A 72,089-nucleotide genomic window follows, 5' to 3' on the forward strand; every position below is an offset into this window, starting at 1 on the left:
GAGAAGCCTGCTCTTCCATCTCCTTCAAGGGCTCTCAACTACCTTGGTGGACTGATTGCTAACTGTGCTCCACACTAGGCTGGATAATTTGAAATGAGCACATTTATCACACATTCACACCACTATGTACCAGAGTCGGTGAAACCTGATGGTGGGACTTCCTGGGCAAAGTGAGCTGTGGGCTGCCTTGGCAACTGCAACTGCACTGCTGTTTTATCAGTAGTATGAGGTTTGCAATGATTAAGATAGCAGCAGATCAACACATTTTGAAGGATCTTCCTTGTGGATGGACTTGATTGCTCAGCTCCAACTGTCACTCTTACATAGGAAACAAAAGCACTAGGTCTTGTAAACAGGCATGTTGTAAGGGCATAACAGGATTCTTTAAGGACATTAATAATCTCACTCTTTTCCCCTCCATTAATCTTACTCTTTTTTTCACTTGCTTCTTTTTTATGGAATCCCTTGTTTTCTTCTCCCTTCCTGCTTAATTTTGCTCTGCCTTTAACCTTTTGCCTTGTTAAATGATTATTCCTTCTTTGTCTCAATTTCTTTCACTCTTTGCCCCCTCTTTGACAAAAGGTGACATGCTGCTCATGCTGAGAGCATCTACCAGATGACTGTGAAAACAACCTCTGGCTTGTAGACTGTTGGAGGAAGTGACAGATGCCCCTACCAAAGTGACTGCCATACAGGTGCCAAAGAACAGAGAAATGAAAATCAACTCATTTTCAGGCAGAAAGGTATCATCTTACCAGGACCTGAATCACTAACAAGAGCCTGTATGTAGTAGGAATATTAGGCTTTCCACTCAGGCTGTTCCTCTAGTCCAGCAGCTCTTCTGCAGCAGCCTTCCTAGGTTTATTTTCCCTTGACAGACTGAAGCTTTTGCTTCAAGAAAGCCAAATTTAACTAGCACTGGATCACATAAATAGGGCATTGCTTAAAGAAGTACTAATATCTTGCTATTTTCATAAACAGATACTAAGATCAACATCTCCTCCCTGCACTGCAGAGGAGACACTGACATGCAGCTCAGTGCAGTGACCAGCTCTGTGTCACACAGTGATGCAACGACCGAGCCCATCCCTCACATGTCCCCAGCCAGGGCTAACCAATAATTATGATGATGATATTTGTTTTTCAAGTTCCCCTCTACAGAGGCACCCTTCAAATGCTATGTGATCTAATTACATATCAGTTTATAGACTAAATGGTCACTCTTTCACAGAGTCACATGACGTCTACATGGCACTCTCTTTCTGAAAGGACAAAACCAAATAGTTTTGCTTCCAAGCGTTACTGTTTTGTTGTTTTAGTAACATCAGCACTTTAGAAATACAAAGGGTCAAAGTCAAGACCTGAAATCCATTTGCTGGGTATGAGTTTCCGTGTACCCTCCATCAGTAAGAGTTGTTTTGACACACCTGACTATAATGATGACTAGATTGGTTTGGTTTCAAATGGCTGCCTTGGGAATCTGAAGAACTTAAGACTGATTAGAACTTAAGCAGAAATATTTAACACCACTGAAACTGCCAGTGATGCTTTCAACTTCAAAGCTTACATGTACTTTTGGTCCAGTAAGTGATACAACACTATCTAGTTTGTCTACAAGGCATTTATATTAATACTGAATTGCTTTAATGCTGCACCTGCTCTGGCAGGGGGGTTGGACTAGATGATCTTTCAAGGTCCCTTCCAACCCTTAAGGTTCTGTGATTTAATTTATAACTAAAGGTTGTAAAACAACAAACAGTTAACAAGAAAGTGAGATCAGTTCTGAGAGCCCTTCTCCTTTTAATGAAGTTGGCCATGGTAGCTGGTAGCTATTTGATGCCTTGTAACTATAAAGGAGAATGTGAATAAGAGCGAATAAGCCTTTCATACACTGCAGCCCCAGTAAGTACGATTCTGCTCATCTAGTTTGACCTCCTTTGTTTGAAAATAATGCAAAAAATAGCAACTGAATCCTCAGGCCATGAAATTTCATCAGGATGTTGATGAATCAAACCCGTAACTTTGACACTCTAGAGCCAAGATAAAAAAATAAATTCTGCCAAGCCTGCATTTTACAATAGCTGGGATGTGAGGAAACTTTTTTCTCTTGATAGAAATGGTCTTTAAAAAGCTTCTATTACCAATGCTTTGCCACTTCTTCCTCCACATTCAGCTTTGTCTTTGGCCCATTGTGCAGTGAAGAGTGCTGTGTTACAGCACAGCCTTCCCATCTTTTCTACCTCAGGACTCTTCTCTAACACAGCAATATCTGAAGATCCTTTCAGGCAGCTCTGTGCTTGTCTGAGCAGCACAAGAAGATGCATGAAAAGGCTAAATCCCATTCAGGTTTATAAAAGTTTTGCATATGCCAACATCAGTAACATCAGACCAGGGAACACTCGTTATAGATCTAGTCTGCTATGAAGAAAAGATGGGCTTGCATATGAAGCCCTTTTCTCTGAAGTGGCTAGGCAAGTTACATCTTCCAGACCCAATTAGTCCCTCACCCCCATGCCCCACAGGAGTCTGCAGTTTGCTCTGCTGTGCCAGTTGGAGGGAAAAGTCTCTCTAAGCCAGGACTTGCTGAAACAAAACACTAATGCTTTTTTCTCAAGGAAATAGTTTGAGCACTATTGTTTTTTTCTTTTGCTACAAAGCCAATTTACAAGACTTTTTCTCTCCTTGTCTCTCCTTTGTGGACTCCAGAAATTATTTTCTTCCCTCTTCTCCAAGGTTATCCCAAGGCAACCATTTAGCATGCTGTGCTCTAACCAATGTCAGTAGAATGACACAGAGTAAAAATGGATCCAAATTAAAATAGTCATTTTTTTAAAGCTTGGTATATCTTATGGCATGATATACACAGCATCCACAGAAAAAAGATATATCAGCACTTGTGACTTGTAGACTTGTAGAACGGAGATGGGAAAGAGACAGGGCTATGGAAAAATCATCAGCCCCTTGGCAGATAGACACAACACCCATGGGATGCCAGCCCCGTCCTTGGGCTGCTCCTGGTCTTCTGCAAGAGACAAACCTGTCCAAAGAAGCCCCTGCTTCTCTCTTCTTCCCATCTTCAGGTATTTGGTCACTTTCCACAGTGCCAAGCGCTTGTAGAGCTGCCCTGGGAGCTGGGCCAGGGAACTGCTTCAGGGCAGAAGTAATCTTTTTGTACCCAGGGACAGGAACTCCTAAACCAGCACGTCTGCTACAGAAAGCATGAAATTATTATAACCTGGATCTGAGATCGTGTGTGTTTTGTTAAGACGAATCATTCCAGAGATTTAAAGAGCAGTCAGGCAAATAGCTCAGCTGGGAGTGACCTCCAGAAAGGCAAAGGGCAGAGAGAAAGGAATGAACAGTGAAGACAATTACTAAACCTCAAGTACAGTCACAGCAAACATAAATAATCTAACTTCTTTTCCACCTCCATTTTTGTTTCTTGTCACTTCTTTGTCAAGTTGACAAGAAATAGAAAGTACATTTAAAGATAAAATCCAGGCAAAATCAAGTTAGTTGTATCTTTTTACTTAATTATGCTGCTGACATCCAGCTGATCAAAATCAGATGTCTGAATCTGGGCCCAAGACTAGTTACACGGAACAACATATTGAACAGAGAAGTCCAGTTGCTCATAAAAGGCAATTTCCTGCAAAATGCAATTATACAACACACTCCTTTCTGAGAACGTCTCTTTACTCTGCTGAAACACATATTGTACTTCCATAAGAAAGGGCAATATATTTAGTTAAAAGAGGTGTGTCAACATTACTGTTCTCAATAATAACATGAGGTGAATAGACATGAATGACATGAAAAGTTCTCAAATGCTTGTCCTTTGCAATGTATCAGATTCCTTCTTGTCTTTCAGAATCTCACAGAACAAAAGCCAAGAGATTCTACTCTGAAATGACAAAGTATCTCATCCTCCTACCAAAAGGTAAATGTTGCTGTTACTAAAAGTTTGAAAAAGTATGTGTGTCATGGACAAGGCTACAAGAAGAGTACAGAACTTTGGAAGTCCGAAGACGGCAAGGAGTTGGGAAGTGGGAAGTGTCCGGAAAAATCAGCAGGAGAACAAGACCTCATGATACCTTAAGGGACAAAAACCCCAACATCATCTCTAAACTCAAATCTGGTGACAGTATAAACCAGAGTGCATGAACAAGATATACCAGACAGTTATAAGTGCACACTGCAGCCCTCACCGTTTTTGTCCACAACACATGATATTTATCTTCTGCCTATATGATATACAAAGCATATGTCTTTCTGTAGGAATAGAATAGTCACAAGTTGTTTCAGGACTGAAAGTTGTCTCTCTGACTTAGTAGGGCCTTCTGCACTTCAGTTTGAGTTACCTTGTTCAGTGAACACATGGTATATCAATGTACTTTCATTGAAATTACTTGGCAAACAGAAGGCTGCCCATCGCAATTTTTTACCATATCCTATGCATCAACTCTTGTTTTCACCTCTGAACTTATTATCAGGCTTTTTCATTTCAGATGCCAGTGTCACACCTATAAAAACAGCCAGGAAGGACAAATGAGTTGTGACAGGTATACATTTGGACTTTTTATTCTGTCAAATTCGTTCCAGCAACAGTTGATTTCCAGAATCGATACTGACTGACAGTCAGTCATTCTAAATATTAGCATCCTCATGAATCAAATCTTACTCCATATCATACTATATCTACATAGACAGCATAAGAAGAGCAAAACACCGAGACTTTCAATTAGGCACATCCATGATTCAGGTGGCTAAGTTCACTGTGAGCACACATGTACTTGTTGAATAATTGTCCTTAGCATGCTTTACGATTTCCAGGGGAATGCAGAAGGTTTAACTAATCCATCTACATGTTTGCAAGGCTGATAATACAAAGCCCCTTCACAAGAAAAGAGGTGTTTCCCTATCCTCAGCTAAAGGAGCTAGTAAGTCTCAAGCAAAGCAAAGGCTCTTCATGCTTGTAAATACTTTGTGCAAATCTCTAGTGGTGATAACAAGATTCTGACCTCAAATCAGTGTCACCAGTCAGCAGCCAGCCAGTGGCAGCGGACCCATTTGTTCTGTAGGTTGTACAGAGAGTCATGTTTTTGTATGAGCTGAATGCTTGGGAACACCTACTGCTCTTGGACTAGGTGCAACCAAAATGCACCACTGAAGGTGACACTGAGGTGCAACTTCCTCTTCCAAATTTCCACCCAGTGCCCTAGGAATTTAAACTTGCTAGATACCTTTCTGTGTGACTCCTCCAAAGCATATATGAGTGCCCAGATGCAACATAATAGTGAACTGTCAGCATTTAAGCCTGAACCCTATCTGGATCTCAATTTCAAGTTTAATTGGAGCATTGCCAGGCTGTGTGTGGAACTCCTAAAGGCAGAGTCCGGCTGCTGAAAGGGCAGAATTAGGTATTCAGCACATGATGTGCTGAGCCTGGTACAAGCCTAATCCAGATGACTGCAGGATAATCTGAAATCCTGCCTTTCCTCCAGGCCTGCAAGCAATGCTTCAAGCATCCTTCCATGTCCTTAACCCAGTTAGAAATGTAAGACTGAAAACACCTTCTGGATTTTAGATATCAAGCTGTCCCAGTGGCTGTTAAACATATTTTTCTGAAAACCAAGGAGGTCAGGTTTGCCTAATCGTTATTCCAAGATAACCCAGTCTCTCAGGCAGAAGTGTGAGCTTCTGTGGACTCCAGAGTCTGTTCAGGTAAGTTTCCCCAAGCTTAAGACATACAAGTACTTTACTGGCTCTAGTACTTATTATGTTTTTGTTGATGTAGGAATGAAAGGAGCATCAAGTGTAATCTGGAACAGAACTCATTGTAAACAAGGTCAGATTATATCTGCTAATATTTTTTCATTACTGCTTTCTTGCTTATTTGTTGAATGAGAACAGGTGGTTCCTTAACAACACTGCTTTAAGTTTCTCATTTGTACTGAATATTTAAAAGGGGGGTGAATAAAAAAGAACTAACTGAAAAATAAGAAGTCACTGACTTTTCTGAAAATTATTCTGATTCCTTAGTGACTGAGAAGGGTTAAGTAAAGTGACAGATTATTAACAATTTTCACCAAGCAATAAAAGTAAGACCTCAGCTTATATTTAGTCATCTTTGGTATTTGGCCAATAAAAAAGTAGCTGTAGCTTCCATTTAAGGTTTATGTTTATATGGAACTTCCTGTTTTCCAGCTTCAACCCATTACCCCTTGTCCTGGTGCTAGATACAACAGAAAAAAGTGATGCCCCAGCCTCCTGACATCCACCATTTATATACTTGCAAATATTAATGAGATCCTCCAGCAGTCTCCTCTTATCCAGGCTGAATAGCCTTAGGTCCTGCAGCCTTTCCTCATAAGAAAGATACTCCAGTCCAGTGATCATCTTGTTGGCCCTGCACTGGACTCACTCCAGAAGTTCTCTATCTCTCTTGAGCTGAGGAGCCCAGAACTGGACACAGTACTCCAGATGAGGCCTCACCAGGGCAGAGTAGAGGGGGAGCAGAACCTCCCTTGACCTGCTGGCCACATTCTTCTTGATGCATCCCAGGATGCCATTGGCCTTCTTGGCCATGAGGGCACATTGCTGGCTCATGTTCTGTTTATTGTCAACCAATCTAAAGATAGTTACTGCAACGAGCCTAATTATCAGCATTTCCAGCTACCCAGGACATGTCAGGACACTGGATTTGTTTAATAAGCAATTAATTCAACACTTGCACTGAAAATAAGCGGCTTTTTAAAGGCGTGGGATTGACAACTTGGTTTTTGCAGCTTTCCAGACGCTCAAGAGGAAAACAATGCTGTTATCTATTTTGAGCACCATGTCATTTCAAACAATTGCAAGCTATGTTAGTAAGCTGCAGTGCAAGCACATGCAGAGGTTTCACACATCTACTAGAGGCCACAGAGCTTTGATAATTGTTTTCACTTTTCACTTGCTCAAGCAGAGTAGCTGAAAGAGATTAATTTCATGCTACAACTGAATTCCCAAAGGAACCAGAGGCCTCTGATTGCACACACTGCAGCTCAAACACAGCAGCTTGTTCATACACTCTAGAAGTCTTTGGGGAATAAGAACAGCACTGCCACATAAATATGTGATTTACACCTGCAAATCAACTGGCAGTATCGACACACTTGGAGATCAATCCTATAGTGGAATTCCACAACATAGCTTTCATTTGCTCATTTTCACTGTTTTAATATACAACTGAATGTAAAGTAAACCTTTGTACTTCCAAAGCAAAGTATTTTCCACACTGTGCAACTACATTGTAGAACTTGTCACTCCCAGAACACTGAGGTGGCCAAAAGAGTAGGTAAGCTCAAAAGGGACATTGTGCAGGCTAAGTTCAGAAGCAGCTGCTAAACATGACAGTCTGGATGCAAGCACTTTCTCAAGAAGTTCCTTAAGCTGCTATACCTGGGAAGAATGATCAGGGAAAGGGATGTTTTCTGTATGTATATTCTGATTTTATGCGATTTCCCTAAGTGTTTGCTACTGCTTGCTGTGGGACACGGGGTACTCAGGACAGACTCCCGGCTTAATCTAACATGGCCATTCTTACATCCCCCTAAACTCAACCAGCACTAACTACTGTGTGATACAGATGATGTAGAGTTTTGATCAAGGTCACCTCCCTGCATCTGGGATCCTTCCTGTAACTGACAGAATGTCTGTACATGGCAGTCTTTTAATAAAAAGGATATTGAGTGTGTTTAATTGCACAACTTAATTGCAGCCAATTGGCCTGACCAGATCCAATCTATGTGACTTCCTTCTCTGTCCTTCCTCTATTTCTTGCTATCATCTCCTCCTTAGGGCAAATGCCAGAGTTATATTTCAGATAAGGTAATGTTATCTCTGCTTCCTAGAGAAGTGAGGGCTTTTTGTATTTTTCTAAAAGAACATAAACAACCAGGTTTGAGAATCTCTCCAGTAAAGAACTGCTCAAAATACTCTCCAAAGGCTCTAGCAGAAAGTCTTATTCCCCATTTGTTTCATATAAACTACATTAGGCTTAAGCACCTGGTTGTTAATTTTTTTCTTTAAAGAGTTCACTTGGAAATTTGATTGATTGATGAGAGAGGATTTTTTCCCCTGACTTTCCCTATAGTGTACTGAAGCAAGAAATGCAAAAAAGGGAAACACAAAAAGCAACTATCTAGAGGGTAAGCAGCCTTTCTAGGCTTGTAAACTAGATTCTTATTCAGTCTCTTGCACTGTGACTGATGAGTTGTTGTATCAAGTCAGGTCTTAAAATGCATCAAATTTCTAGTAGTTTCCCAGTTGATTCGTGAAGCTTGTGGGGCACATCTTGAGCATCAAACAAACGGCACTCGGTTGTAATCTGAAGAGACACAAGGCTTCATTCTGTATTGGCATTTTAAACCCAAGGCTAGGGTTCCAGTGTAATTTTTAAAGCATTGGTTGACTCTGCCAAATCATCCACACTCATATATATCAGAGAAAGGGGAAAATATTACTCTTGGCTTACAAATATCAGAGAAATGGAAATGTATTTAGAGAACTCTTTAAGACACATTCTGTAATATAATATATCCCATAAAACTTACAGGCTACAATGTTATCCTGTTCTCTGCTCCTGACAGAATCGTTACACATAGGTATTTCAGTTCATTCCACTTCCAAGAGCCTCCTTTCATATCAGGGAGGAAATTTCATTAAATCACAGCCTTCGTGTGTCAACCATAAGTATCAGCTGGCTTCTATTTTCCTTGAAGTGCATTGTAAGTATAATACTAAATCCTTACAAATATCAAGAGATTCAGGGTCTGCTCCTGGAAGGTGCTAAATGTCTTCATTCCTTTGCAGGTCGAATAAGCCCTACCATCTATCAAAGGCAATGCTGAAGTGTTGCTTTTTTTTTAGTGTCATTATTTTTAAAAATACAGTTGTATGGGACTTCAGATATATATAGTCAGCTCTGCTCTGTTGCTTATTGGCAATTTATCTGGATTACAGACTAACCTCACCGCAGGTGGAGACACATCATATGGCTCTGTGCAGAACCGGCTTATTGCTAGTTTATTACCCAAGCGACAGCCCTGCATGAGAGCACCTGTATTGCTTCATGCTACAGCCTGGAAGCAATACTTTTGAGTGGAAGCAGTCCAGTTAGTAAACACTACTGCTCTGCCAGATTGCAATTAGTCTCCCGAAGAAGCATGGAGCTGTCTTTGCCCAGAACTCCCAAGAAATAAAACACTGAAAAGCAGTAGAGATATCACTGTGTACAAGATGACAGATCTGGGGCAACTCCAAGCAAACTGACTAGTGGCCTTTGGGCAAAAACGAAGAGTTGAGGTAAGGAAGAAAGAAAAGTGACATAAGCAACAGTAGCTCTGACTACTACTCCACCTGTGAAGGAGGCTGAAAACACGACCAGAATGACAAGCTCTTGTGCTCTCCAAAAGGGTTTATTAGCAGGGTCAGCTGGCACCAACTTGGGTTCAACATCAGGCAACACACTTCTGAAAACGAAACCTCCAGATAACGTGACGCATACTCACCAGGTACAAGATGACTGCAAGGTACACTTTTGTGTTCAGGACTTCACTCCAAAGCTCACTTGCTCTGAAAACTGCTCTGGCAGGCTATATTACACAGAACAGACACTTTCAAAACCAGAGGCTTAGGGACTTAGCCTTGTCTCCTGTTGTCTGGCTGAAAAGGGATTCCCACTCAGCATATGTGTTTTAGGTTTCAGGGTGACACCTACCTCTGCAAATGACCAGCACTGGGCTTCAGATTTCATTCTGAGGGTCAAGGACCAGTAACTTGGCACTGAAATTCCCAAAATACCTAAACCATATTTTAGCTCTGGCCCCCACTACATAAAGCAAATGCATTGTGATGTACTGGCCATGCAAATACACTTGTGTCAGTTCAGAGCTAGCTATTGACAGTACCTAGAGCTGATAGTGATGGGATGGGTAGCTCTAGCCCAGCACCTTCCCAGGTGGCAGGAATTTCTCAGATGAAAAACCCAGGTCTCTTTCCCCAGAAAAGCTGACTTGGAGGGTTTGGTGGACACTATGTAGAGGCTTTTTTGGCAACAATTTTCTGCCTTTAGAGATTGAAGGGTGCTCTTTAAATTCAAGTTTTGATCCAATCAATTCCTTATCGATATCTAAGAGCTTGTTTAATCCTTCTGGCTGTAGATATTTTCCTCATTTTTGCTTATTAAGAAGTGATTTTCTTTATCTATTTTGGTAGCCCTGTCTTTAGGAGCTGGCATCAGCCACGACAGTTTTGTTGAAGCATAGTGAGTACACAGTTTGAGGGGCCAGTGGGAACTGCTCTCCTTTCTATACCGGTTTAATGGGCAGAGAGCCCAGTGACAGTTGTGCTAATGCAGGGTAACTTGCCACAGCAGCAAGCTTTGAAGACATACTGCACATGGACAGCTGGGCCTGCCTGTCTGCTCAGCAGGTGTGAACTTTAAACAAAGACAAAAGTTAAAAACCGGTAAGATTTGTAGAAGAGAAGGGTTGCCATCCAGGAGATGGAGACTGCTTGATGAGAACAGCCCTTTGCAAATTAAAAACATCTGTACACACTTACGTTATTCATTTGGGAAGAGGGGAACGTGGGTCTCTTTCAATAGCTATGAGGCTACGTAGCAGAGACTTCAAAGAAATCTGAGACCGTAGCAGAGAAGCATTTACTACTGAGCACTCACAGCAGTGCAGGTATGAGGAGGACAAGTGCAATGTCTCTAGAGAAGCAAGGAGCAGAGGACTCTGGAAACTTCTGCAATATGATTTTCCCTCCTGATTTAAATGCTGAATTTATGAAGACCAAGAGTTTTGCAGAAGGATGGCTAGTTGAAGAAACTAAAATACATACTTTGATTGCTACGCACACTTTGTCTGATAATCTGCTTTGTGAAAAATTAAGATCCTCAAAGTAGAATACAATTATAAATCTCTAGGGGGAATTTTAAAGTGACTTCTGCTGAAATAGAGTCTTTCTGCAACCAATTTTCTAAGGGAGTGCAGATCAGCAGCAGGCAATGATTTTGCACCTGCACAAAGCATTAGTGAGGCTGGTATAGTAACAAAATACAAAGCTTGGGTATCTGTATTTTAAAAACACATGCAAGAAAATTGGAGAAGCTGTTAAAAAGTCAGAAGTCATTTGAGAGTAGTGGGAAATAGCTTTTAGCAAGAAATGAAGGCTCCTACTCTGAGTCTGTTAAAATGAGCGAGAGGTGATTTGGTTATGGTTCCAACAACTTGAAATACTTGAGAGGCCCTGCAGCTTAGGATAGAAAAGCATAACAGGAACCAATATCTTGAAGCTGAAGCCAGACAAAATCCAATTAGAAACATGAAAAAAAATAATAGGGACAATGGGATAATATATTTAAACAAATAGCAGTGGAAATGATGGGTTCATGGTCTTTTGTAGTCTTCAGATCAATACTACATGCTTCTCTGGAACACAAGCTTTAGCCAAGCAGAAGTCTTGATGATCAATACACGGGTAATGAACACAATTTAATGGCCTGCAACACACGGGAGGTCAAAGCCGGTGATCTAATGGTGTCCCTGGATTTAGAATCTAGGGACAATCATAAAAAAACAAAGCTTACGGGACAGAGTAATGAAATGAGTCAGGAGTGTGGATGGCAGTCTTTGCCAGGACTTCTGTCCTACAAAATTAAGAAGTATGGGACTTCCTTTTCTCTTTCACGCCTGTCCATCTGCTAATTTTGTGCCTTCATGGAAGGACATTTTGTGGATAGACTGCATCACTGCCTGTAAACATTCTTACAGAATTCTCTGAGTAGCACATCACTAGGGTCATACTGGGACTTCTGTTATAACATTTCTGATCATCATTTCCAGGTAAGAGTCTACTTTTCAAGTTCGTATTTTACATGTCTGGTCTCGAGAGACATTTTTAAGTGATTGAGGGAGGCCGCTTGTCCTGGTTCTGGACTGAAATAAGGAGAAAATCATTCATCTGTAAGAAGATACTTTGCATTGTATTTCACTGACAATTTGAAAAGCCAAACTTTCAGGTGGCAGGTCCATGGAGGAAACTAGCCTGCTGAACCATTCTGCACAATGAAACAGTAGCAAACAATCACTAGAGAGCAGTTTTGAACTGTTACAGCACAGAGCACATCCTTCTTAGAGTTAAACTACTGACAGCTTTACAGAGCAACAAATCCTTTTTGTTCATCTTCAGCAGAAATGGTTTTGTATCAGTATTGATATTCCACAGCAGAAATAAAGAACTGTAACCAATAGAGACTGCAGCTGCTTAAGAGATGTGTGGTTTCGTGTCTGAATAACACCTTATGATGTGAGGTCCTGCTTCATCTAGCTACGCCAAAAGGGTTATCAAGCATTGGAAGAGGCTGCCCATGGAAGTGGTTGAGTCACCATCCCTGGAGGTATTAAAAAGAGTGTAGATGTGGTGCTTAGAGACAGTTTAGTGGTGGATGTGGCAGCGCTATGTTAATGGTTGGACTCAATGATTTTAAAGGTCTTTTACAACCTAAAGGATTCTGTGATCTTAAGAGTGTAAACAAGCTAAGCAGAGGCAAGTAATTACATTTCACTAAAGGCAACCTGATAAGACAAAGAGTATCCACCCAGTCTCTATTACATAGAAACCAGCTAAAAGCCATCCATAGCCCCTTATCGTTCAGATTAAGGGCTGCCCAGGGTAAAGACACTACATGGTGTGCAGGAAGACAGGGCTTCAAGCAGCTATCATAGTGGCCTTCATGTGTCACCATGGAATACTTTGATAATTGTTTTAATAATTTAAAAACTGTTTTGCCCTAAATACATTGGTTCTTTCTTTATTGCTTTTTACTGAACAATAATTTACCTGAAGCTCTAGTAAAGAGATTTATGGTATGGGACATGAAGTAAACTACATCCCACCCAGTAATGAAATTATAACCTTACAGCAAGCTGACCATTAACCTCAGTATGCAAAGAGCAATTTCATTTCAGTACACAATAATCACTGTAGGTGTAATGCTACCTTTGTAAAGGATTCAGCTTTTTGTAAAAGCAGCAGTTGGAAGTCATTTTGAGGTACAGAGATGATCAAGGAGATACATGATTTGGTGAGCTGTTTCTTTGTGTGACCTTTGGCAAGCTACTTGGGATCAGATCCATGATAGGACTGAGGCATGGCCACACCAGCTGCCCAGCTCCCAGAAGAGGTTCTCAAACCAGCTAGAGCATGTACCTATATTACTACTGAGCAAACAGCTGGCTTCCTCCCCTGGACCTTCATCCCTGAGCAGGACTGCACCTGAATTAGGCAATGGAAAACACCAAAGATCGGAAGCTCTTCTACCAACTTGTAGCCTCAGGTTAAACATCATCAGCACCTTCCTTGGTTTAGATCCAAGGAAATTGCCTACTCTTCTGCAGATGAGATAAAGCCAAGGGACAAAGCAGTGACACTGACAGAGCAGTTAAGCACCTAGAGCACTCAGAAAATGGGAGACTCAATTCAACACCCTCCTCTGTTGTTTCCAGTATGGTTTTCAGTATGTATGTCTCACCTGTCATTTACCTGAGCCACCCAGCTGTGGTCTACTTCTGGCCCTTCTTTGTCCCTCCTGTCAGAGCTGGGCCTCCAAACTACAGCAAATTCAAACTCCAAAAGCACTTCACCCCATAGTATGGTGAGAGACAGCTTCGCTGAGTCACAGTCCTACCCCCAGCCCGCCTTCTGTATTTTAGCCATGGCTGCTCATGCCAAATGTCCACAAGATCGCTTCTAACGCAGCCTCTGCTGGCCCTTCTTGAATGTCAGTCACAGCTACTGCCTGTGCTGCTGCAGAACGTGCCCAGCCCAAGGAAGGCTGAGGTCATTAAAGGGTGGGAACTTCAGGCTGCCTCAGGGAGTAGGTGATACCTAAACCCACAAGACCTTGGGAAACCATCACCAACAGACATCAAGCATGCCACTGCCTTCACAGGTGAGAGTGCTGGTGTCCACAGACTCCCTGATGGCTCAGCAACTGAGTGGCTTTTAATGGCAATAAAACCTTGATCAGTGTGGGGATCTGTCTCTTCCTCATTCATAGCTTTTGAGCTGAACTTGCAAATATCAGCCAAAAAAGACAGAGAAATGTAATTTTCCAGCTCATAGGAAAAGGCAGCTGGGAAGAGGAGAGACAGGAAGTACTAGGTCTTTGACCAGTCATATATTTTGCATTACAATAAGTCATACTGGTTTAAATCTATTTCCTATTCTGTGATGGAAAGTACCGTTCGACATACTGATATGATTTGATTTTACCCCTTTTCTCTGCCAAAGGTATGGGCTTTCTATCACAAAGAATTGGCATCTTCTCCTCTGCCTTGCATGAAACATTGTATTTTCAAGTCAGTAATCAGATGTGGGAGGTTTTGTCCTGTAACAAAATTACATAACAAAACAAACAAAAAAAAAGCCAAGATCAGGCATTTGTACTCAATTTTAGCAGCAAATTTGTTAACTCATTCTTACCAGTGTATAGAGAGACAGATATGGGTATATATCACCTGCATATACATAGATACAAAATTATTTAGGAGCATATTATATGTCTGCAATAATTAATCTTCAGCTTCTTTCAGCTGCTACAGCCAGAAAAAGTAATGTTAATGTCACAGTTTTCTTCTGATTAACTCACATGTTTCCTAGTTAAGATTCCACTGCCAGAGGAGATCTGATTTTAATTTTCCTGAACAAAGTCTTGGCTTATTAAATGCATTACAATGCTGTGTAATGATGTGATGGAAAAGGTTAGAATGGATTAACAAATACAGTGTATTTTAATGTCATATATGTTCCTCACACTGTGTAACGGCTTAAGATGAATATGTGAATTCTGAACATTTTCGTTTCCATATGGCAGAAGAAGAGTAATTACCATATCCAAATACCTCCCATGCAAGGGGCTTCTCCAGTCTAAATATACTCACTTCCTCAGACTAAGCTGGCACCCAGTGTCCCTTCACACCCTGCAGCTCCCACGGCTGCCCGTCTGGTGTAATGCCTCACTTCTCCCACCTCAGTCTACATACACAACTCATAGTCCTTACTTCTCCCAGTGACAAAGTGGGCTCTAGCAGGCCCCTAGAAGCACAGAGTTCTGCCTCTCTCCCACTTTTCTTTTTTCTGCTTCTCACCCACATGCTGGGTTCCACAAAACCAGTCTTTTGCAATCGTTCCTATGAATCTATGACTCTGGGGCTGAATTTCACCCAGCACACAGGCTGACTCACTTGTCTCCTCTTCAGCAGTCTGCGGCTTTTCCACAGCAGAGCTGTTAGAGAATTTCAGCCAGCTTCCTTCAGGTAGCAAGTTCCACTGCCAAGAATATTATGCAAGTAAAACGTCAGCAAAATTAAACGGAGGTGTCAAACTCAATTCCAAATCGTTCTGCCTTGATGACTTGCAATTTATCTTCAGAGCCATCAGTGACCTAAAGTAAGAAAAGTCAGAAGCCCTGAGCGTTGATTAAGGTCCCAGGTCCATTCCAGCAGCAAAATGATGGTGTTATAAGTCAGCAGCATCTCAACTAGATCAGCTGATGTGGACAGGCCTCTAGACTCAGGCCTCGCAGGTCTCGTGCCAGCCTACAGGTATTCTGCTAAATTGCTTAGAAATGACTGTATTTCTAGGGCCAGAAGCAATCACTGTAATGAGCAAATGACCTTCTACATGCACATGCTGTACTATTTCAGTCAGTGACTCAAATATTGAGGTCCTGACTGCCATTAAGCTCTTAACCAGGTAGCCTCTGTACTAGAGCTGCAAATGCAGTAAGAGCTATTAAACTTTCATGGCATGTAATACCTGATCATAGCTGTTATTAATTGGCAATGGGTACACAATTGCCCGTGATACGTCTACAACAAAGGTCTGAGAATGGGTATTTCTATGTCACTGTAGCTTAAGTAGACAACTAAAGGGGCCAGATGGCAATTTCATCTCACTGGGGGGAGGACAGCACACAAGCAGGTTCTCAGCTGCTAAACTCTCAAGTTCTCATGCCTGGGCATGCCAGAAAACGACACCAGATTCTTGTTTAGATTTTCCATGACTCTTACAATTCTCATGAGTCTGTTTTCAGAGCTCCTGTGAGTGAGAGCAGTAGTAATAGTTTACTAATTAGAAATGTCTCTATAGTACTGCTAAGGATACAAATACCTACTGAAAGACATACTTTGCAATTATGGAGTTAATTTTCCTCTAGACAATTGAGAGACCAAGGCTTGAAAGCATAAAGGTTGTTTGGTGTTTTTTAAAGTGTTTGGGGTTTTTTTAACCAAAAAGACGTTCTCCAGGAGTTTGTATTTCATTCTCTTCAACAAATGGTGGTGTACTGGAATTTGTGGAAAAGAAAATATCAGAGTAGGTTAAAACCAAGTGAATTTATTGCAAGAGACATAATATCTGTTTTCTACAACCTTACTGAAAAAGGTGACTTTTTCTCTTCCTTAAAAATCAACAAATGGATATTTTTTATAAATTATCAGAGCTGTGCTTTGGAGTTTTTCTTCTGTGACAACCCATTACAAAGCCATGAGCAATTTGAGAGGGAAATCCTCCTACAACGAAACAAGATGGAAATAATGCTGCAGCATGTCTGTCATTAGCATAACAAAAAGAAAATACCTTAAATACAAACTCAAATGAAAAAGCAAAATTAATTACACTGCACAAATCTCTCCAGAAAGGGTCTCATGCTTAGAGGAACAGCTTTCAAGAACAGCTTTTTTCACCTGCACAGCAGCAAGCTACTATTTTGACCATTTCTCTATGTCCTTTTGTAACACTGTGCCCCCACATAGTCAAATAGGACCAGCTAAAAACCCATCATTACACAGCTCCACAAGCTGCCTCGATCTGATGTGTTAACTTTGGACAAGGCTCTCTCCTAGTTCTTCCCTTATCTTAGTATGCACTGAGGTACCAAGGGAAGGGAAAACACAGAATAGACTGACTCGGGGCTCGTGAAAAGTTTGTGGCCAGACTGCCCCTCAAAGCCTCTTCCTGCTTCATCTCCCCGGCAGTAGATCCCCGTTTCAGGGAGCGGCGGTGAAGACTCGCCTCCTGTTCGGAACGCTCAGCGCTGAGCTGTAAAGCTGCCCGCGCGGGCCGCCCGAGGGGAGCTGCCGGCAGCGCAGGCCCCGTGCCGAGCACCCCCGGAGCAGCCTCCACAGCCCAGCGCCCAGCCCGCGGCGGGACCCGCAGCTCGGCGTCCCTGTTTTCCCCTCCAGACCCCCGAGGCCACGGCGTTTTCCGCGAGCCAGTGGTCGAATGGCAGAGGCTGCACCCGCCTCACGCTGCCTCAGGTCTTCTTCCCCCTCAGACATTTAAGGACTGATCCAGAAGGAGCCGGACGACAGAGTTCGTAGTCCCGCGTATCGCGTCCCCCTGGCGCTTTCCCCTCAGCAACTGCCCTCTCAGCGCCACACCCGCCCCCGCAGCGGTCGGGAAGAGGGGCGTGTGTGGCGGCCGTTTCCCGCCGGGCAGAGGCCCGCCTGGCGCTGGCGGGAGAGGGAAGGGGGAGGGGGAGGGAGAGAGGCAGGGCCGCCGGCGACCGCGCCAAGAAAAGGAGCGAAGCGGCCCCGCGCGGGCGGGAGCCCGGTCCCGCGCCCCGCTGCCGCGCGCCGCCTGCCCGCGCGCCGATTGGCCGGCAGCGCGGCCGGGGCTCCCCGGCGGGCCGCGCCTGATTGGCTGGATTGTAAAGCGATGTCTGAGGGCGCCTGGCGGGAGCGGCACAGCCCCGCGCCCCCCGCCCGCCGCCGCCGAGGTGAGTGAGGGCGCGGAGCCTCCCGCCGTCGCGGGGGCAGGGCGTTCGCCTCCCGCTCTAGGGAGGGTAGCCCCGAGCTGCCGCGCTCCTCTCGCGGACGGGAACGCTGCCCCGGGGCGGGAGCGGCTCCTCTTAAGGGCCGCGCTCAAAGCGCTTTCTCGCTTTGCAGATGGAGGTGAGAGTCCTGACGCTGCGGGACCTGGCGAGCGGCCGGCCGGGGCGGCGCGGCCGCGCCGAGGCGGCACAGAAGGTGAGCGAGCGCAGGGGAGGCGGCGGGAGGTCGGGTCTGTCCCCGGCGCCGCGGGAAGCCCCCGTGCGTTCCTCCGCCTCTCCCAGTGTGGAGCATCGCGCCGGCCCGGGCGCAGCGCGGAGCCCCGGGGGGCGGCAGGGAATTCGGAGGGATCGGCCACCCCGCCGTCTGCTGCGGGCCCCGTGCGTGCAGGAGTGCAGAGCCGTGACCCAAGGGCTTTGGAGGCGCGTTGGACCTGGAGGCCGGGCGTGCGCCCCCGGATCGTGTCCCTGTCGCCCCTGATGGCAGCCTTGGGAGTGCTGGCCACTGGACTGCCGCCCCTAGGCTGTCCTGCCATCTTGGCCCATTCAGCAGCATCTCACCTGGGGCACTTGGAGCACCGGGTTGCCTGGCACTACCGTTAAGACAAAAAGGCCAGTAAAGTAACTGTGAGTCACACCACTGTTGGCAGTAGGTGACATGATTACATTTTGACCATTATTGCCGGGGGAACAGCTTTTAGACTTCACTTAATAAGCAAAACAACAGCATCCCCTTGGGTTACCTTTCAGTAAGGTGGGGAGATTTTTGTACAGACTCACCATTCAAAACCTAACCAACATCAGGCCTAACATGACTTGGGAATAGTGTAGTCCTGGTATTTAGCAGCAATTTGAGTGTGCTGATGCATTTTCAGCCGTGCTGCTTTCTGGCTATATCCATTCAGTGGTCTTCCCAGGTCAAGAAGCTAGGCACTGCCATTCAGCAAGGAACAAGCTCATCATTCTTCTCCCACCCCACCAGCCAGATGACAAGCTATATAGCCTCAGGCATACCTTGCTCAGTAAGGTCTCCTAAACTGATCAGCTGTCCGTGTTCAACCCAAGTCTTTCAAAGACCAAGTAGTTCTTGTCAGACTCAGCTCCATTTATCTCAGATACTTGTTAAAATTCCTGCTGACACAGTAAGTTTATTGAGCAAGCCTTTCGTCATGTATTTGTAAGCCATCTCTGCTTGGATCAAGATGAATCTCATACCAACTGCCCTTACAGTTATGTGGAATTCAGTTAAGAGTTCACAGAACATTGCAGCTACTGGGAAAAAAAAAAGTGAGAGGGAGGTAAAAACATTTCTAAACCTTACTAGGCAATTATGACATTCAAAAAAATACATATCTGTTAAGTAGATGTGTGCTTCTCATGTAGTGCCACTACTTTTTTCATTGTGGTATTTGCACAAATGTGAAAATTTGAGGTAAGGGAACGGCAGGTTGCTTCAGTTCTCACTGCAGTTCCATGAGCACCAGCCATAGTGAAGAGGAACTGCAGGGAAATGCAGACTCTCCATTACAGATTACATGTTGATTCACTGCCAAATACGAAATTACAAGGATATATTGAGTGCCAACACTATGTGAACATATATTGCAAGAAGTAACATGGCCTCTAAATCGACCCTTATTTATCACCATGTAATAAGTTATAACTGGCTAACTGTTAATTGTAAAGGGAGATATATTTATTACATCTTCTTGGGTAATTCATAGGTGAACGTGTGCAGAAGCATTCTCCATCAGTGCTCAGAGCACAGTGCTTTCAATGTGCCAAATTAATTTCCAGTTTGAATGCAAGAGGACTGCTCCTAATAAAAGCCAGTTTCAGTTGTTACTAGAACTTTTTTTCTGGTTTCTACCTAGGCTGTACCTGCTAAGATGGTATTTGGAATCACCTATTTAAGAATCTGTATCAGCTAGTTGTACCTGAATTATCCCAGAGAAACAGCAAAACTTGGGAAAATTCTTACAGCAAAACAATGGTAACTAAACACAGCACAAAATAAAATACACAATAACAATATCTGGCCTCAAAGGTGACATGTCATATTTTTCCAAAATTACCTTTAAAAAATGAAGTGATAATCTTAGTCTGAGCAAGAAGACTTGCTTGTTTCGAGACTGAGAGCAAAAAAGCCACAGCTGGACTGAAGAGGAAACAACTTCATGCCTGATTTATAGTTTAAAAGCAGTTTGCTGTGATTCCGAAAGCTTCGCTCCAATTCCAGCAAGTTATAAGCTCTGCTAGCTTTGTGATTATCATCTCTCCGCTTCGCTTTCTCTTATTTCATTTAAGGTACATGCAATCATTTCAAGGGACTAAATCTAGAAACTGCTGTGCAATATTAGCTGGAATTGTAGAAGAAATAACCCAACAGTGTCCCGTTTGTAGGGCATTTAGATAGTCCAGTTATCAGTTCTCCTAAGAACAGAACATTGATCTCCCTGGGCAAAAAGCAACAGTACAACTTTCTGCGCAGACATTTCCAGAAGTCCTGCTCTGAGCCCGGTTTAGGATACCTGGACCTCAATTTTTAATGTCCTGCAAAGAAAGACAGTCTGGCACCCTGTCTCCTTTGTTCATTTAGTCTTTATGAGCTGTTTGCACTACAGGCTAGATTGAAGCAGTGTCTCTTGTTGCTCGAAAATTGATCTCTCAGCTCAAGGATACCATAGATGCTTTCTTCAGTCAGTCGCTTGAAATTAGTTGATCTGTAGCAATAGTTCTTGCAGTAAGAGAAAGAGGTAACATTGCACTCAAAGATGAAATGTGAAAAAAAGTTTGATTGCAGCTAGGGACTGGAGGGAGTCCAGCTAATCATGGAATGGTAGGGGTTGGAAGGGACCTCTAGAGACCATCCAGCCCAACCCCCCTACTCTAAAGCAGGTTCATCCAGATCAGGCCACACAGGAACGTGTCCAGGAGTGTTTTGAAAACCTCCAGAGAAGGAGACTCCACAATCTCCCTAGGCAGCTTCTTCCAGTGCTTCCTCACTCTCGCAAGAAAGAAGTTTTTCCTTGTGGTTAAGTGCAACTTCTTATATTCTACCTTATGTTCTTCATTCTTTGAAGAATTCTTTTGAAGCTTATGAGCTTCATTCAAAGAATGATAAAAAGCAACTGATTAATTAGACTTTTCCTTATAGCAGCTCTTAGCTGTAGTCAAGGAATTCAGTTAGAAAGATTTATAGACATTTTCTTTGTTGTTTTGAACAGCAGACAGTCTAGATGCAAAGCTTACTTCACTTGCACGTGAAGGAAAATCCACTTTAGTCTGACATTTTATGATAGTCCAATCTCCATCCCCAGCATGTCTTTTCACTGGGGACCTTTCAAGCAGAAGACTCTTGTTTTCTTGCTAAGTGTAATATGATCAATGAATTATTTCAGATTCGATCCACTTTGGTGATTTATGTTCATGGGCAGTGCTGTTTTGTAATAACAGTCGGAGTTTAAAAGCTTGATAGGCCACAAGTTTGGCTGGTTGACCTCAGGTTCTATAATTCAGGGCAGTATCTCATATACCCTGCCTCCGGTACAGTAGCATCTAGAATATTTTACTGCTTCCAAAGGCAGAGGAACTGTGCTAAATATAGCTATGAGTGCCAAGGCATGACTCACTACAATTACCTTCATAAGAACAAAGATATTGATTGTTGTACTGTTTTCTTTCCTGTTGTGTCTAAAGAACCTTCTGTTTTTCATAGGAAAACATATTTGATCGATCCAGGATGGCCCCAAAGACTCCCATTAAGAATGAACCAGTTGATTTATCAAAGCAAAAAGGCTGCACCCCGGAAAGAAATGCAATTACACCTGTTAAGCTCGTTGACAGACCTCAGCCTGATCCCTGGACCCCCACTGCTAACCTGAAGATGCTTATTAGTGCTGCTAGCCCTGACATGAGGGACAGGGAAAAGAAGAAAGAGCTGTTCAGACCTATAGAAAACAGTGAGCAGAGTGACACATCTGATTTGTCACAGGTGAGACTCAGAATATGATTACCTTATGTTCAGTTAGGACTCAGACCTCTTCCTAGGCTGTGCTTCAGTTTCCTTCTAACTGGTCCTTCGCTCCTTATGGAAAGCTGCAGAATTGTGAAACGTTCCCCAGGACAGTTGCCTGTGCAGCCCTGGCTGATCAGTAGGACTTTCAAAGACTGAAAGTAATTGTCTTACTAGTTAACTGACCCAAGACAGCTGAAGAGCCTGAATATAAGGACAGTGAAGGAAGTGAGCTTAAACCTGCCATTTTCCCCAGCTTATGTACTTCTGATGTTATTTTCAGAACTGCATTAGAAATAAAATTGCCAGACCATTTTGAACAGACAGGCATCATTTTCAGAAGCCATTTGATGATGGTGAGGCTATATTTTTCAACATACTTGTGCAGTCTTACACCTTGTCTACAACAGGCCCACAGAGTGGTCAGTTAAAACCGTTCTCCCTCTTCCTCCCCTTTCCACCCTAGCCCCTAAACTCTAGTCAGCTGTAGTCAGCCAGCACAGTCAAATGTTTGGCAGATTTTTACGTGTCAAGGCGCAGGTAATGCAGGGGTTAACCCTTGTCTCGCTTTAGGAAGTCCAACCACAGAGAGGATAACGTCAGGTCATAGTCAGCATCATTACAGTTTTCTTCCTTCAGACTTTGTTATAACAACTGCTTTCACTCTCTGGAATTATTTCTTGTAGAACATCCTTCCTTGGTGATTTCATTGAGAGGAAGATAGTTCTGGGGTCTTCCTCTGATGAGAAGCATCATTTGATAGATACACAACAGTCTACAAGCCTAGATTTTACAACACCTACAGCGATAGTAGTCTGGAAAATTCTCCAGTTTAAATAGTCATAAAAGGAAGAAACATTTTGCTAAAGATAATTACTATTGTAGCTTCCAGTAAGTTAAAAAAGTCAAAACCCCTTCAAGCCTGCTAAGATCATACAGCATTTTTGAGGTGGTTACTCTAAAAGGGTTCACATATTTTCTAGTCAGTAACGCATTTAATAATGCTCTCCACACATAAAATCAACTTACAAAAGATATAAAAGCATTACTGTAGGAATACTGCCATTTCCATACCCTATAAAACTCAGGCAACAGCCTGCTACAAGATCACTTAGTCACAGCCATCAAAGGATAGTTAAGATCTCATAAGCAAGGAAACTTGGATTTCAATGTCTGTCATCACTCAGATTTATTTGCCAAAGAACAAGATTATTTTTTACCTTTTTTTGACACAAGCAGAACCCCAAAGTTATCAGTGCAGAAAAGTTCTCTATCATTCTGATTTTGCAATAAATAAACATACCTTTTCATACATTTTTGCCATCAGAGCTTTGTTAGAGGTTGTTTTTTCCCTCTGGAGGGCTAAAAAGACCCATGTTCGGGCCATACTGCAGAATTCACTTAAACTAACAGCATGACTGAACTTCAGGTTCAGACACTGGGTGGCATCTTTTACAGGTTCGTGAAATCATTGCCCCCACCTCCCTGTTTCTTAAAGCTATAGAGGCACCATAAAGGGCAATAAAATCTCTTGAAAGAGGGAGTCTTTGATGGCTTGTACATCTTCTGGTTTATTATGTCCAGAGACATTTGAGGGAATATTCCTTCTCTAAAAAAGAAATGTGCCTTCCAAATGGGATCTTGCCACTTACTGGTCTTAGGTCTCAGGTTTGGTCTCTTAGTGTTTTGTTTCCTTGTGCATAACCATTATTTTACAATCTCAGAGATAAGAGCTTTTCTGTAGTTCTTTCTTAAGGATGGATTAAAAAAAGCTTGCAAGCAAAAGTGTTACCCATGTGCTCTGCACTTGCAAAGAGTCCATAGTATTTCCCTCAATATGAAGTCTGAGCTTAAATATTGCTGCCATGTGAAATATGCCTCATTTGACTAGACCTCCATTCTAAAGCTCTGCACTAAAAGGTTAACATTTACTTTTTAGCAGTATGATATGGTAGAAGACAGCACGGTTGATGAATTTGAAAAACAGAGGCCCAGCAGAAAACAGAAAAGCTTAGGACTCTTGTGCCAAAAGTTTCTAGCTCGCTATCCAAGTTATCCGTTGTCAACAGAAAAAACTACCATTTCTCTGGATGAAGTGGCTTCAATTCTTGGTATGTATACCTGCAAAAATGGGGTAATGCATTGTCAGGGGTAGCCTAACATAACAGGAGGGCCTTGAAAAGATCATCCTTCTTACAGAGTGCATTTAAGGTCTGCCTTTCCCTGGGTCTGGGCACTCTTCTAATCATACTAATCAAGAGTTGGAAATGCCTGCTATTCCTAAGGGTCTTTACTGCTTGATAATATTACTGTTTTGAAATCTGCTTTCTGACAATACTTTTTACTAGACAGACGTATCCAGCTGTTTACCAGCTCTGTTGCTTTCTTAAATTTTCAATTTGCTGAAGGAGTTATGAGTTACAAACCCTCTGGAGGAGAACTTAGAAACAACACATTTTGTCAAAATGGAGTGTTTGGGGAAACAATTGCAAACCAGTAGATGCAGGAAATCATGTGGATTTACTGCCTGACTTCAGTAACGTGCCTCATAACTTCCAAAATCTCATGATTCATTAAGGTTATCTTAGCTTTAAAGATAAAGCTAAGATCTCTTGTGAGGCAAGGTTACCAGGAGACCTTCAAGAGTAGAATGATAAAATGTGTTGTATTGAAGTGGCAAGAAGGTATCAAGTAACCTGTTTGCTCCATGTGCTCTTAGATTTGGTCTTAGTTAAAAGATTAATGAAATATCTGAGAGAATAAAACTTGTGAGAGAGAACTCATCCACGTCACACCAATAACAAAAAGATCCAGATTGTCTTTTAGCTAGGAAAGGCTTTACAAAATCAGACTTAAACTAAATAGATGTTGTGTCTAGATTTAGAACTCAGGTATTAAACAGAAAAGAGGTGGCAAAAATAACGTGTCTGTGGAAGAAAGGAAACACAAGAATGATGTCCTCTGTGACTTTGCTAAGAAAGTCCTTGAAATACTCATTTATTCGCCTTAGTAATGAGAAGTGGAAATAGGAGAGAATTCAGATGAAGTAAATTCTTTAAGAAATTGATTTAACTTTGTTCTTTTAGATTTTGCAGTTACTCTTTTCTGTGTTTGTAGGAGATGATTAAGCTCCAACCTGGTACAGCAGAACATGTGTAGTGCTTTATTCTCTGTTGGGAGTGGCATTACTTTCATAGAATCATAGAATGGTAGGAGTTGGAATGGACCTTTAGAGATCATCTAGTCCCAACCCCGCTGCAGAAGCAGGTCCACCTAGATCAGGTCACATAGGAACATGTCCAGGCAGGTCTTGAAGACCTCCAAGGAAGGAGCCTCCTGCTTTCGTAAATACTAGAAACTGTTTTAAAACTGACTGTTGATAATTTTACCTCCCAGAAGGGGTTGTTTGTTCTTTTCCCTTTGGTTTACACTTCCTTGCTTGCCTGTATCCACTTCAGTGACTGGAAACTTATTCACTGCTGATGTTGCTGCTCTCTGTGTAACAAATAATGGTTGTAATACAGCTTTTGCTACAAATATATATTGCTGTGTTCACCAAAGATCTGTGGGTAGACCTCAGAAGGAGCTGTGCGGCTGGTGCCTGACAGACATCAGGATATATGTAGCGCTCCTGTTTTTCTGGAGTATGTTTCACTCCAAGATCTCCACACACTTGGAAATACTCAGGAATTGTTTATCCTAATATCCCTTTGAGGCTGGTAAATACTGTCTGTATTCTCTAGATGAGTGAACAGTTGTATCAAGGCCTTGTCTTCTGCAGGGGAGTGTTTCAAAACCATTCCCCTCGGCCAGCACTTGCTCTGCTCAGCTGATATTAACCCATATGGGATTTCTAGTGCAGATGATGCCACCAGCATTTAGTGCACTGTGTTGTACATAATAAGCCATGCTTCAAGCAGCACTGGACATGCATCCACAGGACAGTGAGCAGAGCCACTCGCCTGTTCGTATTCAGTCCTCAACCATGCTCACATCAGTCAGGCTGAACTCAAGTTGAATGTATTTCATAGATTTCCCATTGGTGCAGCCCCACCCGGTGCTGAGGCCTCCCTTTTGTTGCATTTGGAAATGGTGGGTCTCATTCTCCACTGCTTTTAACCTTGTGCATCCCTTGGTTCTCCTTTGCTTGGCACATGCTTAGCAAGTTGTGCCATTGGAAAGGCAAGCCGAGGACCACACTCCCGCTGGTTCCTTTAGAAATGGGCTTTTATATCTACGCTGTGTCAGCGCTAAGCTCAGACCCTTTTCTGCCCTCCGTTACACACAGGCTTGTGTAGGTATGTGTCTGAGCTCTGAAGCTCTCTGGTGACAAGGGCCAAAGCACTCTGGAAAAACTCAGGGCAGTCTGGGGAGGTCTGAGTGAGTGGGGCTGGACAGACTACATTCAGTTCTCCTAAACACAGTGCAGATGCTTTAAGCTGAAGCCGTGTCTGGGCTGGCAATTAGAAAATGGACAAAGATCATCATGTCTGTGGGGCTGACCACACAGAAGTCAGTTCTTAAACGGAAGTAGGGATGGATCTAATGTAATGTGTCCAGGCAAACAGTGAAAAATCTTTCATGAACACTCAGCCTGTTCTGTATTTTGCTTCTGCTGAGGAACACATTCAAACTCAATGAGCATCTCTGTCTCTTTTATTCCTCCGCTGTCTTAACACAGGAGTCGAGCGGAGACGGATTTATGATATAGTGAATGTCCTGGAGTCGTTGCACTTGGTTAGCCGTGTGGCCAAGAACCAGTACTGCTGGCACGGTCGGCACAACCTCACACAGACTCTGAGAACACTCCAGGAAGCAGGAGAGCTGCAGTATGGAGACCTAATGCTCCTCCAGCACAAGGAGCAGGACTTGGAGTACAAATTTGGAGAAAGGAAAAAGGACACGATTCCAGATTCTCAAGATGGACCATTACTGGACTTTTCAGAACCAGATTGCACCTCTGGTAAGATAACTAGCATGTATGATGTGACACTCAGACACAAGTCTCTTTCTCCAGTTTAGTCTGTGACTTTTCCCCTCACTTTTCTTTTGTATTAAGTAGTAAAAAAAAATATTTGCAAAAAGGTGCTGAATTCACCATGGAAGTGACAGAATTCTTCCTCTATCCTGTCCTTAGCACAGGTCACAGGACAGATCTTTTTTTTGCCTCTGTCTTAAAATCAGGCAGGAGCTTCTGCCGGACACTCCAGTTCGTTTTTCCTCATTCATACCTGACATTAAATGCTTTATCCTGACAGAAGGTTCCATCTTCCCTTTGCCCACTGCTTGCATGCTGCCCATATATATATATGCTGCATCTATGTCCACAGTGGTTTAAGTTAAAAAGTCCTCTGGAGTCACAAAATTGTAGTGGCACAAAACAGCATAACGTAGTGTAGAATAATCTCTGGAATCTGACTTTCTAAAAGCCATTTCTGCAAGCTTTACTTTTTATTGCCTCTTGAAGAGAGACCCTGTCTGCATTACTCAGTGTCGTGGTTTAGGCCCATCAGGGAACAAAGACCACGATTAGCCTCAAGTACCGAAGAGGCTGAGAATTGCTCGAGGGCAGGGAGGGCTTAATTGCCGCTTAAGGTCCAGGACAAAACAGGCCAGGCTACTCGGTTTGGGGAAGAAAGCAGAAAATAATTTAATGCAACATCAACTAAAACATACCCCCCCCCCCCAAAAAAAAAACCAAAACATAACCAAAACGAAACAACACAGAGTAATACATCAATGGAAAGTCCAACCAGCCTTTTTAAGAACACCTTCCCGCCACACCTCCCCTCTTCCCGGGCTCAGAGCCCTGATCCCGAGGTTTTTACCTTGCCCCCCCCCTGAACGGTTCGGGGGGGCAGGCAGTGGGGGTTTCAGTCAGTCTGCTCCCAATAGCTTCTGCCGTCTGTCCCTCCTCAGGACGGGTGAACTCCACACCAGTCCTCCCTGCGAGTCCGTGGGGTAACTCACACGCATGGCAGCCCTGCACGGGCTGCTCCGACGTGCACCCATTCCAAAGGCTGCAGCTCCTCTCTGCCTCTCGTGTGGGGCTGCTCTGCGGCACACAGGCTCTCCAACACGGCCTGGGCCACACAGTCCCTCGCCCGTCCGGGCTCACTCACATGGAGCTGCTGGTGGCTCTCAGTCCTGCCACGGATCTCCACAGGTTTCAGGGGCACAGCTTGCATTCTCGCCATGGCTTGCAGAAGGGTCTCCGGTCTACTGCTCCTCCTTCCTTCCTTCTCTGGCTGAAGGGTCCGCGTGGTCGCCTCCATCCTGTATCCCTCTTACACCTCCTGCCCCGCATTTCAAATTCCCGTCCCCTAAATAGTGATGGCAGAGGCGCCAGATTGGCCCAGCCGGGCGGAGGTGGGTGTGAACCCAGGAGCCGGGGGAGGGTCCGCAAACTCTTTACCGGGTCTTCACTGCAACCCGCTCCCCCTGTTACTAAGCCAAAAGCTGCTCCTTGCTAAACCAGAACACTCAGTTATTTGCCACCTTTCAAAAGATTTTTGCTTCCTGTGACAAGGAAATATTTTCCCCTTTTGTGTGTGAGAAACCTACTTGCTAGTTTTCTGGCTGTGATGGATAACATACGCTAAGAGGCTTGGGTATTATTTGTAACACAGCATCTGCAAACAGCAGAAAGGACAAGTCGTTGCGGATCATGAGCCAAAAGTTTGTCATGCTGTTCCTTGTCTCCAAGACCAAGATAGTTACTCTGGACATCGCAGCAAAGATCCTGATAGAAGAGACCCAGGATACAGTGGACCACAGCAAATTTAAAAGTAAGCTGGCTGTTGAAAGATGAATCAATCAGTCAGTGAGTAAAAGAAAACAGGGGTATATTTGGTTACCTGCTTGCGTGCCAGTAGGTAACAGCAAGAGCAGATCAGGAACTTTTGGCTGCAAAAATGGTTTGTTTTTTTTTTAATTGTATATGGCAGTTTGTGAAACAGAGCTTGGGGTGGGGATGAATAAATTTGACAAGTATCTCCAAGTTTTAGCTTGTTTTTTTGCGTATTTTTTCATACTTTAGCCCTATTTCCTGTACCATTCTGAATGACTTTTCAGAATTTACTGGAATGAAGCATGTTTAATGTAATGGAATTAATTTTCTTGTCTGCAGAAATGTGTTACTTCTTCTTTTTACCCCAGAAATCTTCCACAACTGGATAGCAATTTGCTTTTCAGTTAGTGGGACTAGTGCTTCGATCCCTTGGCAACATGGAAAAACTCAGCACTAGTAAATAGTTCCTCTAAAATAAAAGCTTTTAAGTCTTTGAAGCACTTCTAAAATAAAGTACTTGAGGTTCAGTGTTTGAATTCTACCCTAAATACCAGGAGGGATGTGAGTTTAGCTGCACAGCCTGTGGCTGTCATACTTGACTCAAATGTGTTATTTATTGGAGTCACAGAGACTTTTCCAAGAGTGTTAAATTTTTAAGATGATAACTATGTGTCCTCTTTTGATCAGCCATGCATGTATGTGCCTCTTGCCCCCAAGTGCTTGTCTTTACCTCACCTGGAGGTAGTTGCCTTTTCTTGGCAAGCTGATAATGTAATCACTCTCTAACTCATTTCCATCAAAATGAGGTAGGTGAGCTTAAAGCTGAGCAGCTAAGATGGACGAGCATATGATATAGGAGGGAGCAGTGACAAGCAGACAGGAGCTGGCATGGCAAGCTTCACAGAATGTGGCTTGAGTCCATCCCAATTTGATTTTACCTGCCTCATCTGTCAAAGCAGAGGCAATACTCTGGCCTCAGCCAAGTAAATATGTGCTGAGTGCATTGTAAACCTGACTGGCTTGACTATTTCTGCCCTTTCTTATTAGCAAAGGTACGAAGGCTCTATGATATCGCCAATGTTCTCACCAGCTTAAGCTTGATCAAGAAAGTTCATGTGACAGAGGAGCGAGGACGCAAACCGGCTTTCAAGTGGATTGGGCCTGTGGAATTCCCTGGAAAGACAGGTAACTCCTGTAGCTCACATCTCTTCTCTTGTTTTTGATAAGCCCTTCCCAAGTGGTAAAAGGTTGTTTTTTGAGTGTAAAGAATGGGTTGGCATTTGTTGTCCACCCTGCCATTGTTCGCTGCTGGACAGCTCAACATTTACCGTTTGTAGACTTTACGCTCCAGGGCTGGAGCTGTGGAGAGATGTTGAAGGATACTGTGTCTTGCTGGTATTTTTACATTAACTTACATAACTATGTGAATTACTCTGTGAGTTACATAGCAATGGTAGATAATACCTACATCTCCAAATCTGGCTCCACAGCTTGTCTGAGTTGCAAAATCTCACTTGCCATCATAATTAGACGGTGAGTTATTTTCTGTGTAAGGGGACTTAGCAAGGTAGAGCAGAGCTGTTTCTTGCTTGCATCCCCATGTACTTTTGGTTTGTCTGCAGAGGAGGCAGCAGGCCAAAACATCTCTGTAAGCTGCTGCTTCTTGGCTAGAAGTCAGAGCAGAGGAAAGTCCTTAGTAATATACTTCGGTCAGGCCAGTGCCAGGACCAAGTATAAGTGAAAGACAGTGTTAATGCCATCTTAGTACTCTTTCTTCTCCTGTTTACACACAGTAGAGTGTAGCTGCTGCTGTAGCTGCCACAGAATGGAAAGGAGGGAAGCCCTTACCTTGTCTGCCGGTGCTTACTGAGCTTAGGCCTGCTGCAGTGTTGTGAGATTTGAGTGGTACAGAGGTTACCTCTTCTCTTCTGGCCAAGTTTGGTAACATGGCAAAGAGCTGTGTTTCCTGAAGGACTATTGTACAAAATTATGTTCCTACAGATGAGCCGAGAGGGCACAGCCCAACATCTGATCCTCTGCCAGGGATGCAGAGGGGAGCCTCTGCTACTGGAAAGCAAAGGTTTACCCGTCACGCTTCATTTAATGGTGCACGGCCTTGTGAAGAGGCCAAAAGGAGGATCAGTTCAGAGCCCAACAGCCCACGTCAGGAGAGGCAAGGTAATTACTGATCAAGCATGTTGTTCTGTATCCCACTGAATCTGCCAAAATGTGAGCCCACCAATTTAAGGCACTTGATTGGGTGAATCAGCCCAGTTGAATATGTGAATTCTCCTTGGAAGGTGCCTATATTTATACTGCCCTTGTGATGATACATCTGGTTTTGATCCTCAAGTCAAGCACTGAAGTTAGGTGAGACTATTCTGGGCCATACTGCCTTGAATCTGCAGTTTGTTTTCTGCTAAATGTTTCTGTTCTCCACTAACTACAACTGTACTGCAGTTTCTTCTGTTAAAATTTGGTGTAGATAAAGAATGATTCTTTAGCCACAAAAGCTTGCTTTATTTTATGGTTGCTAAGATAGTGGAGTTTACTGTAACAATCTAATGGATAGCCATTAAAAAAGACAAAGCAATTACAGGGCTTTTTACAGTTCCCTCTTTTAGGAAATGGTGATGTCAAGCACCTCTCCAGTGGGACTGAGAGTTCTGAGTGTCTTGCAGGTTCTGGCTCTAGGTGATTAGTGGATGTTATAAAAATGTGCCAGGATAGAAAAATTATACCAATTATTTTATATGGCCAGTATCAAAATATACTTGGTGAACCTACCTGTTATTAATTGAATGCTTCTTCATTCTTTCAGGATATGTTGTGAATTCAGATGAATATTGTTCCAAAATGATAAATCTAACAACTGTCTGCAGGCAGGAAATAGAGGAAGATACTAGGTAGGTTGGTCTTGACTCTCATCCACTTTCAGCTTCCTGCTTGTCATGTCTAGTTCAAGGCTAGATTTCATTGATGAGACTGAGAGAGAAAATTGTCAGTGTCACTATTATTTCAATGCTGATAGGGCTCAGTGTGGCTTTTGTCTTTTTCATGGCAAATTTATACCCACCTGGTACTTGTACCATTGTTATCCTTTAGCTTCAGCGTAGGTCATCCCTGCCTCCTTTCACGTGTTGTCCGGGTAGGCTGAACAAATTGATTCCATGGAAGAGCTTCTCTCATATCAGTGGGTCTTCTCTGCACCTATGCTAATTGGAATTCATTGTGAATGATTGGTGCAGCTGAAAGCATTTTTGTTCTGCTAAAAAAACCTGATAAGACTGTTTCTGTAGAATCAGAAATTATAAAAAGTGACCCTCCTTGTAAACTGTGTAAAAGTGGCGGTTTGGGGTGGAGGAATTTTTCCATGTTTCTGTCCAACAAGGTACTTGTTTACTTTTAAGGATAAAATAGGGCTTTAATTTTGACTATATGTTTCTCCTCTTTTATTTTTTTTAAGGAGTACAGCTTGTGCCTCAGGAACGATATTAAATTCAGCAAGGAACCCAAGCATAAAATCACCTCTCTCCCTTCTTCCAGTTCCCGGAGACTCTGATTTTTGCGTTAACCCTTTGCCTCAGGCAGCTTTCCCCGTGGTTCAGGCAGATGTGCCAAGCCTCTCGCTGCCAAATGGGGTCAGCAGCCAAGCTGTACATCCTTCCGTGCCGGCAGCCTCCAAAACAGAAAATGGAAAACCTGCCTTGCTCTCCAACCAACCCTTCTTGTGCTTCCCATCTTCATCCCTGTTCATGCTGTGCAGTGGTCTGCAGGAGAATACGCCACCGGGGCCGGGAACAGCGGGCAAGGGGAGCGCCGAGACCACCAGCCCAAACTGCGGCTCCCGCAGAAGCGTGTCACCCTCCACACCTGTGGGGTACGATGAGCCCCCTGCTAAAAAGCCCAGCGTGGAGCAGAGTGATGTGCCCCTCTCGCTTGTGGTGCCCAAGGTAAATAAGAGAATTTTCTTATCCCTTAAGCTTCCTGTTAGCAGGGAAAGTCTTTTGCCCAAAGACAGTGTTTTCAGAAACTTTACTGCTGTCACAGATTCAGATGCTGCCTCCCACATGCCAGTAAAATTTTAAGGGTGCTGTGGCAGCAAGTCTAGGCATTAACTGGGAGATGTTCTCACGCTACCAGGGGAAACCAACTGTAATTGCTTTGCATAGGTGAAATGTTGCTCAGTTGTTCTTTGGAGTCAGTGTCCTGATTGTTTGTCTTACAACAAAACAGCCCGCTAGAGGAGAAGAAATCAACCTGGCTATTACTCTTCATCTTCTCCTGTTAGCCTGGGCTTTCCCCAACAGCAGCAGCATTCCTTACTCCTCCGAGCTACAGCAAATGTGATTTCTGTTTTGCCCCCACTCTTCAGCCTTGAGTCCTTCTCTCTCTTTCATGCCCAGTGTTGCCCACAGTGGCTGGTGAGAGAAGGAGGGGGTGGTGAAGGTGAAGTCCATCTATCTCACAGTTTTCTTAACTACTGAAAATGGGGGTCAGGCTCAAGATCACATCAGTGCTTGAACATAAACCATTTGAAACAGGTGTTTTTCCTTATCAGTAAAGAGAAGCAAGTCCTGAAGCTCAGCTGGTTCTTATCTAGTGTCTCCAAATAATGAAAGTGGCCTACAGTACAGGGCTCAGGTGTCACTAATATTGTACTTCAGACCTCAAATAAAATTCTTAACTAGGTAACTAGCTAGTGAATTTTGTGCTGCCTCTGCACATTTTATTCTGTAGGTAAGGAAGGTGGATGAGAGACATTGGACTGTGTTACTTCAGTTTGAATTCATCACTTTCTCTTTTTTCTTTTTGCTTAGAAGCCTTTTGAGTCACCCAATGCAGAATCTACCCCTGGAAGTGGCTGTACATCTGCTGAAAATATAGAAGCTTTTCCTCTTGACCTTGCAAGTCCGGTTGCTGCAGATAAGGAGTCTACTAAACCTTTAGATTCTCAGGAGCAAGAAAAATGGTCTCAGAATAAAGACCCTGACGAACTCTCTCTAGGAAAAGAGCACCTCTCTAAAGAAAACGCCAATCAACTTTTCCTACCACAGTATCTTTATGTACAGCCCGCTGCCGGTAAGGACAGCCATGAGACACTCAAACTTCTGCATCTGTTCACTGATCTGTTCAAATGGAAAGATCTCCCTGAGCTGTATTTGGCACAATATCTGTCAGCCATTCTCTGTAGTAGTTTAATAGCTCTGAGTTCTCTTGACTCCAGATCAATTGTTGCTTCTCTGAAAAAGGTGTTTTTCTGAGGTACTCAAACATTATAATAGAGATGAGCATGCTTGAATTATGTGTGGCTAAAGAGACACCTATCCAGCATTCAAAACCTGAGGGAGCTGGGCTGGGTTTGGCAGTAAGGCAGCCAGAATTGTGCAACAGCCTTCCCCTGAGTGGGTGAATGTGGTCATCTCTGAACTTCACACTCTCTTGTTACGTGCATCATCGGGATGACCCCACAAAAACTGAGGTGCTGGGAGTATAGCCAGGCCTGCCTGAAGGATGCAGCAGGGATGGGGAGGAAGTAGCTGAAAATACCACAAGAGGATTTTGTATCCTGGGGACTACAGGAGGATTTTGTGGGTTTTTCATGACTGTGTTTGTGTGGAGCAGAAGAGTGCTTTGTGGGAATGGGATATGTGTGGCACATGTCCATGACTACTCCTTCAGTATTTGATTCCATTGAGGCACAGAGTGGGGTCTGTGGGATTTCACTTAGAGGATGGAGATGCTTAGTTTGAAAATATTGATCCTGGTGTTTTGGAAGGTCAAACAAACTGGGAAACGGCAGCTTCTGTTTCAAAACACTATTTCAACTGTTCTCAGAAAAAAATGTCTTTGGGCTCTGTCTTTGTGTTTCCCATTTGTTGTTGGGCTTTTTGCCTCATTAAAAGCAGTGCAGATGTTTTCATACAGCATAGGATACGATTCCTGTTAGTAAAAAAAGAGCTTGCTCACCCAAAATGCTGCTTGTACCTGAAGTTAAATGCAAAAACCAGCAAGGTGTATGGTTGGTGCTTCGGATGGACTGAGTAAATGGGTGCAGATACAGTGAGCAAGCAGTAGGGGGGGAGATGGAGGCAGGTAGAGAAAGGGAGCTTGACAGAAGAGTCACAGGTTTTTATGACAGGGGTTTTTTTCTCTTCTTATCGTCACAGTTTTCTTCCTGGGCAGCTGTTCTCTCTTTTTGCCATCCCTCTTTCCTGTTCTAGATGAAGTTATAATAGCTTAATTCCAATTTGTCAGCTGTATTAATACCTCGCTCTTTCTCTCTTTGGTTTAGGATTAAGCAGTTTTAACTTTCTGTTCTCTGCAAACCAAGCCTCTGGTGCTGTGAGCCTGGCTGCGAGCCAGTTGCCTTCTCTGAGCGTCCCCTGCGTCGTCGTGCCGTCAGCAGCCCTGGCTTCCTTTCCTCTCGTCTGTTCTCCCACTGCCCCCAGTCCTCATTCACCAGCTCCCGAAGGCTCCTTCTCAGCCACCTCCTCCGTGAATTTCAGTGTGCCCGGGCTGGCCCCCACAGCGCCCGTTCTGATAGGCCCCACAGCAGTGGTTGCACCTGGAGTCCCTCCCGCGCAGCCAGAGCCGCAGCAGCCACCTGCCCCCGCCTTGCACCTGAGCCCCGCGCTCACTGGGCCGTGCAGTGCCCTCAAACTGGACTCCTCAGTGTGCCTGGGACATCCCGTGGCCCTTCTGAAGCTGCAGCAGGTGAGGGCCAAAGCTGGCTGGGGGAGGTGAGCCAGCAGTGCCAGACCACAAGGGCTGAGGGGAGGGCAACTTGGGCTGTCGGCTGGCGCTGATCCCACGTGGGAGCTGGGCTCTGTGGCACACCCAGCTGCAGCAGCAGCAGAGCATGAGGTGGTGCTATAGACATGGCCCAGCATGGCACCCTGGGCCTTTAAGAGGGGAGTGTTAAAAAAACCTTACAGGAATTGAGAAGTACTAAAAACCTTAAAAAATCCTGCAGGAATAGGGGGGTGGTGGGGAGGAAAGAGCTGCAATGTTTTTTCCCCAGAAATCCAAGTTGATATTTTGTCCCCGTTTGCCACTGTCACTGTCTGTAAATGGGTTATGCAAGAGCCACAGAAACAGGTTAGCTGGGCAGGAGAATCGCTGGAATTCAGGAGCCAACTAGCTGCAGCGTTTTCTTAGTGATATCCTGGATTACTTCCTCACTCCCATTCTGACCTCTCTTCAGCATCAGAACTGGGGGGTGAAATGATTCTTGCGGGTTTTGTTGATTTTCTTGTAAAGATATTTTTCAAAGACCTACCATAGAAACAGGGAGTTAGTAAAAAGGAGAAGTTTAGCAGTGAAGGACTCATTTATCCACAGCTCAAGTGACACAAACCAGCCAGGTCACCCTGTGTTACCTGGTTCTTTACAACAATTAGCAGCGACATTTTGGCACTGCTTTAGTTTGCATTCCTAAATCTCTGATTTGTTTCTCTATAGATTAATGCAGTGACAAACAGATGGAACTTTGGGAAGCTTTATGAATGTTACTTTGTGTATCTCTTGTTGGCGCTTTAGAAAAAGTCTCTAATAGAGTCTGGTTGGCAGCTGATCTGATTACAGATACTTACATTAGAGGTTGCAGTAGAATAACACTTTAAACAGAAGCAGACAGAGTTTAGGAGACTTATTTTAGATCTGTTTTGATGCTAACAAATAACTGAAGCGAGTAATACATCAAGGAAGGGAAAGAGCCATTTAAGCTAAAGGACAGGACTGGCATAAGAATGAATGAATATGAACTAGTCATGAATACATTTAAGTTGGAAATGAGATAGAGGCTTTCAGCCTCCAGCAATGATGTACTGGCAGGCAGCTCCAGAACAAAAAAGGGCAAAAGCTGTAGCTTTTCAAGTGGAGCTTCTGAAAGGACGTGTGACATGGTTCCCTTTAGTAGCAGGGTACAGGGCTTAATGTCTACAAGCTGTCTTCTGTTTCCATGCTTGCATGTCGGCTTTGAGAAGACCCTGCTGAACTGCTTTGGTTTTGTTTCACAAACAGCCTTCCTCAGCTCCCCTCACTCCCAAGAGCATTCGTCCTGCACGACACGAGGCATTTTTCAAAACTCCTGGAAGCCTTGGAGACCCTGTCGCGTGGAAGAAAAATGAAGGCAACCAGACCAGAAGTGCCAGCTCCGTGCAGAGGAGACTGGAAATCTCTAGTACCAGCCCTGACTAACTCCACTCATGGCAAAGGGGGGCAGGTTGTCCCAGGACTCTGTCTCAATTCCAAGAGAGCAAGCTCTTACCTGACAAGAGGAGCACGTTCAGATATCATCCCTTCTGGCACGCTGCCCCGCTACCTGGTCACTCACCAGTTCTGTTCACCACAAATCATCCTTGGTCCTGAAAACTTTGTACTGAACTGTTCCCTCAGGACTGATTGAAATTCAGGTGCTATGCTTCACACGGTCTTGTGGGCATCAAATTGGGGTGTTTGTGGGTTTAATTTGGAGAACTAACTCTGTTGCTGTGAGGAGATACAAACAGATTTTTCTTGGAGTCCCCAGGCGTTCTTTATTCATGGTTTTAAGTGAGATGTCTAGCACTTATCTGGGGTAAGCATTTGTTTTGCATGTACTCTACTTACCCTGAGTAAATCTGTGGTGAAAATGATAAACTTTTGCAGTTGTGAGAGCAACTGCTTCCTTGGTTCCAATTTGTCAAAGCCTCCCTTCCACACTGCAGCCTCTTGCTATTTATTTTATACATCAGAGTGGGATTTAGTGCAAAAAAAAGGGTTTTTGCCACTTCAGAATAACAGATTTTCTCAGGGTAGGATTACTTGAATGTCAGTTGGTTGTTGTACAATTTGCCCAGCACTTGTGGTTAGAAAAACCTAGTAATAACACAACACAATATGATTGAATGTATACACGTGAAACCAATATTAAGACCAAAATAACTGTGAATGTTAACATTTTAAAAATGGTGTTAATGAGCTGTATTAGTCCTTGGGTTTCTGAATTTCTTTTACTGTGAGAAAAATGTACGAGTTAGATGTAAAAAATACAAAGCCTGATTCTTTAAGTGAGTTTGACCAAGTAATTTGAGTGACCAGCTGCTTGAGAGGGCTGTGTTAAGATTTCTCTGTAGACTGGACTTTATGATTGAGGAACCGTTAACCACATGATTAGATTCAGTCTTAACCTGAGACTGCTGAAGTGCCTACTGAGCAGTTTACTTAAGTCTGCTTGAAGGGTTTGTAGCTAAGTGCCTAACACTTTGCTCCCAGGGCTTTCATAACTAATTAATAGTGCCTTTGAGCATACTTGGAAGACAAGGGAGATCTTATCTTTTGGCACATACCTATCCAAACCATGAAATGAAGCTAAAAAGAGCAGGAGCCGTGAATTTTGGAAGGGGGGGGGGGGGGGGGGGGCGTGTGGAAGGCTCTGTATTTCTTAGGGAAAAAATGGAGAGGAAGAAAAGACTAACAGTTAACATTCGGTGTCCTCAAATAATGCATGGTGCTATTAGTAATATAGGACATCATTTGAAGAGCTAATGCCCTTAGGCTTGGGTATGTTTTCACTGGTGTAGCAATCTGCAATTAAGTTGGTGCAGTTTCCTCATCAAAAGATGGGAAGTGTTGCCAGTGACATCATGTTAGTCTGGGCTTTTAGCAAACCCAGGGCCGGCATTATCAGCTTTTCCCTCATTGGTACTGGTGTTCCAAGGGCAGGGATGCTGTCAGATGGGCTGCTTCATCAGCCAGGAGAGGCTTGGACTTTGGGATCTGGGGATTTGTTGATGTTTTTGTTTTTATAACAAAAAGTATTAATAAATGGAATTAAAGAATTTTAGTGAAGGGGGGAGTTTGAGTAATGTGGCCTTATCTTAGAATAGACCAATAACAGCCTTATAAGAGGGGCTGGTTAGCCCTCAATGAAAGAAAATCTATAGTAGAATTATCATAGGAAAATTATCAGGGGTGGTAAAGAGAAACCTTCAGACTGTTCAATTTTAAGGCTGGTTGTGTTGGTTTTCTTGTAATTACACTACAGTTATTACTCTTGTTTCTGAATTATTTCTTCTTATACACCCCCTTAAATTGATTTCACTTTGAAAAGTGGTGTGTAATTGGCACAGTGCTGCCTCTGCACTTCCACTGGTATGTATTTGATGCTGTCAAGGCTGCAAAACAGGCTGCCAGGGTTCAGGATGACATGGTGGATGTTGATTCTCCAAAGCCTGTCTTTTCCCCTCTAGTACGGTGCAACCTCTTAGTGGCAGCTAAGAGGCTGCCACTAAATGGCAGCTGGGGGCAGAGAGGAGAATCAGAGCTAATACTGGCTCTTCACAACAATCATCTCGCTTTGTCAGTAAGGTTTCTCTGTGCCACAACTAACCTAACTGTACTTGAAAATGCAGGGACTGAAAATGGATCATCAGCTTTCCAATTTCTGCTTCCAGTTTTGAGTTTCTATAAATACAGCAGCAGGTCTGGAGCTGAGGGTTGGCTCCCTCACAGTCACAGCTGTTCAATGGGTCATGGTAGTGAGAGCAGATTTTGGGCCTGGGAGAAGAAGGGGTTCGATACTCTGTCTTGGTTTTGTCAATGCAAAACTCTCACTAAAATAGGAGTGGGACCACCGAAGTGGTCAGGTGGCAAAGGATTCAATGCTACTTGAAGGAAGAGTTGGTTGTCAAGAGGGAATGAGTTTACCTTTCTTATCTTTGCCTTCACTAAAAGCTAAGAAGTGAAATAAAAAGGAACACCTCATCAGCAGAGTAGCTCTGGAGAAGCAGAATCTGTATTAGCACTGAGGCAAAGTGCGTGCCCAGGATGTTCTGCAGGGTTTGTGAAACCTTCCTGTCCCAAGACAGTTGCTGAGGAGGGTGAGGGTATAACTTATACTTGAATCTATCTGCCACGTTTACATTTCTGACATTTCTGATTGTCTTTTGTAAATTGGTGCTATTTCTGTATTTAAAAAGCTGTATTTTTAATGTAAAGCTGCTTCAAGTTTGTATCTTTGCACTGCTAGTTTAATATAGATATTAATATTATTGCAGTTGGTAACTGTTTTTCAGTGATTAGACATCTTGCTTTTCCTACTCTTTAGCCATCTTTTTAGCTGTCTGCTTATAGCTGCACTCCAATCACACTGTTGGGCTCAATATTTTTCGTTTTTTATACTATCTTTTAGCAAAATACTAAACTTTTACAGAATAAAAATGGAATTAAAACCGAGGCTGAGGCTGTGATTTCAGCTTAGAGAAGTATCTACTGAGCACATGTCCAGGTGAGCAGGCCCTGCTGGGTCAGAGCACCGAGTAAGCAGCAGAGGACAGCAGCAAGCCCCATGGGGACTGTTCCTGCTCTGGCTCAGGCAACAGCCAGAGTTGGGGGAGACGCAAATTGAGGCAGCACTCCCCTGGCCCTGCCCCTGGCTGCAGCACAACAGGTCGCAGGGCTGGTTGCCTGCAGACAGAAGTTGGCATGGGCTTTTGCCTGCTCATTAACCACCAACCACTCTTCCCTAATCACACACACAGATACCACACAGCCTGATGCAAACCTGAGTTTTCTCCCATTAAAATCAACAGCAGGTTCACTTGATCTCGGCAGGCCCGGTATCACCCTCTTCCCCCCAAAATTACAGGCATGTGAGTTAATGTCCTGTGGCACCACCAATGGTGCAAAATGCCCGTGAGCTGCGACTGGCCAAGTTCCTCAAAACTCATTTCTAAAAGGAAAACTCAGCAGCTCACTCAATATTGTTTTGGGGGCTGGTTTGTGGGTTTTTTTGACCTCTGACTCCACCAATAATTATTTTCCCTTTCAGCTGACAGAGGAAGGATGATAAGTTTAATAAGATTAAATATGGAATGAGAAGCACTACAAGCCCTAACCCTGCCCCAGCTCCACTGGTGGCCACTGCTTCTTTAAGGACAAGCAGGCTCTAGCTTTTAACAGTTATCCCTCACTGGTGCACTTAAAACTCCCCCTTTTGAAGTAAAAAATAATTAGAGGGGAACACCAAACTCCCTCTGATTTATTTCTCTCTATAAAAAGGGGAAATTAAAAGCAATGTTTCTCTCTATAAAAAAGGAAGATTAAAAGCAATGCCATCCACAGTCTAGTCTCAACAGCCCAGAGCCAGCTGGGAGACAAAAACAACCCCCTGATGCTGGAAGGTGTTGAACACTGACAGCAAACCCGAGCAGAGGCAGAATCAAAAGGAAACCTCTGACGGGCAGCAAAGCAGGGCCTGCTCCCACCACGTCAGGGGAAGCAGGTCTTCACCAACCATCTTGGTCAGCAAGGAGGATTTCTTGAGAAATGCTTGGGTCACAGCAATGCTTTCTCCTTCCAGCTCAGAGAGCTCCTGAGCAAGGCTCCATGGCCTGCATAATAATTTAAAATGTAATAGCTCAGAATCTAATGGAGTGAAAAGAAAGTCTCCTAACAAAACGAGGCAAATGGAAGCCATGCTGAGTGTGGTCCTCTGAGAAGCTCCATGTGGGCAGTACATGCAGATTCTTTCCAAATTAACTTATTGCACCAGAACTGGCATAAGAATTTAAGGTATTTTTAAGCATTTTCTCCAAGGCCGCCTGGAGCGAGAAAATGAATCCTAATGGATTAAGCTGTAGGAGCCTTCCCCTGCTCCCCTCAGAGGCCACCAGCAGCTTTGCTGGTAAGTGGGAAAAAGGCTGCATTGCTTGTTTGCAAAATGCCGTGACCTCCAAGGCTGATATCACAGGACCTCCCAGGAGACGAAAAAGTCTGCCTCAGTCAGAGCTCCTCCATTTTCCTCCATTTTCCAAATAAACAAAGTTCTCTTTTTTCACCCTGAACGTGAGATGCCAGACTTCATGCCTTTCCTTCACCTCTGGCTGGTTATTTCTCACCCTGGATGTGACAGCAGTTGAATTGCATAGATGACATACCAAATTTGGGTGGGAGAGGAGCATGAAACTTGCGGATTTTTTTGCAGCAGCAGTTGCTTTCTTGTTCAAAACTGACAGCTGTGAACCAGCAGTTTACAGACTTATCCCCTAGTTGCGGTGTAGTGAAGGCGCTGTAGGGAAATCGAACAAACACACAGTACACGTAAGATACAGCAACTTGGTATATACCTGTGACAACAGCTCTAACAGGCCAATTTGGAACAAGTTTAACCCTTTGGGAAGAAAAGTGGGACAATTTAAAGCCTAGAAAATCAGATGTAGCTATAAAGATTTCACTCCACAACAATAAATTATCCAAAAGGAAACGTCTCCCTTTGCTAGTTCTTCAGTGCTAAGAAAAACAGTTTGCCTCTTCACAGTCTCGGCATCTCACTGATAGCCAACCAACATGTGACTTAATCACCCTACACCCCTTTAAAGTCTTAACTGGCAACAATTAGTTCTGTGCCTGGAATGCATTGTGAATTTAATGAACATAAGGTGGAAGATGTTAGAGAGGTGGCAGGAGTTCTGTTCCAAGGCTTGCCTAGAGTCGTGACAATACCAGCCAGTGGCACCTCAGCTACATTAAGGTTCTCATTGTTACTGCACTGAAACTAGGACATCTGGAAGATGATGGTGAAAAATGTCTATGAAGACACTAGGCCTAAGTGGCAAACACTCAAACACACATGTCCCTGTCATTCCTTTATAGTAACAAAATGCCAGTGGCTCCACTGGACTCATTCTTGATTTCCATTGGTTTAATGGGGAGAAGGATCTGTCTCTTGGTTCTGGGCTTAATCCTACTCATTATCTGCTGCATGACACTGAGCAATGCGGCCTTTAACTTCTCTAAAACCAGAGCAATGGCAGTCAACCAGGAATATCCCCTGGCCTCAGAAGAGCTGAGGATCTAGCTTGTGGAGGTGCTATGCACGGGAAAAGGGAGATGGAGAGAGGGCAGGGGGAAGCTCTGTTGAGCAATTGGGCAAGTACATTCACTGATTTGAAAACCATTTAGGGCTTTTCTGCTCAGACTTGCTTTGGACTTCACAGTATTCAAGCCTGCCCCTGATGACATGTCAGAGCCTGCTGGCTTGGTATAGCATCAAAACCTGACCTTGTGCTCCTACAGTACAATCCCGATAGTCTTGGAGTGATCTCTTGCTGTCTGACCATTGATTTTAAATGTAAGATTCCTCTTTGTAAGCGTGAGGTTGAAATCACATAGGCTGAAGCCTATTATGTCTGTAGAACATTTACAAAAAAGCTTCAAAATACATTAGATAAAAGGTTATTTTAAGAGGCCGAGAAAGCAAAAGCTTTTTCAGTCTTCCCAGCATATGTAATTACAGAGGAAATAACATTTCAGATGCAGTCAGGGAATATATCTTGCTATAATCAGATAACTACACCATGCCCTGCCAGAGTATCTAAGACTGAGCTCCAGGAGCCTCTGTAGAGGATAAAGGGATTCACTTAGGCGCCAGCCTCCCTCCTCTCCCAGTTAAGAAGTCTTTCCAGATATTTCTTCAAGCTAGTGCAAGCTGCAAAGACCTGCATGACCCTGTTGAGTTGTTATCTCTAGGAGAAACCAGAGGACAGAAAGAAAGTTCCAGCCCATCATCTTTTTCCCAGCAAAGTCCCCAACATTTATTATACCAGGTAAACAGGCCTGTAGCCTCTCTTTGGCTTTCTCATTTAATTACGGGGATGAAAACGAATCTCAGAGGTTCATAATCATTTTAAGTCTGTTGAAGCCCAGGAAATCTTGGTCTGGATTATTATTTTCCTTAGAAAAATGTTATTTTTGTAATTCTAGGTAAAACCAGGTCATACTTACTTCCCCTGTTTCATTTTCAAGGAAGGATTCTGCCTGGCCAAAATTAAAACAAAAACCAGAGGTGCAATGACAGGAAGCAGAAACCCCTCTCTGAGATATCTCCTCATGTGGGGCTATGGGGCATCACCGAGGTACGTTCAAGGGCGGCGCTAGAGTCAGTCAAAACAGGCAGCCGGTTAGCAAGGGGAGGCCTCTCCAAGCCCTACAGAAAAACACCCCAACATTTCAGTATTTTCAGCACAACAGAGAGGAGTTGGAAAATGCCTGAACAGATTAAAGAAAGAAGAGAGTCAAGCGAGCCTCTTGATGGGCTACACTGAGTGCTTCAGGGCTACATGGTCTGATGCATGACACAGAACTGTATCCTTCCAGGTGCTGGGGCACATCTGGGAATATCAGCACAGCTCTCAGGGCCGCACAGCTCCCAAGCGCACCTCAGGTAGAGCGGGAAAGTCCTTGGATCCATATCTCTAGAAGCAGGCTGTCATTCTATAAGGTGCAGTCTCCTGGTAACAAACAGGCCCAATTCACGCGTCTCCCACCTGTCATGATACAGCCTGTCCTCTGCCTTTGGCACTGCAAACTCCAACTTACTGTGCTCAGCACAGAGCAGAAGAACGCTCAGTGTGGGCAGAAGAAATAGAATATCAACCTTTCCTAGATGTAGTCCACATCCCAGTTTCTTCTGCTGTTGCTCCTGCTACCTGCAGCTCAGAGTGCCTGCTCCTCTAACATCCCTGATGGCATTCAGCTCAAAGCACTCACCTGCAGCCTTGGCTTCTCTCTGACACCAGTCTGACACAGGCTCAGAGGCTCAGGGCCATTGCAGGATGAGCCTGCAGCAGGGCATCAGTGTTTGTCCGACCCCTCTGTTATGCCCTGTCCTACCCAGCACTGCCATGAACTTAGTCTGGCTCTGTTCTCAAGCAGCAGTCAGAAGCAGCTCCTTATACTCACAAGACATACAGGATTCATTCCCACTTGAGGCCTCCATCTTGCTGAGCTCAGTCCGCAATGTGGCATTTGTAGCAGTGTACTTCTGAAGTAAGCAGAAGCTGCCCTGAGAGAAGCCTGTAAATACGGATGCTGGCTGCTTCCTTCACTGGTGTACATGTTGCACCCAGCTAGCTGCTCTCTGTAACACTCTTTCGCCACTCATCAGTGACACTCAAAATGTTTCTGAATTGTGTGAAATAGAGAGGACTTTGTTATTTCCAGTCCAGCTGTAAGTGACTGGGTTCTGGACAGTCCACAAATTAACGTGTTACTGGTTGTCCTGCTTTAGCAAGGAGCAGCTTTTGCTTGGTAACAGGGGGAGCGGGTTGCAGTGAAGACCCGGTAAAGAGTTTGCGGACTCTCCCCCGGCTCCTGGGTTCACACCCACCTCCGGCCCGGCTGGGCCAATCTGGCGCCTCTGCGATCACTATTTAGGGGACGGGAATTTGAAGTGCTGGTGGGAGGTGTAAGAGTGATACAAGATGGAGGCGACCATGCGGATCCTACAGCCAGAGAAGGAGGAAGGAAGGAGAAGCGATAGACCAGAGACCCCTCTGCAAGCCGTGACGAGAATGCAGGTTGTACCCCTGCAACCTATGGAGACCCATGGCAGGACTGAGAGCCACCAGCAGCTCCATGTGAGTGAGCCCGGACGGGCGAGGGACTGTGTGGGGAGACGGCCGTGGCCCAGGCCGTGCTGGAGAGCCTGTGTGCCGCAGAGCAGCCCCACACGAGAGGCAGAGAGGAGCTGCAGCCTTTGGAGTAAATGCGCGTTGGAACAGCCCGTGCAGGGCTGCTGTGTTTGTGAGTTACCCCACGGACTTGCAGGGAGGACGGGTGCGAAGCCCACCTGTCCTGAGGAGGGACAAACGGCAGAAGCTGTCGGTAATAGACTGACTGAAACCCCCACTCCCTGCACTCCTGAGCCATTCGGGGGGGGGGGGGGGGGGGGGAGGAGGTAAAAACACCGGGATCAAGGCTCTGAGCCTTGAAGAGGGGAGGTGTGGGGAGAAGGTGTTCTTAAAGGGCTGGTCGGACTCTTCATTGTTGTACTACTCTGTGTTGTTTTATTTTGGTTATGTTTGGGGTTTTAAGGTTATGTTTTAGTTGACGTTGCATTAAATTATTTTCTGGTTTCTTCCCCAAGCTGAGTAGTCTGCTCTGTCTTGTCCTGAACCTTAAGTGGCAATTAAGCTCTCCCTTGCCCTTTGGCAATCCTCAGCCTCTTCTCGGTACTTGAGGCTAATCGTGGTCTTTTGTTCCCTGATGGGCCTAAACCACTGGTCTATGGAACCTGGGAGGAGGTGAAGGTCTATGTTTTGACAGGGGTTCTTCCATACCGTACAATCCCTGTGTTACCACAGTAGCCTGATTGGGATTAAGTGAGGCCTGCAGAAATCTTATATCAAAGTCTAAACCACTGCAAAGCCTGAGCCCATGACTGCTGCAGCAAAGTTGCACCAAAGTCTCTGCCTTGCACTGCAGTTGTGCTTTCTTGTGTGTAATGAAACCTGCTTCCCTGTGAAGTTTTGTGATATTGTGGGTCCCCCTCACTGTGAAGGTACCTAAGCTCTCCACCCCATGCCTCTACTGACCTGTTCTCTCCATGGTCAGCTTTCCTTAACATAATCTAATGCCCACCACAACTGACCACACAGCGTTAAGTTTGGCAGGAACAGAGTAATGGATACCAGCCTCCCAGGGGATCAATTGACAAGCAAGAAGGTAGGTTCTGTAACTCAGTAAATCTTGGTTTGTTGAAATAAAACACAAGGCTAAAGCTCAGAGTCTTGGGCTACATCAGGTTATGGCTTTCAGGGTTGCCCATCACTCAGATTAAACTGCTTGCAGATGTGTCTCAGAATTGGGCCATGGAGAGGAGACATAGGCAAGATTTTCTGAGTATTAGTAGACAAAGGTGAGCTCTAAGAACTGTCAGAGTGCATCAAGGACTAGCTGCTCCTCAGAGAAGGAGAGCTGGAAGCCAAATGTGGTAGCAAGGCCAGCAGAGGCAGTGGCCTCAGCAACAAAGAGCCAGTGGTATGTGAGGGTCTGGGTTGGGCCCAGAGGCAGTGATCAGGGCCAGAGGGAGCCCAGCAATTGCTGGGCTCAGTGGCCAGTCCAGTCTGAGGCCAAGCCAGTGGCCCTGTGTCCAGGCTAAGGTCACAGGTGGACGCATGAGGTATAGCTGCTCCCCAGATGTCACCTGCACCAGGTGGGACCTGCAGTAAAGCATCAGCTGGAAAGCAGCTCCCAAAGGAGAGGAGGGGCAGGCCCTTGCCTTTGGCTGCCTTCACCGTAGCCCTCATCAGGGAAGGATGGACTTGGACTCAGACAGCTAAGCTTTCCAGCTTAGCCAGCGAGACGCCCTCAGGGGGATGCTCTCCAAAGCAGTAACTTTAACATGCTATTCAAGTTCAGGTGATTGATGAAAGGGATAAAATTCACATAATACTAGATATCTTCAGAGCAACGTCCACAGAGACAGAAAAGCTCAATCACATTTTCCAAAGGAAATTGGCTTCTGTTGTGCCAGAGTAGATTTCAAGATAGGGAGGAAGGTTAAAATGACTATTTAATCCAATTGTGTGATAATGAAACAAAGTGATTAATTACACCTCCATAATGAGAAAGATATTGTGGACAGGCTTGAATCAGCTTTAACATATCACCTTGTAAACTGACTCCATCTTCACATATACCTACTGGCATTTCTGTACTCTTAATTACTACTGTTTCTATGTTAAACCAAAGGGTAAAAGCTTTAATTAAGAGGGAGAGAAACTGTTCTTGTCTTGGGCCCCTCCTTGGCCATAGGGAGCCTGGTTGAGAAGATTAGTCATATCCAGATGGGAGTAAAAAGAACTTCCCCCTTCAGCAATACTTCAAACACAAGATATTTGGATCAAAGACTAGCAGCATGATGAGCTGGATTAAACATCTTTCCAACCAGAGGATCTGCGGTCACTCTCTGTATCATACTCAAACAGCACCAGTTGAACGCAGCTGTTCCTGGGGTGATAGCAGCAGCCACTGGCTGCAACCCACCCTTAGGGTACATGGAGAATTTCACCTAACCACATCTGGCTGAAGCTCTCTTCTAGCAAACAGATTTAGAGTGTATCTAGCATTTGCTAGAACTGATGGATTTTTGTTCTTAGTAGCTTATCAGAAAGCAGTGTTATAGGAAGTCTGCATATCCCCTCTGATATCCCAGCACTGAAGGGTCTAATTGACACACCAGAAGAGTGAATACCTGCCTAACCATAGATGAAGATACTCAAGCTCTATTATGATGGAAATTCATGGGTTTATGTCCTTCCTATCCTTTCAAGCTGTTTCGTGTTTGCTCACTAGCAATACAGCCTGTTTACAGCAGCTTGAAAATGTATGTGAGAGGGGAAAAAAAGACAGTGAAAATGCTTTGGAAGACAAGATGCTAAACTAAGCCGTATTCTGTGGAGGAGGAGGAGGAGAACAATCAAAAAAACCCAGAAACCTTACTAGTAATTGCAGCCAGCCTATAAGTCAACTACAGCTGAACCAGAATAGTAGCTATGTCATTTTCATTTCAACCCAGGAAAATGTGAAGCAACTGTAAGATGATCACTGGTTTGGAAGCAATTCTGCAAAGAGTGCAACGTAAGCAAATCCAAGCAGTCACTTATTGAGTATTGCACTGTGGTACTTTTTCATGACAAGTCCTATGACACTGTTCACCTAGTCTGCTATGAGATTGCAATAGCTGTCACGGCTCTGTCATTTATACAGCACTGTACAACATCTGGAGACAGTGCTGCCTCTGCCTGTTTATATTAACTGAGGGTAAAACCCTTCAGGTCAAATAGCCTATGTTTCCAAAAGATAGCCCCTTGTATGAACATCTAATCTCCTCTCATGCTTTCCTGTTACATCACGCCATTATGACACATCCTGATCTGTCCCATCCTTCTCCACGCAAACTAGATGAACATCCTAATTAAATTCTGTAAATAGGGAAAGAAGTTACAACTTGAGGCAAATCTATAAATGTGCTTCCTAGAGAGTGGTGCAACTGTTCAGGCATAGCCCTCTGGGGCACAATCACCCACCTTGTTTCAGGAAGTAATTTGCTCTAGGAGCACCCACCCTGTGGTAGCTTGCTAGAGAGTGGACAAGCTTGTCCCCCATGTCCTGTTCACATCCTTTGAGAGAGAGCATATAGATATATGGCTTCTATAGGGATAAACCCTGCTTTCTTATCCCAAGTTGGTATTTGGAAATCAACAATTCTAATAAACAGGAAATACTGAAAAGCTCCTGGAAGTAGAGAGGGGGAATTACCCTCACTGCAGCCATTCTTGGATAAAAAGCAATAGAGAATTCATCTGAAAATGAGGGAAATTCTCAGTCCTGTCTGTCTGATAACAGAGGACTGTTCCACGTGGTATTTCCTCCAGACGAACATTTGTATGCCAGGTAGTTTTTAAGGAATCACATGAATCTCTGTCAGTCTGCTCTCAGGAGGTATTCTGCTACATTTAAAATGAATCCTCGTTGCAATATGGTTGAGCTTCCACAAACAATGAGTAATGATCCTTTTCTTCTTTTCCTATATTGTTGAGTCATTGATTGTACTGGAATTGCAGAATAAAACTTTTGCTAGTTTAGATGAAGTCATGAGTTCTGTCAGCAGAAATCCATAGATCAATTTGAATCCATAACTCACATTTATGATTTCTGCTTGAGGAGTCAAATCTTTTTGTGTTTCCTCTCAAGACAGTAAAAGTTGCACGATGAGTAATATATCCATATGTATCTCTATATAAAACACCAGAGGTAGTTTTTAAACTCTCCATTTAATGGACTCATCATTCAGCCTTACCACAATCACTTCCTATTTTTATGTGTCTGTAACTCAACGTTGCAATTTTGGCTTGTTTTTCAGGGACAGATTTTTTTTTCAATGCATATTGACACAATTCTAGGAGATTTTAGAAGTGAGTGAGTCACTCTTATAGGACATCCATCATGCCATAGTCTAGCCAAAAAAAATTCCCCACCTGGGACTTGACTTAAATATCACTTGAAATACATCAGAACTCATGATGTACTACCAGGGAATAAATTGTTGCATATACAGCAAAACTATATGTTTTCTAAGGCTTTTGATTTTGTGAGGCTAACACACCACTCTGAGGGAACTGAAGTATCTGAAATCACTTCATGCTGGTTTTAGACTATGAAGACAAAGAGGAATCTTACTGAGGCTGTTTGTTGATTATGTCAGTTATATCTGATTAAAGTGAGCGATTTTTCTCTTGGATACTGATGAGCAGAGCAAGGTAATCCTTGGTGATACTGTGCTGAAGTTAATGAAGTTGCCTCAGGAACTAATTCAGTGCAACTGGATTAAGGAAGTGAAGTAAACATGAGGTAACTTTGTAGATCTGGAAGAAAGATAGGGCAAAACATGAGGAAAAGACTGACTTCTCTGAGTAAATTCAGGACAACAGGTATACCTGGAGATGAAGAGAAAATTAATGCCTAAGAAAAATATCTTTGTAGCATGCTAGCTAGGGTAAGGTGTCTCATTGCAAGATATTTTTCAATGCCTGCAGTCAGGTCTTGTCATGTCATACTTTTTTCTTACTACATTTATCTCAGTGAAATTCTGTCCTATCAACACTTTGTGCGTGGAGCCAGGTATGCCTGGGGGGTATCTATGTGTTCATAGCTTCTGAATTTAAGCCATTAAAATGCACCTCTCTAATGGGAGCTATATACATTGAAAGTGCTTCAGTTGATATTAAACTAAGCAACATTTCTGCTTAGCAACAAATTGCTGGGGGAACATCACTGCCATGCCCAAACTCCTATCTGCCATGGCCAGGAAAATCATGTTAATATCCATATGAAGTATAATGTATTTGAAGAGCTGAGAAAAGTGCTAAGTGGGTTTTCTAGCTAACACGGACAGATGATGTCCACTTCCCTGTAAAGCCACTATTTGATTATGTAGGGTTTAATATTTTTTCAGGTAGGGAAGCACAGGGAGGTAAAAGTGCTGTGGTCTCCAGGAGCTCTTAACAACATGGGTAGCAGTGTTCCTTATATATTCAACACCACTCTGACACAGTTTTTAGTGCACTTGCAGATGATTCCCCTTTCAAATACCTTCTTCAGATAGAACTTTAAAAAGGTTTACTTTGGCTGTAAGAAACCTACAGTTTCCAGAAAGGCCTAGACACAAGTCCATCTCAGTAATAAGCATGTCAGGGGAGAGACAAGTGGGAGCATCCTTCACTACAGAGGTACTGACATGGTTGAGTTCTCCAAAGCTTTGTCCACATGAATAACTTGTGGGTTTCTAAGAAAATACCAACTATGAGGCTAAGCAAGAAGCTTTATTAGCTCCATTTTAAGCATCTCCAAGTCCTCAGCAGCAGCAAAACTACTGCCACTCAGTTTGTGTTGCAAAAGATCTCACCAGCTGACCTCAAATTGATGGTGGCCTTAGATAACCAAATCTGTAATGCTGCACTCTAGACCCAAATATGCTCATCAATCAAATACAATTGAACCAAAATGGGATTTTTTTTGCATGTATATGTGACATACATCCACATGCAAGAGAGGTGTAGAAGGACCCTGAGGAAACCCATGCATTGGTCTGTGTGTCTAGCAGTGCTAGCACTGTCCCATGCTGGAACAAATGCAGTATCTGCTCCTAGAAACACAGCACTGGTGACATTCACTCAGCTCCAAGAGTGAAACAGGCCTCTGGGTCCAGCCAACTTGCCAGTCCCTGCCCTCATTTTCTCCCTTTGTAGCCAGGTAGATATATTTCTTCAGGTTATGGGCTATGATGCAATGTATAACCTGTGTATAGGGCACTTATTCTGCTGGATGGGCGTTTCAAACAACTGTTAAGGTGCATAACTGCTGTCTCTTTATGAAAAGCTTATAGCTAATAACCTGACAGTCTTTGGCCTCAGATGATGTCAAAGATATTGACTGTGCCACAGATCAAATGATGCTATTGCCTCCAGGGACAGTCTCTGTCATGCAAGACCCCCTACTCTTTTCTCCAGCAGTACAGAGGGATCATACGGCACTCATATTCCTTGAGCATCGAACAATCCCAGCCTTTCTTTTGGGCAAGAAAATAAATCTATGTATGATAAAAACAGAGGGATTTTTTCCCCAGTCTTTAAACAAATAGATTAAACCACATAGATTACATAGTCTTAGCATCTCATTCATTCTTCCTTATGTCTATTGTGGTTCTACCCAGAGAGGAGCTTTTCCAAATAGCCTCAAATTCTCTAAGAGTGGAAATATCTCAATGGCAGGAGGACACAGACAATCATTTCTATTTCTGCTCATGGTTTCTGTCTTGGGGAAATGGATGCTATTCCTTCACATTTTCTGCAAAACTTAAAATTCTCTATGATTTGAAAAAGCCTTCCACTTTTGAGAATTTTCAGAGAGGGTTTTTCTTGATAAACTCTTGACATTTTTCCACAAAGCTATCAGCCTTCACATGACAGAACAAATAATTTCAGTGTGGATAACATCATGCTTCAAAACTGCTGTTCCTGAAACATTGTTCCATGACTATGCCCAGCTGATATCTGCTGAACCTGTAGGTCACTGCTGGAAGCAAAACTGTCCATTGTGAATGAGGAAGAAAAAAAATCTTACAAAGAAGACATTAAAAACCATTCCACCTTTTCCTCCTCTGTGAAAGTAGAAATTATGTTAAAAAGGAATATATAAAACAGAGTGAATAAATGAATAAGTGAATAAATGAAACAGAGTGAAGAGTGAATGAATATGAGCTGTGTATATTAAAAGGCATAAAACCACATTTATAACAGAAGTGCTGGAAGGTTAGGAAGCTTTGCTGTTTCCTGCTTTTGGCCATTTATCAGTAACCCATAAATCCATCACCCAATATTGGATTTTTTAAAATCTATATTAGCTGACTTGGTGTTGATTGGACAAACTTTCGTTTTTTGGGCAATACCATGTACCCTCTATGAAACAAAAGACAGAACTCGCCGTCTCTTCTAATTAGCTGCATTTATTGCTGTGTAAAAAGCATCCTGGGACCCTGTAGTGGAAGAAAGTTCCATTACCCAATACACACATCTGAAAACATAATTTCTGCCCTGAAAATTGTTAGAGTACACTCAGAGGATCAGCAATAACATCTTACAGTTAGGGAGACTGCGCTGGCATGAATGTGCTCCCTTCCAATCACTAGATCAATTCTATAGTAAATTATCACAGAAAGTGCTCACAAGGCCTTGAGTGATTTAATAGAGGAAGAAGCAGTAAATCAGAATAATCTCAGGAGCATGCACATTACTTTCTTTAAATCTGATTGGCACTCAAGTTTAAAGACTCTTTCCTTTTAGAGGGTAAGTTTGGATGGCAGGTATAACTCTCATTTCAAAACAACCCTAATTCCACCAGTCTTGACCTGGTGGACACAGACAGGGAATATTCCCTAGATTGCCCAGAAGTTCCCAGTCCATAAAGGAAACATGCACTGAGGTGGACTTCAAAAAGACTGAAATTATTGTAAAGTCACCAGGAGGTCAATGCAAAAATTAGTTTATTTAATCTAGTTTTAAATCATAATTGTAGTGCTGCAGTAGTATTGTTTGGATGACTTAAATGCACATTTCCGCAGCATAAGATAGTCTCATTTTTACAAAATACTAGATTTGATTTAACTTTAGATGATTTTAAACAGTTATTTGGGTAATACTGGCAATATGCTTTGAAAGCTTTAAAGCTTAAGTTGTTCTCTTATTTTCTGTCTTGGTTAAGGTCATTTGTTTAACTTAAGTATATGTTAATGTTTCACTTCTTAAGTAGATGCAGAGACTAATCATGAGCTTCTACTAGGCTGAGCCCACAGGGAGTGTATGCAGCCCATGTCTCCACTCTGCAGACACCACACTAGAGGGGCCAAGCTCTTCAGCACAGGTTACTGTGCACATCTGAGCAGAGGCACCATTCCCTTTTGGTCTGCTGGACTTGATGAAAAGAAATAGTTGAATAAGGATTGTGCAATGAAATATTTTAAGAATATCCTTACTGTAAAGTTAAAAGGCTGCTGAGAAGGAGAGAACCCATAACTCACAGTCTCCTCCAGCCTGTCACCCTGCCAATCTGAAGTGAATGTTGACATTGTGGTGGCTATTCCACACTAGCTACAGGCCCTAAGAAATGATATTCTGATGCACTGCACTCTGGGAAGAGTTGTGACTCTGGAGGTGCTGAACACACAAACCAGCCCACTCCCCTTGAGAGCTTCCCCAGGCTATGCTGAAAGCGATTGTCCAGCCAACAGTTCAAACAAGGAAGGTGAGGCATTCCCTGTGCCCTTCCTACACCTGAGTGGGAAAGAAGGTTGGCCAACATCCTCCCCAGGGTGGTTTTTAAACTACTTAACACATATTTGCATTCACATGACATTAAATGTAATTTAGTGCAAAATTCATAAGCCTGAGGACAAGGCAGCAGCCCAGAAACCCAGCTGAGCGTAGGTCTCATTGCTTCTGCACCCTCCTCACAGGCAAATAACCTTCATCATATTGTGATGTCTAATAGAAAAAGAATGGGAATAAAACTTCTCCCTTTATCTTTATAAAAAAGCCCGTCTAATCTGGTCTGGCAGGAAAAAAAATTACTTACTTTCAATCATATAATGAACAGGGGAGACTTGCCCAGGTTATTTGTCTGCATATTCCTGTATCTTAACTTGCCTCAGTTTATTTTAAAGCTTAATCTTCAGGCTGAGTGATTGGCTAATCCTTAGTTTAAGCCTAATCACAGTTCTCATGATGTTTGTTAGCCTCGCAAGCACATTTCAATTGCCTCAACTCATGTTTAGGAGGTTTTTTTCCTTCCCTGGAAAATACATGAGCTCAGTTGGTTCCAGAACGTGAAACATTTTTCTTCTGCAAATTTTTAGCCTGTGTGACGTTAGCAATTGTCCCTCAGCAACAAAACTATAATAAATGTCCAGTTTCCATTGAACAAAAGGAAAATCAGAGTAGAGTCTGCTTAGCTTCCTTTGCCTGTGAACTAATGAACACAGACCATAAATGTCTGTCTGGAAGATCTAGTTATCTGTCTCTGCAAAAAGAACATACATGGTAGGAGAAAATGAGATTGCAAGAAAAGAGGGAAGCTGGAGGATTAATAATTACAGGAAAGGAAACTCGTTTAGGAGCCTAACACGATCATTACATAACTAGGCTTTGTTCAAGACCATTGAGATGATAAAGCAGTATAAACTCAGAAATAGCTAATGACTGGCTTGAAATGCTTTAGAAGCCAAAGGGTTTTTTTATCATGAACGCTGACCAAACCGAGATCAAAGTGACTGATTATTATTAACTGATTATTATTAAATGTGTTCTGTACACAAAGAGTGCTCTCCTTTCCTCAGAAAGGAAAAAGGCTCTTGACTTGCTGAAGTTTGTCTTTAGATGCATATCTGAATTATTTTACACCTCCTTATTTTTGCAGCACATCTCCTTCAATGGAACAGTACCAGCAGGGCAGCAGCAACCTCCAGTTCATTCCTGCAGTGACATGAGTGAGTCTCAGAGAGTTCTGCACTTGAAGGAGACTTCTCCAACTAAGGCAAGTGAAGACAAGCAAGAAGGACTAGCAGCTTCATAACTGCTCTCCCAAAACCAAGCTACCTTAAATAGTCAACTAGAAACATTCAAAGGCCGGAATGGTCAGCTCAGACTTCAGTCAGAATCCACAGTCCCCCACCTACCTCAGGAAGCTGACTTGCTTCTGCGGGTTCCAGTGGAAGAGTGGGTGTCAGGCTGCTTGTCTTCTGCTAGATGGCAGCAAAGGCAAAAAACCTGTCCCTTCACTGTGGTCTGATCATCAATGAAAAGGTGCTCACAGCTTTCTCATCTTCCTTCCTGGTAATACTTCCTAGTAAGAAAAGACACCTCATCTAGTTTTTCATGTCCTGTTTCATGCCATACCAGACACACAGCTGTTGTTCCTCCTAACTCCATGTATCATTCTCTTTTTCATGGTGGAAATTAACTTACTCCGCCCCAATACAAAAGAACAGAAGGACATAGGGCAACTGAGACATGGACAGTGACTGTACATTTATTTATCACTAGCGCTGGGACCATACACATAAATCAGAGCAATATTGAAGTTCTGTAAGAGCTGACAGTTCCTGCTTATTTCCATGGCACTGCAGTTCCTTTTGCCAAACAAAAAATCCCAAAGTGATCAGCCAACTTGGGACAAAGTCTGATTTAACTTTCATTGGTGGAAATCTTTCATTGGCTGAACCTGAGGTTCAGGATTAGATACAATTTCTAGTCAGACTTTTATGATCATTTACACCTTTTCAATAGCTCTAATCAAGACTTCTATTGCTTCACTGTGCTAGAGAAACCTCCTGTAGCATATTAAACTACAACACAAGAAGCAAAGGTACATCGGTTGGGTATATTCACCTGGAAACTCAGAAAAGATGTGTCAAAATCTGCCAATATCTTCCAGATATCTGACACACAATAAACTTAAAGAGTTTCAATCTTAATTCATTTTAATGGCATCCTCAGGTCCAGATAGGATTCTGTTGTTTAGCGGGAAATGAGGTGCTCTAGATTACATCAGTAAGGGAACGAGTGAAAAATAATCACTCTGTAGTTGCTTGGAGTGACAAATCATACCAATGCATGCTAAAAATAAATACCTCAAGGGCACAATTTTTGTAAAATATAATTTATTCCTTATTTGATAGAAGAGATTAGGTACTCATAGACAGCAGACAGACAGTGACCATGTAGAATTAGAAAGTCATTTTGTAGCAAACAACAGCTATGTGTAAAGACTGATGTGAATGATGCATTTATTTACAGGATGGTTACTGCAGCTCCCAGTTGGGGAGCAGGAAGCAAAGAGGAAGATGCCCTCTTAATCTCATAAACTTCAGAGTTGTTAAAGTAATAACCCTATTTATGTCTTCAAAGCACTTTGTAAACATTAACTAATGAATCTTCAGTACGTAACTGTGAGGAAGGCATTTTAGAGATGAGAATATGCACAAAGAGATGCAATGATTTATCCAAAGTCATAGGCACAGTCAATGCTAAAGGAGATGAGTATACAATGTTCATTAGACCACATTCACTTTGGAAACAGTGTCTTAAATATTTAATTAAAAGTACACTGCACGCTCTTCTTCATCCAAAATAGAACAGCACTACAGCTGCAAAAAATGTCCTGTCCAGAAACAAAATGACCTTGTGCAGGGTCAACTCCTCTACCTCTTATTGAAAATGCTACTCTGCTTTGTTTATTCCCGTAGTATCTAATACAAAGAGAAATTAGAGTACAGTGCCATTCCACAACTTGGCTTATTTTTTAATGAATACTTTATATAAAAAATAAGAAGACAGCTTGAGAAAAATGGCTTTGACAGATCTGGCTAGTTTCTCAGGTGCCACAACTAACCATCCTAATGCAGTTCTAGCTGAAGGAGTTGGTAAAAATATTAAAAGTATATGCCTGGTCTTTGAATCCACAATTGGAACTGGCTTCACATTTACAGACTGATAAATTTGCTGGGCCAGATTCACAGCAAGGCCTGATATGAACTCCATCAGCCAAAGGGATGAGCTTGCTGCAAACAGCCATCACCACTCTCTCCTGCTCCTCAGGAGAACAACTCCTTAGTACCCCTCTATTAGGCTAAACAGCAGCATTTATAGACATTGGTTAATTCAGCTCATGTGGATTTAAGGGAGGAAGTTGCATGAGTAGCCCTACTAGCAGATCTGACCAGACAGGAGCTTTTGGCAGCTCATCAGGAAAAAAAAAAGAGCAGATAATGCCCTCTGCCATTGTTGCATCTATTTACAATGCATATTTTCTTGTGCACTGAGAAAACGCATCAATGTCACTTACACCTTCAGCCATCACATGCAAGGAATGCTTCAGTATCACTCCTGCTTCCAGTCCATCGAGGCATCAGTTCCATTGCACTTAAAATCTTGTAATCCTGCTACAACAGGGCTAGACAATGAGGAGAGAGAAAGAAACATTACACAGAGTGGTGTGTCAGAGCACCTCAGTCATGGCATCACTTCCAGGGTTAAAATTTTTCATCTTAAAAGTAGGTACAGCCTATTTTTACTACAGCTTCAGCTCCTTGAGGATCAAAACTTGGGAAGCAGATGAAGGCCACCTAAGGTGACCTACAGGAGTTTAACTTACACCTTTTCTGTGATTGGAGTACTTACAGCACTGCTCAGCTTTTAATCTCCCTTGTTCAAGATCTCCATCTCAACTGTGTCTTTGAAATCTGTCACTGATATATGTATCTCATTGAATCCTTTCATTGTTAATTCATTCACCCCTGAATGAGAAGCAGAATGTCCATCCTATTTTACTTCATCCTATCACTTCAAATTTTCCTTTCCTGTCTACAGTGGAAACTAGGGTTTTTAATTGTTTGATTTCCTTATTTTGTGTTTGCCGTGTGCTACACTGTAAATTGTTTTCATTCAACTATGGTTAAGGTAAATAGAGCCTTAAAAGGAGACATGAGTTTGAACACTGGCAAAATAGTACAGGGATAACTCTGAAACAAACGAGACGCCTGTATGCCTACCTGGAACATCTGTAAACCATAAGGTAGTTAAAATAACTCTTCTTTCTTTTCCTATCCCAAAATATGTTCCAACCTGTTTACATTTTGATGTTGGTTGAACTATGGAAGAAATAAAACTGGAGATTTATGCAAAAAAACAAAGTTTCAGTCAAGAAAAATTTTACATCTTTTCATAGTGAAGTAACATTAGGTCATTTCTTACCAGAGCAGACATCCTTCTTTTCCATTAACTTCTGCATTTTCTGTCTCAAGTGTATGATTAATAAAGGGCCAAAGTTGGATGAGTTTATTTATCCAAATAATCCTATTAAGAGCAGTGGGGAATCCAAAGGCTGGTAAGGAAAATAACCCACTTGTTGAAATGTTTGGACCAAGTAAGAGAAAATGAGTCCCATCTGGTTTTCCTGTATTCTTCAAAAAAAATGAACAGCTATGCAGGAAAATACGTTTCTGGTGTATTTCTAAATCATCCTAGCAAAGTAAGAGGCCATTTTCAGACAGTAGAAAAAAAGATTTCTGGAAATGAATACTATACCAGATGCCTAGTTTTCAACAGTAGGGCATGGAGATTCAGTTTGACAGAACCATTACTGAGCAGTAGGTGTGCTACACTTGAAAAATTGAGTTTTCATTTTCTATGCAGTTTGTAAGCACCTGTTATTATAGATACCAGCACAGTGGCAGATTGTGTCTCCTAAATATGGTTAATTATATTTAATAGTATTTCATCTCAGATACTATTACAAGCTGAAAGGAATGCCTGGGAATGAAGAAAGCGGCCAGGCTTGGAGAAGAGAGAGCGATGGGGAGTCAAGGAACATTTGTAATTTGGGAATTACTTCAGAATGGGATTAGTCACTGCTCAGCCTAGATGATTTTTTTTTAATCCAGTTTCTGACCAATTAAAAACAATAGAATATTATATCCTACATATGCATTTCTACTAGGAAAAAAAAAAAAGGAGAGAAAATGCCACAAGAAGAAAACAATTGCCAAGCCTCTCATCTGAGCAACTGAAGCATTATAGATCCTACTGCAGTTTATAGAGCTTGGGATTAGAAATGCCACAGAATATCTTCCTGACATCCTTTCACAGACTCTTCTGTGCTCTTCCAAAGCCATGACTGCCAGATGAGGCCCATAGCGCTGATATTCAAGGAGATATTTGTTAAGACCCGGTCTTGACAGATGAGATTCCAAGCCCCTATCACTTTGAATAGGCCCTTCGTCACTGTAAACACTTTGGATCAACAGCATCGTCTAAAGGATAAAGAGGATAGGAGAATATATTTAGAAGTTGGTTGAGTGCAGCTTAAAGCCCCATAAGTTTCCAAACCATTTTCTAGAACAAGCATGAGCATCCAACATCCAAATAGTAGCTTTGTGTTGCATCTTTATGGCTTCTTTCAGTGTTGAAGTTGATAGCCTCTGAGCTATTCACCTGTTTCATCTTTCTAACAACTTTAAACTGCCTGTGTACCTTCCGTAAAACGTGACCCACTAATACTGTTGGTGGGTAACAGTAGGGGAGAGGGACTGCAAGGCAATTCCTCCCCACCGTCCCGCAGATGCCCTCACTGTGCCAATGTCTCCTTGGGGACATGAGAGCCTGGCGATGGGCTTGTGCCAGATGGTGTGTGGTAATGTCTCATGATACATGGGCATCACACAGAGAGCGAGTGCCAAGCAGATGCCAAGCAGATGCCTTCCAGGTCCTTCCAGGTCCCCTGGAAATGAATGGCCTGCACCAGGTCAGGCCAGACACGCTTTCCAGTCTCATCAAACAGACCTAATCTGCAGGCAGGCTGCTAGCCATCACTTAGATTCAATGCTGGTGTAGCTATGGCCTGTCCAACTAATTTCTTTCAGCATGTCATGTGCAACAAGCAAAAAGTAAAACAAATGGAAAACATCAGCCTGGAAATATTCCAGAGTGGAAGGACGTTAGCACATTACTCACTTTATATAAAACCTTTGAGTGGCTTGCAATAGATTCCCACAAACCAACACAGAGCTAAAACTCCTTGCCACCCCTGCTCACCTTCACAGATGTTTCCTTCTTGCACACAGGCACACGAGTGTTCTTGGGAAGTAAACCATGCTCTATTCTTCTTTGGGGAAACAAGATAGTTATCTATTTATGAAAAAGAAATACACTTCAAAGTCATACGGAAACACTTGGTTATACAGTCACTGTTCTTGCTGTAATCCTACAAGCAAGGTCCTTTGTACTGGCCTGGGCTAGATCAGCCCTGCTCGGGCTGCTGGAGACTGTACAGCTGCTCTGAGTTTCTTGTGTGGTGGGACTGAAGGGTCAGGTGCTGCAGCAGACAGCAGTTACGGCCTTCCCCATTACTCCACAACCTGGCTGGATACCCACATGGCTTGAGTGTACATGCCCTGCAGGAAAGTTCTTCTGACTACTGTAAAGTTACTTACCTCTGCACAATTTATTTCTTTCTAGATGAATGAAGAATTCCCTTTTTTTTTAATATATTTTGTATCCTCCAGGTGATTTCCAGTGAGATGGAGCTCACTCTCTGTGTGGCCATGCATACACAACCATCTGAGCAGTCCCTGATTAATGGGATGCCTTGAGCCCCTAGGGGTTTTGGATCCCTCTGGAACGTGTGGAAAGTTTCAGGAGTGTTACACTGCAAAATGAGGTAAATAAAATCTACTAAAGGCAAAAAATGAGTTAATTCACAGAAGCGCTTGGGATTTCCACTTTTTCAAAATTAGCCTTTCTGTTTACACAAATGGGTGACATGTCCAATAGATTCACAATGAAAGGAAGAAGGATTTCCTATGCTTAGAGACACTTGCATAGAGCAATGCAGTGTACACTTTAAAATAAGGAAAGAAGGAAGCTAACACTCAGCATGTGCTTTCTACTTCAAACAAGTGAGTAGCTGTACAAAACAAAAGCTAAATGTGTATTTCAACATCTGAACAGGAAAGCTAGCATCTTTATTTCATACGAACAACTCTTGAGGATTGGGATGTATTTTCCAGGCTCACAGCAGGAAAGAGTACTTCCAGGATGCAGACAACCTTCTTTACCACTCCAGGAATTAGAGCATGGTCCAGCCCTGATCTAGGGAATGTGGACAATAGAGAAAGATGAGCATTTTCTGATGGCATCTGAGGCAAGCTAAAATTCCAACTGTCACCTGGAAATATCTGTATTGGCTGAGTTCTTTGGCACCTCAAGAGCCTAGAGCGGGGAATCCAGGACACAGTTTTAAAAAACCTTTCCTGATGTCAGAGCTAAAGCTTGTGTCTGCAATGCTCTCTTTCTGTTTCATCCATATACTCTCAATAGATACTTTTCCTAAAGTGTGGCAGAACTAGGGTATCTAGAACAAATCCTGGTGAGCATGGTAAATGGAAGAAAGACATCACTGTGTGCCTTAGAATGGGAGGACACAGAGGAAAGGCAGTGCCATCTTTCAGAAGTGTTTGGAGATGTCTTACCTAGTGCTGAAAAACAACACAATTTAATTAGACCTTCTCAAACACAGCAGCTGAGGTTCGAGATGATTCCAGATAAGCTCCTGGTAAAGAAACATTTAGCAAGAGGCAGTGCTAAGACTAAGGAAAGGCTAAATGCTATCCTCAACAGAGGTAGCGTGCAGCAGTACCTGCGTGAAAAATGATGCACTGAAAGATGTTACCTTAATAAGCTCTACTCCTTCTGGAAGAGCTCAGTTGACAGGAAATACAGAGTCAGGGAACAGCCCATCAGCTCCTGCTTGCCTGCCTCTCCAGTGGGATTGAATTGTCCAGGGAGTCTGGAGGAAGGCATAAGTAAAAGAAAGAGGTGGGAAGACAGGAAGACCAGTTAGGTGTTATCAGATCTCCACAATGGTTCTTATTCCACGTAGATTTATGTTTCAGGGTTTGGAACAGTTGGCAATGGAATTAAGAGTTGTTGTCCATGGGTGTACAAAGAAGTTCATGTAAATCTTGAAAGTCTGTCCCCTCAATATGTGCAGATCAACACAACAAACTATTCCACCCTCACAGCAGGTCTGACACATCCAAGAATGAAAGAGAAGGAAGATAATGAAGGGAGGACAGATGCAGCATGTTGACAGTGTTTAGCTGTTGTGCTGGCTCACTTGTAGAACTTTTTTTAAAATTCAGCCCTTACCCTTAACTCATCTCTGTCTGTCCACAGCAGAGTCACTGAGGTTAATGACTCTTATTTCCTCTGTAGTATCCTCTAGACTGTCTGGTTAATGTATGTCAGCCCGGCTGACTCACCGCACCAAATCATTCAGACAACAGAATTAACCACAACTTGTAAGCTTTACATAGACAAAGTATCTAGATCCTGACTTTCAAGCTGATAAAGAAAAAGAAAGTTTTGGAATGTCTACATTAGTCATCCAAAACTTCCTTAGCATCCAGAGAGAGACAAGCACCCTGAAAGAGAAATTCAGGCTATAGGAGGACTAATTACATTCTGGAGTGCCTTGCCTACAGGAATAAGAGAGCTTAAGACAATGACACTCTTAATTTAGGTGCTTCATAAAGTGCCTATGATGTGATGGGATGAATTTGGATGAAAATGTTCATGCCATTGCAACAACAGAATTGTGGGAGGGTTGTTGCTGTGTTGTTACTTGGAGAAAGACTAGATCACCATTTTTCCACTAGCCTTTGATGTCATCCCAGTGGTTCTGCTCAAGTTGCTAATCCCCAGAAGCACAAAGCATTCACTTTTCAATTTAGGAAGAGAGTGGATGTATACATGAGTGTACCAAAAGGGTCTGAGGAAACCAGAGCAAGATAGAGAATACCATTTGAAACTTCTGTCCTCAGCAAGGGATGTGCTTCTTTCCCTTCTTACATAAATCAGAGGACAACATCACACCACCCTTCAACAGGCTTCCTATACTCTATTAAAGCACATTCTTAAAAGGATACGTGTAAGAATGTATGCATTTACTTGTAATAAATAGAACAAAAAAGATCTCTGGTGTAAAAAGGAATAAGAACTCATCCTCCCTTGGGAGGGCAAGGCCATAATCATCTAAGCCTAGTGTGAAAAGATTTGGTGTGATCCTAGACCAGATACAACTTCAGGGAGATTGTTATGTCATTGAACTGAGTTTAACCAGTATCTGAAAGTATCAGTGTCCTCACAGTGTCCATGGCCTTCTGTCTAGGTAGCTTCCACTTTCCATAATACATCAATAATAATTCAACATCTTTGTCAACAACCGGGATGAGGGGACAGAGTGTACCCTCAGGAAGTTCGCTGATGACACCAAACTGGGAGGACTGGCTGATTCCCCAGAGGCTATGCTGCCATTCAACAGGATCTCAACCAGCTGGAGAGTTGGGCAGAGAGGAACCTCATGAGATTCAACAAAGACAAGTCCAGAGTTCTGCATCTGGGAAGGAACAACCCCAAGCACCAATACAGGTTGGGGATGGACCTGCTGGAGAGCAGCTCTGCAGAGAGAGACCTGGGAGCCCTGACTGATAATAAACTAACCATGAGCCAGCAATGTGCCCTCGGGGCCAAGAAGGCCAATGGCATCCTGGGATGCATTAAGAAAAGTGTGGCCAACAGGTCAAGGGATGTTCTGCTCCCCCTCTACTGTGCCCTGGTGAGGTCTCATCTGGAGTACTGTGTCCAGTTCTGGGCTCCCCAGCTCAAGAGGGACAGGGAACTTCTGGAGAGAGTCCAGCACAGAGCCACCAAGATGATCAGGGGACTGGAGCATCTTTCATACGAGGAAAGGCTGCAGGAATTGGGGCTGTTTAGTCTGGAGAAGAGGAGATTGAGGGGGGATCTTATTAATATTTACAGATATCTAAATGGTGGATGTCAGGAGGTTGGAGCATCCCTTTTTTTGATAGTATCTAGAAACAGGACAAAGGGTAATGGGATGAAGCTGGAACACAAAAAGTTCAATTTAAACATAAGGAAAAACTTCCTCACGCTTCCCTGTGAGGGTGAGGGAGCCCTGGCACAGGCTGCCCAGGGAGGGTGTGGAGTCTCCTTCTTTGGAGGTCTTCAAGACCCGCCTGGACACGTTCCTATGTGACCTGATCTAGGTGACCCTGCTTCTGCAGGGGGCTTGGACCAGATGATCTCTGAGAGTCCCTTCCAATCCCTACCATTCTATGATTCTATGTTAATATGTAAAGATAAAAAATGAGGTCTTTGGGGTTTTTGTCTGTGTGTATGAGATTCTCAAATAAAGGTCTGGGAGGAGTAACTCTTTGCCCTATCATCCTCTTCCTTCCCAAAAGAATATGCTTTAGCCAGAAAAATGACTGAGTGTAATAGAAGTAAGGGCTCAGCCTTACTTTCTTTCTACTCACATGGTTACTTTTTCATTAAGAATAAACTTTTCTCCTGCTTTTATCCTGCACCTCAGGCTGAGAAGAGTCCCATTACACTTGGAAGCAGTCTCCTGCAGCCTTAACAGCTTATGGAGCTGTGTTTGTTGGCCTCCTTCCTTATCTTACATACATTCAGAGTTTCTGTCACTCTTTTCAAATGGACTTTTGAGGTTTTCTTCAGCACTCTGGATATCAAGTTATAAATTAACAGTCTTTGCTGAGGCCTAAGTGCCCAATGGTTCCAGCCTCTCTCCCTAGCCAGGATGTTTATTTTCTGCAAGACTCTTACCAGCTTAATCTCCTCACTGGAATTTGCATTTGTGTTGGGAATGTAAATTCCCTTCCACTGGCATCATGCTGGCCTCTGACATGGTAAGCTGTTGTTACCAGGTGTCTAGTTCCCAAGGAATGTTGAAATCCCATCTACTTAAGACCCTTTTGCCTTTCACTGTGGTGGCTCCGGGAACATATCAACGTGGGTATATTTTGCAAGGCCTTGAGCGTGCTCGGTTTGAAGACAGTGTCAGTACCAGTTAGCTTAGCCTGCTTGATTTTGACAAGTGGCTCTTTAGCAAGATTTATCAGTCTTAGTGGGGTCTTTATAAAGACTTATCAATAACTAGGACTAGTCCAAATTTGAGCTCTCAGAGAATAGACATCAGCAAAGGCCTATCCATGCAATCCTCAGTGCACAGGAGGAACCAGCTTCTTCTGCACTCAAAGCCTGTCACTGTTTGAAGGTGCAACCTGATCCAACAGTGGGAACTGCTGGTGTCTGGTTCTATGCTCAGAAGAGCAGCAGTAGCCACCATTCCCTGGCAGGTGTGTTATGCCCAATTCAGAGAGGGTAACACTACCTCCAAGGCCCCAGGTCTTCAGCTTGCACAGGAATAGGAGTTGCTTCTAGTTAAATTCCCCAAGCAGATGGCAAGAGCTGGAAAGGGAGTCTCTGTTGCTGTTATACTTTGTATATGCTGTGCTGTCAAGAGCACTTCTTTGTTAGCATGATTGCATCTACATTACTGCTGCTTCTGGCACAAATCTTCTGTATTAAAACACATGCCTCTACCCCAGCCAACATTCCTGTTGCAACCAATATTTCTAGTGTAAGCCTAGCTGGAGCTCTCAGCCAGCTGTGATTGTACACAGCCTGCAGCCTCTGTCTGCTCTTTTGGTGAAAGGTCTGTCCTGGAGCATGATGTTCTAGCAATAGTTCATCAATAATTATTACCCAGGCATGGAAATGCTTCTGAGCTTTTTCATCTTTCAGTATGAGGAAAATATCTCAGAATAACAGTAGATTTACACTTCTTTCATTGCTACCTTCCCCATGATTCCTGCCTCACCAAGAACTTTTCCTGGACCTCAGAGAGAATGGAAAGTTTGGAGGGTAATTTTTTTTAAAGCCAAACCACTCAGGAATACCCATCTTCAGCCAAACAATAGAGGTTTGGCACCATCTATCACAGTCTAGCCAGCTTCCAACTGAATCTGAGCATGTTTGTGAGAAAGAGTCATGCTGAGAGACAGCTACTGTCATATGCAGCTAAAGAAAATGAAATACAGAGGAAAGTACTGCTTCACACCTCCCACTGGTTCCCCCACAATAAGTTCTTCCAGAAAAAAATAATTAAAATTCTTTGTGTCTTGAATTCTATATTTGGCTGCAGTTCTTTGCACCTACGTATTCTCTAAGTGCTACAGGGAAGAAAAGTGTTATAAATTGTTGCATGTTAGATTGCAGGAAACCTTTTTCCCCAAGACAATAAAAATTACACTTACTTGAGCTTAATCAGGTTGTCTCCTAGGACTTGCCTTAACAGAAAACCTTCCTGGGGTTAAGCAAAGTTGGAGTAACAAGTTGGAGTATGTGGTGCAGAGACGGTGATGGACAATCAGGATGAACATGTCCAATTATCTCAAGTTCAAGGTTACCCCTCAAGGGGTGTCCATGTCAGAGGATAAGGACAAAGAGATCAACCAAACAACAGCAACCCCCAGCACAGTCAGGCAGGGGCAGGAAAGGCTGGGGATTATGTGTGTTACAAGGTCTCTAGCTGCTCCACTTGTGCCAGGCAGACCAGGCCCCAGGTCTTCTCCAAGTGTAGAGGGTTGTTTTAGAGATACGGTATCATAGGTTTGTGTGGAGCCATTTTTTGCTTGGTAACAGCAGGAGGGAGCTGCAGTGTTGGTTCCAGGAAGCAGTTCTCAAAACATCTCCCAACTCTGAGGTGGACCCACCTCCAGCCCAGCTGAGCCAATCTGGCATCTCTGGCATCATTATTTAAGAAGGGAAATCTGAGCTGCAAGAGGAGGTGCAGGAGTGGTATAAGATGGAGGCAACCATGTGGAATCCACAGTCAGAGGGGGAGAAAGGAAGAAGTGCCAGACCAGAGACTCCTCTGCAACTCATGGTGAGGATGCAGGCCCCCTGCAATCCATGGAGGGCAATGGCAGGACTGAGAGCCACCAGCAGCTCTGTGTGAGTGTGCCCAGATGGGCAGAAGACTGCGTGAGGAGGCAGCCATGGCACAGGCTGTGCTGGAGAGCCTGCGAGCCACAGAGCAGACCCACACACGAGAGGCAGAGAGGAGCTGCAGCCCTCAGGATGAACACATATCAGAGTGGCCCATGCAGGGCTGCCCAGTGTGTGAGGGACCCTGCGCTGGAGCAGGGAGGACCTTCAAGAAGTCTGCCTGCTCTGAGGAGAGAAAAGTGGCAGGAGCCATGAGGAAAGGACTGACTGAAACCCCCATTCCCTGCCCCCTCAGTGCTGCTCAGGGGTGGCAGGAGGTAAGGACACTGGGATCAGGGCTCTGAGCCTGAGAAGAAGGAAGGGGGGTAGAGGAAAAGTGGTCTTAAAGGGCTGATTGTGCTCTTCATCACTGTATCACTTTGTGTGATGTTATGTTTTTGGTTGGTGGTAGAGTAAATTAATTTCTGTTTTCTTCCACGAGTTGAGCAGCCCTGTTTTTCCTGGGACCATAAGTGGCAAATGAGCCCTCTTTGTCCTTAGGGTATTCCAAAGGTTCTCAGTACTTATGACTGATCATGGTCCTTTGTTCCTGGATGGGCCTAAACCAAAACACAAGGCTTTATACCCAGTGCAGTGAGAGCTGCTCTCAGGATTCAGCCTTAGCTGGGATTTATGACTATTTCATGTCATTGCTGAAGGGCTGCCACCAAGCTCACAGGCTCCAGCAGACAAACTGTTGAGCAAGCCCATAGGACTATCTTGTGTTGAGAAGGAAGCATAGGTGTTCAATGGCAATAATGACCATGGAAAATGAAAGAGAACCCATCCATTTAACACTCAGAATATAAGACAATAACCTATTTAAGGAAATTTTGCTTTATGGTCCCGGAAGTGTCTCAACTTTTTCTTTTTTGATGGCTAGTTAGTCTGCCCCATGAGTGTACATAACAATGCTCACGTCATTCTGGCTGGGATTTAGCTTTCTTATTTTCCAGAAAAACTGTACATGTGGGCTGCCTTATGTGGAGCAGAGCTGCCAGTAGCATATTTTGAACAGGCAAACGGACCTAAAGCCACAAAGAGAGCTGCTGCAGTGGTGACCAGTTTTCATCTGGCTGCCTCCCAAAGAGGGATTTACAGTCCTGACTATGTTGACATTGAAGTGTAAGAGGCATAAACCTGAGCTAGCCAAAAGGAAATGCTCAAAGGAAGGGTGTAATATAACCTAACCCCTACACTCCTCCAAGGCTTGAATGTCTTCCTGCAGGCTCCCAGAGCCAGTGTGCCAGCCCGAGACTCTCACAGCTGGCTATCTGGGCAGGGATGGTCACTTCTCTCTTAGACAGATTGCTCCCTGTAAACCAGAGACATTGTCTTCTCCTTCCAAACCATGGCCAAGTAACTCATGCACTCAGGTCTGACCTCCCTTACATTTCTCCTGTGCCTGCTGCTCACATTGGTACTTTGTTCTTCCCTCCTTGGCAACATCCAGAGATTGGCAGTGCCCAAAGTCTCCCTAATGCAGCAGTGCCTGTGGCTTGCTCAGCTGTCACTAGGACCCTGGGCTACCATGCCTGCCACAAAATTTGGTACTTGCTCACCATTGCTCGACAGGTTTCATGATTTTCACTGTATCGTGCATGAGGCAGAGCCCCAGCCCCTCAGGCATCCCTGTTCCCTGCCCCCAGTATGGCTAAGCAACAGGAGACACAGGCAAGACACGGGCTCAAAAGGAGGTAGAGGAGACACGTGGGAGGACATTGCTGGGGCCGTGGCTGGAGGCATACTCTTGGGATGAGCTGCTCTGTTCCAGAGGAGCTTAGAGGGATCATGCCCATGCGTGACACTCCTGCAGCAGTGGACAGAGGAAAACAAGTAAGAAGGGAGAAGCAGCTGAAAGAAACCCTTATACATGGACTCACCATCCAGAACTGTCTATCGTCTCACCAGAAGCACTGGTAGGGACTGGGTGTGAGTGCTGGTGGAAATGAAGCTGAATCTCAGAAAGTGTCTGCCTTAAGTCAAGTCTGGCAAATGGGGAGGAAATGTGTTTTCCTAAGTGTTTGTTTAATTATTTTCTTTTTCTTCATATCTAAATCAGTAATTAAAATTTTATGTTCATTTAAAAGAGAAAAAAAAAGCAAAATTGTCCAAGTCAAGACTGTTTCGCTAGTGACACTCATTGAAAACTGCTTATTTTATGAAGCAGCAGTTTGCAATTTGTCCCACTGGCCTGCTTGGAATTCCCAAGGCCTTTGATGAGAGACCATGGTCTGCAAACAACACTGCCCTTGTACCAGAGATAGACTACAAGCCCCTTATATGCCTCAATTCCTCCAAAAATCCCTTTACTCATTTTGCCTAGTTCTGTTCTCTGCAGATTTTTCAGCTTCTAAGTCCACAAATACTCCTCTTGGAATGTTCAGTTCACTTTCTCTGATACTGCTTCTGCAGGGGGGTTGGACTAGATGATCTCTAAAGGTCCCTTCCAACCCCTACCATTCTATGATTCTATGATACTGCGTATTTCCTCCACCTGGGCAGCATGGTGCACGCACACAGGCTAGAATCAGCTAAGCCAGGTTCCATTTAAGAGCAGCCTACACACATGATCATGGTCAGTGACAACAGTAGCAGGTCTCTTCCTATTCTTTTCTTGTTAAGAAAAAATCTACCTAGCTGTTGGACATTTCAAAAAAACCCACACCTCCAATGGACACATTTGCACATTAAAGCTGCTTCTCTTCTACATATTCGCTCCTCCCATATCCTCAGTTGTTGCAGAGAAATGGAGGTATAGCCCACCTCACTGGCTTAGGAGATATTTTAGTGTCTACAAAGAACAGTATCACTACACATGGCACTGCTTCATTTTATGTAGAACACAGGGAAATAGTTCTGCAAACCAATCGTGCATATGGAAACTATCATCCTCAAACCTTGGCTAGCTTCACTGGAACACCAAAAAGCTCATTGTCTCTCCAATGACTGTTTTCCTGTAGAGTTTCAGCCTTTTCTTGCTCCCACACATTTCAACACCAAATCTGTTCAAAACAATCTATCACTTTCTTCTTTTTTTCCTTCAGATGACGGAAGAATATTTTCCCTGTCTACAAGAATAGCTGTGCTTTGTTGTTTGCACATTTAAATGAAATTAATTTGGGGCAGAAACCTGGTCTGGAAAGCTTCAGCTCAGAGGAGGAAAGTTTCAACAGGTAATTAGTATCTGAAAATAGAGTCATTAAACAGGAATGGTTTGACTTTGATATTCCAAATATATATCCCAACAAAGAAGGAGGGGAAGAAGCATACTATTCCATGCTGAGCACAGATATCTATCCCAGTGGAGAAGTGAGGGAAAGGGAGCCTCTAGTCATCAGTGGCACTTCATTACAAGTCCAAGACCAGGGAAGAACTATGCCTTCACTAGCTCTGTCAGTCCTTATTTGGTGGATTTTAGATACTTTTATGCCCTCTCATTTCTAATGCTGAACCACTCCTCTCTCTCCACCACACTTAACATATCTGAAGCAGAAAGTACTATTTTTAGCCTTGTTCAGATAGGGAACTCTAGGACAGAGATACTGAGATTGGAGCCCTCAGAGTTATTTTGGTTCTTGTTTAAAAGGAGACTCAAGAACTCAAATGCACATAAATGTTTTAGACTAACCAACCTCAAGGTATCTATTCTGTGGCTGTAAATCATGTCAAATCTCCCGAGCTCTGGACTTGTGCTTCAACACCTGGAGATGCTTTCTTCTGTTACAACAACTGCTCCTGAATTCAGTATGCTTTCTTGCTCAATAAGGGAGTGGGACCACTGCACTTCCAACATGGACAGACAGGTACAGGGCATTCCTCCACTGCAGATTTATGCCTTTGAGGCCACGATTCTGTATCATCTCCTCATCCACTGCAATGCTAAATCTCTTTGTCAGGGCAATAGATTAAGGGCAGGCACATGGCCACACACCCTGCCTACACCAATCCTGCTGGCAAGGTGCCATTGCTCTTGCCTGACCATACCCTCCCACCCTGTGCAAAATTTAGCAATTGTTCTTCAAACCTCTTTCTTTCTCCCCATGAGCCCTGAGAACAAGGGGGAAAACTGTATTTCACAGAGATGTATTTCTTCTCCCCTCAGACCTCTACAATATTATGAATGTCTTAGGCAGCCACAGTCAGACCCAACAGCAGTAGATTCTCAGAGAAATAGTTCAGGCATTTTGGAGCCAAGTTCTTCATAAATCTTCTTGATACTCCATGGATTTACTCCTAACCTTGGTTCTGAGAACCACACCTTCAACTTCCAAAGTACAAAAATGTCTCTTTTGTTAGCGGCTTTAACTACTGCTTAGATTAATTAGCAAAGGTAATTTTAGCATGATTAGCCTTCTAATTTCTATGTTATCCCTTGTAGGAATATGCCCTCAGAAATTAGTAAAATGGGTTATAATATATGCTAATCACCATAATCTGATTTGTCTTTAATTATACATGTAGCGGGGAAACTAATTGGAAGATGAAGAGTATTCGGATGGGCCAAAATAGAGAAATCAGAGAAAAAAAAGAATAAAATATTATCATTAAACAGTCAAAACAAAAGTGTTTGGGAGTATATGAAGATTGTTTGTTTCCTGTAGCAGAAATATCAGATTGCTTCACTTCTTTTAGAGCTCCTTATGGTAGCAAAACTGGTTCATAAATGTAACGATAACTGAAATTTTGGCCTAAGAACATCTGCACAACCTGAAATGGAACAAAAAAGCAAAGTGTAAACAAAGGGGAAAATTCTAATAGCGGTTTTCCAATGAAGTGTTCTTAGTTTCAAAATTTCTTACTTGCTGAAGTCATGTCACTGAAGTTTCCTCTGTGTTTAAAAAATAGATTGGGCTCATGGATCTTTTAGCAATTTTGTATGGTCTATTTTCTTTTTCCATAGGTTTAATGGATAGTAACAGAAAAAAATGGTGATTTCCTGGACATTCACTGTGAGGGTGAGGGAGCAGTGGAACAGGCTGCCCAGAAGAGTCTCTTTCCTTGGAGTCTCTTTCCTTGGTTGTGGAGTCTCTTTCCTTGGAGGTCTTCAAGACCCGCCTGGACATGTTCCTATGCAACATGATCTAG

General features: G+C 43.4%; 1 protein-coding gene across 1 annotated transcript; it reads left to right on the forward strand.

The window, feature by feature from the left end:
* The first annotated feature begins 18,002 nt into the window (after positions 1 to 18,002).
* On the forward strand, positions 18,003 to 36,891 carry E2F7 (E2F transcription factor 7). The gene is made up of 12 exons (XM_061994447.1): positions 18,003 to 18,083; positions 21,603 to 21,878; positions 23,842 to 24,010; positions 26,581 to 26,862; positions 28,529 to 28,687; positions 29,737 to 29,874; positions 30,691 to 30,867; positions 31,511 to 31,595; positions 32,156 to 32,642; positions 33,510 to 33,771; positions 34,985 to 35,406; positions 36,715 to 36,891. Exons 1-12 carry the CDS (start codon positions 18,003 to 18,005, stop codon positions 36,889 to 36,891), a joined length of 2,715 nt encoding a protein of 904 aa, XP_061850431.1.
* The last annotated feature ends 35,198 nt before the right edge of the window (positions 36,892 to 72,089 follow it).

Source organism: Colius striatus, chromosome 1 (genome assembly GCF_028858725.1).
Source record: "Colius striatus isolate bColStr4 chromosome 1, bColStr4.1.hap1, whole genome shotgun sequence".
Taxonomy (NCBI): Eukaryota; Metazoa; Chordata; class Aves; order Coliiformes; family Coliidae; genus Colius; species Colius striatus.

Bases quoted from the DNA above. Each gene is read 5' to 3' on its own strand.
- E2F7 (XM_061994447.1), top strand. From the start codon at position 18,003: ATGGAGGTGAGAGTCCTGACGCTGCGGGACCTGGCGAGCGGCCGGCCG. The intron at 24,011-26,580 runs GTATGTATACCT...GTCTTAACACAG, and splicing joins TGAAGTGGCTTCAATTCTTG to GAGTCGAGCGGAGACGGATT. The intron at 30,868-31,510 runs GTAATTACTGAT...TCATTCTTTCAG, and splicing joins CCCACGTCAGGAGAGGCAAG to GATATGTTGTGAATTCAGAT.